This window comes from Homalodisca vitripennis, chromosome 4 (genome assembly GCF_021130785.1).
Source record: "Homalodisca vitripennis isolate AUS2020 chromosome 4, UT_GWSS_2.1, whole genome shotgun sequence".
In the NCBI taxonomy this organism is placed as follows: domain Eukaryota; kingdom Metazoa; phylum Arthropoda; class Insecta; order Hemiptera; family Cicadellidae; genus Homalodisca; species Homalodisca vitripennis.
The window spans coordinates 156,254,919-156,327,007 of NC_060210.1; the positions used below are offsets into that span (position 1 = coordinate 156,254,919).

The window sequence follows — 72,089 nt, forward strand, 5'->3', positions numbered from 1 at the left end:
ATTTAAACTATTGTCAAATTGTATCTACCTGGATTTGACCAATTTATATGGCACAATCATAATATACCCGTTTGAAGTATCCACATGACCCAAGGATACTGGGTGCTTGATAAAAGCAACTCTTTAAGTGCCTCATGTTTAGATTTTAGTTCTACCAACTCATTTCTTACTTTTTGATACTGTAGAAAAAGTGAGTCCATTCTTTCGAATAAATTGACATTATTCTTACTTTGAACTTCCAGTTGATCCAAAACTATGTTAAGACCACACGGCAAATCACTAGAGTTCTTGACTCTATTAGACTTGCAATTAACTAAGTCTGATCTTTTTTGACAAATACCACAGTACTATTTCACATGATCAGAAATATCATACTGCCGCACACAAGTCATCGTCCACATTTACACAAGATGGATACAACTGAGCATTACAGTATCCATGACAGTACATAGAAAATTCATCTATATTTAGGTTACATTTACCACAAGTCACTTTATTGTTAGTCATGTTAGCATTCACTTTACTCTTACTGGGTATTTCAACCCCGTTGCCACTTCCTTTTCAAAATATTTGTATGTAATATACTGCTTGTTTAGATCCATGCAATAAGTTGGTGCTTGCCTATTCTACAAACTTGTTAATAATTGCTGCTGTGATTGTGAGGGTAAAATTTATCATTGCTGAAGTTGGTTGTCATTTCCTGATAAAATCATGCATTGTCATTGAAACTAAACTGTTCCCTAGATTTATCGTCAGTTTCAATCCTGAAGCATTTAAGACTAGTAATCCACGTTCATATCTTATCTACCCATAAACATATAAAATGGTGATTAAAGCGGTTTGTGTTCTAGCAGGAGAAAAAGTCAAGGGCACTATTCATTTTGAACAAAGTGTAAGTAAATCCTGCCTCGAACTTCACAAGTATTACTATAGGCTGATAACTTGTTTGTCTTAGGTTTCCATTACACAACCATTTCATCTTTTCTCCTGGCGGCCCTGCTTCCTTCATGGGTTTATTTCTTAAAAATTAACGGTGACTTTCCCAACATCTAGTAATTCATGTGTACAAATAGCCAAATTTTTAGTTTGTAAAGACATAAGTAAAAACTAGAATAACTAGACAGCAGAATTTTTCAGAGTAGAGCCTAACACTATGATTGTTGAGAGGAGATTGATTTTGCAAGTTGAAGGTATGGAAAACATGACAAAATGTAAACGTTTCATCACTAAATTAGCGTTTTATTATGAAGTAAAATTAACAGCATAAAGGTTTGACATTTAGAAATAAAATTAAACAATTGGAATACAAACAATACAAGTGCTACAAATACCCTGTACTTTTTACTAAAGTAAACTTTCTCGAACTATGTCCTTTTTCACTCTGAAGAACTGGACCTCGGGAGTTGATGTCACTGCTTGTTGATTAGTTTTTCTACTTTTCTGATATAACATTCGAAAGAAACTGTTTATTATGTTTTAGGAAAATGTTTACTTTAGCTAAGGTATCTAAAACCACTTTAACAATTTCTAAAATAATATGCTTGATTCTTTCTTTTCCGAAAATCTTTAGGTGGTTTCAAACCATGATGAAGTAGGCCTAAATGCATAATGGAAACGAAAGTGTTGTAATTTTAGGTTAAATGTTTCAATTAGCTTCCCATTTTGAAAATCATTTACCAAAAATATAAAATACTTAAATTAATTTTTTTTTTTAATGCACTAGGTATATTTGAGAAATTTAAAAGGGTAGGGTACGATAAGCGGACCCGGTTTTGGGTAGGGTACGATAAGCAATAAAGGTATTTTTTATATCGAAGAATGTAGTCTTCGATATACCTAATATTCGCATCTCAAATCCTAGACTATCAATCGATGTAAAAGTATCTATAGTCCTCAATAACAATCATAAGCTTTAAATTTAAATATGAATTTAATATGTATAATGATCAAACAAATTGTTATACCAAAAATTAGCAAAACTGAAGACGACAATATTTGCTCCTCTCACAGTTACAGTTGTTTCTTTCCCACAAATTTCACATAATGGGGATTTCGGTACGAGTCCAACATGTTGAAGCCACAAAAACAATATTTTATTTATGTCTTATCATCTTTCAAATCAATGTCTTTTACTTTTCTAAAATTGCCATTTTTTGCAATTAAAATTACTTAGGCCTATGTAAAATTGAAATATTACCCTACGAGTATTATTTTAACCCTTAAAGCGCCAAACAGTTTCAGCTAAACTCTGGATTAGCGCTCATTTATTATAAAAAACTAAAATTAGATTTTCTCAACGCTAATTTTAATTTCTATTTTTAGGTAACAAAATAAAACAGAAACTGCAAAAAAATATCTTTTATCATATTTATTGCCCAAAATACACATGATTTACTATGTAGCGTTCCAGCTCCTTTATAAATTTTACCCAATGCTTACTGTTTCCTTTTATTACTATGTATATCAATGATGACATTGCGTGCTTATATGTACTAGAATAGAACTAGAAAATAAGTATATTACATATTTAATACAAAGTTATAATAAAAAATTAAATTTACATGCCAAAAATTTGAAAACCAAATATTTTCCAAATTCTTAGTCCTCTAACGGGTGTTATTTTTATAATAATTACAAAATGGTTTTCAGATGTTTATAGAAGTAAATAAAATATTGTAACACTTATTGGAGTAAAAACAAGCCTAAAGAAAAAAAATAAACATAAATGTAGAATTTCGGAACAAGAGGTAAAATACATAATTATAAATATAAGGAGTAAAAACATTTCTACGAGGAAAAAAGACTTTTATCGCCATTCAAGAAACTGTTTATTTCAAAAGTTTATAAATATATAACTTTCATAAAAAGATGATCATATGAAACACAAAACTACACAGTAGTTTACCGATCAACTATTCGCACTGCTTCATCAGGATATGAAGAAGAACACAAGAGCTGCCCGGCGCGCGGCGAGGCAGTGACGTACGCATAAATGCGCTTGCGGCGTTGAGCAATACTACCAAACTGCCAGCTGTTCAACAAAAACCGGTTCAGTATCGATCGTTAAACACAAAGATTGTCACGTGATGTGGCACAGCCCCGCTACACTACTGTAACATACATTCCTAACAGTCTAGCGGACAAACTCTGAACTAACAGTGCAAAATAGTAAAAACAAGTATATTGCGCGTCTACGCGCTTACGGCGTTCAGAGCAAAGTCGATCCTCGCGCGCATATGCGCTTACGGCGCTTTAAGGGTTAAAGTGTTTACAGCTGTTGATACAGACTATTTAAGTTAATATTTCAAAATAATTAATGAGTATCTTGATTATATTGATGGTTATGATTAAGTAATAGTTCTCCAATTTCGATATAAAAAACCGGGTCCGCTTATCATACCCTACCAAATTTAAATTTGGTAATAATCCCAAAGTAAACAATAAGATATTTTATAACAAGCTAAGTTACGTTGTGTTGTAGGCCTACATTAACCCTCTCCCGCTCGCAAGGCATGAATCGGCACGGCCACCACATAGCCACTGCAGCTTAAACGGCACAGATCGGCACGCACTGCTTTACCCACTAGAGCCGATAAGTGCTGCTCTCAAGTAGCAATATTTTGTAATACTACGGGTTGTTTGCTATCAGGAGACTATTTACTTTACTTTTACAGTAGATTTATTCCATTATTTTGCTATTTATATTAGTTGTGCGGAAACAATGGCGGGTTGTAGTTGTACACTTCGTGGCAGTGAAATCGATCTCTTTATTAGTAGTGATTGCGACGATTCAAGTGAGTGTAGTGATGTATCAGAGCCTTGTAAAGTGGTTGGTGGCATTGAGGATGTAGTTCGGAGTGATCACAGTGGCAGTGGCAGTGACGGCGAGCCAGACAATGACCTCCACCAAGTAACTGCGCAACAAACATCCCCGCACAACCGGCGCCCAGCTGTCCGTGTGTCCCCTCCCTGGTCTCGTACAGTCAACTTCATTGAACCAATATATAGTAAAATAATTAATATACATAATTATAATTAATTACCATGACAGAACGTGTGTAAGTTGAGGTGCCGCGTATTTTGTCCGAGTGCGACTGGCAGAGCGAATTAATTGAGGTTAGAAGCACCATGAGCGCCTGGAAACATTGCGAGCGGGAGAGGGTTAAAAAAGAGGAGTAGACTTTAATACGCGGCCTACACTCATTATTCGATTGCTATTATCAAATGGTCCAGTTGTTTTTATCAAAAGGAATAATTTGATTTTACAATTTAATTAACTTAGCATATGATTTCAACTATTAGGCCTAGTTATAGCAATTTTAATGTAAACAATAAACAGGAAGAAGTAACAAATATTTCTAAACTTTGAAAATAGCGATGAATATGAGGGAAATATGTGAGATATTTCTTACAAGTGACTGTTTAAGTGGCTTCAACATGTATCCTAGATTTTGCTCCTGGTAACCCATTTGGAGAATTCTTATATTTCACAAAAACGGTTACTCGTTTATGTCAACCGGGGCAAATTGTAATATTGTAAGATTTCTTTGATATCTAAGTCTAGACCATAGTTGTTTTGTAATGTTATTGTTAAATTTATGTTTTTAAAATTGTTAATGTACAATTTCTTCTTGTTATGGTTATTTATAACTCTTATTGTATATGATTTTTACATATCGATGTTGGAATAGTATATTGAATTGTTCGATAATAGCAATCGAATAACGAGTGTAGGCTGCTTATTAAACTCTTCCCAAAAAGAACATTTTAAATTGATTAAAATAACATCACTCGAATATCTTTAGCTCAATTAGGTATATACCTAAGCTATATAATTTCAAAATATGCCGGTTTTATTTTTTTTGAATTTTGAGAAAATGTACAGATGGATTATTTAGAGGTGAAATGGTTCACGCAAGTAGAGGTGAGGGAGTTGGGGGAAAGTGTGGGTTGGGTGGGTAAGAGGAGCAGGATAGCAGGTGTAGCTGGTAGGCTATTATTGCAGACATTGGGCTGATGCATGCCTAGACATCTATTGTACTCCATTAACATTACATGACTCCAAGATATTGCCTCTTAAGAAAATTAAATATTTATAAGAATAAATTATTTTTAAATCTATATTCTAAACCTACCTTAATTATCCACTTGGCTATGAATAACTGGTTTCTTTATCATTTCTGAAACCGAAGCTCTTGCGGTGTCCATGGTTTAAACACTGAGATTGATGTTTTTAGTAATCACTAATACGCACCACCCTCATGGAGCAGACAGAACTGACTAACTGCGCTGTCGGATGAGCGGACTGGGCCACAACAACATTTTTCCTCTGCAAAACCTGGGTCTGTTTCACATCGAAGTAATCCATCAGCGCTAAACTAACTTTGAAGCTGTTTGAGACAATTGTTGAAGAAATGGTGATTTTCCTAATTTATATACGGATATAACCTGCGTACCAAATGTCATAACTTTTAGAGATGTCTAGTGTATTTTTTATGAAATGACCCTTTATTAATTACTTATAACAGTTCCTAAATATGGAAATTGAAAGTTTTCTTCTTTTCATCGACCATATATTCATTCCGTGGATGGAGGAAACATGTTTTGCAGGTTCAGATGATCCTTGGAGGCACATTGTAAACTCCACGGTTTTTGAAAGTATTCTGAGTTAAACATTGCTTTTCCTTAGTATACTATATACTATGGAAAGTGTATAATAAGTAAAGTATATAATCCTACTTTACTGTAGTTGTACGTTTTTTTTATATGTGGAAGAGTGTTCACCTCAAACATAAATTTACCCAGTACTTTTGCACTGATATTCTTGCATCAAAAAGTTCATCCATCTCCACACTCTTAGGAACTACATTATTTAAGCATGTTCCACTTGCTTTGAATTTGTGCCAGGTTTCAAATTTATCGAAGAAAATGTATTTGCCTTGTCAAAGGAAGTCAACAACAGTTTCAAATAATTGAGACACTTATCATAAAACTTAGCAATGCTTTTTTTGAACATTGTTCATCACATGTTCATCTCCATTTTTGAAGAGTTTTATTGCTGCAAATGACATAAACATGTGATTTTTTTCCTCTAGCCTTGAAATTAATTCTGAATAGTTGTTTTCTGAAAAATGTGCAGGGTTCCATGAACAAAAGTATAACTCTACCAACAATTTCAGGCAGTTTGCATTCGTTTCAAAATAGCCTACAATTTTAAAGAAAAAAAAAACCGTCATAATTCTCCTTAGAGCCATTAAGATTAAATCTTAAAACTCCCATGACATAATAGTCTTTTAAATTCTATGTCTGCTAATTTACTAAATTCTTTCAAGTCTGTTACTTTAACAGTTTACTGGTTAAAAAATTTGGTACTTTGGTATTATTGACTTACTGTGAAAATGACATGTTATTATGACTATCGGTTCTTGTTTTCTGCCTCCCGAAAGGAAGCGATGCCGGCGAGAAAGGAGCGCATGCTGTCTCTATCTACTACTTGATATTACACGATATTAGTAGGTATAGATTAGGTTATCAAAAATATGTAACCAATAGTACCAATGTTACAGGTAACCTTTATGAGCACTCACATGATATGAGCTTGAATTTGGATACTATTTCAAGGAAAGTTTTGTCTATTTTTTTTTGTTGGTTGATCTGGTACTTGATCATATGACTATATATGAAATAAGACCTATACTGACATTGACAGTGTATTTTCTTTTCAAGAAATTATTGCTAAAAATGTATTAATAAAAAAATACATTTTTCTATTTTTTTCTCCTAAATGTATTTTTAACACTATAATACAAAAAGTACCATTCTTATTCTTGATATACCAGATTATTCTTGATCTTATATTATTTTGATTTTATTGATTTTCTTGTTTGCAGGGTAATGGTGAACCAGTGAAAGTATTTGGAGAAGTTTCAGGGCTTGATAAAGGACTACATGGATTTCATGTTCATGAATTTGGAGATAATACAAATGGTACGGTACAGTGGAATTTTATTACTAAGAGAGTCAAGGGTATAAGTGAGTTACAAATTTGAGTCAGTGGGATTAGTGTTATTAAGGTTAAGACAGCAGTAAAGAATGCAAGTTCTTTTTATTAATGTGTATATAAGTATTAAATAGAAAACATAATTATTTCTCTTGCATGATAATATTAGCTAGGATTTTTAACTAGTTTAAAAAATTGGCAATAGAGTTGAGAATAGCATAAATATTTATTTGTATAACTAAATAATATGTTTAGTGTTCTACATTGTTTTATTGAATACAATAACATTTTGGTATTGGCTGATGTATTGTATTTTAAACAAAAAATACTGAAACTGCATTCAAGTTCCTTAATTTAGGCTATTTAAACTTGCCCCTTAATTATTACTATAATTTACATTCAGTGTAAATACTTTTAAAAAATACAATTTTAATTTTCCTCTATTGCAATCAATCTTAGCAAGTTTTAGTAGATTATTAAAGTTTTTGTAAGTTGTATAAAATATTATTTATAAGTTATAATTATAAGTTATATTTATAATTTTGTAACTTTTTCTGATTTTAAACTTTTTACTTTCATCTTCTTCTACTAGGCCAACATGAGAAGTTCTTATCAAGTCATGTTTTGTCTTTTCAGAAAACATATGCTTATCTTTGGTTTAATAACAATGAATGTACAAAGCTCTTATTAAACATATTGTTTTATATTTTTAATCAAGCTTAAATACATTACATTTGATTAGTTTAATCTTTAACCCTTATCCAATCATTTACAACATTCAGGGAATGGGATAGGAGACAGGTGACACTTACTGAAAAATTTAGAAGATTGAAAATTGAAATTGAAATATTTTGTGAGCACCACACAGTATTTAGTATTAAGGTCTATTCTAGTTCAAATATAATTAAATCTGAAATACTTATTATGTGGGAGGTACTGAACGTCTGGCTGAATAGCATAATTAGATTGATATAATAATATATAATTTCACAACTAAATATTGTACTAGAAAAAATTGATGATTTACTTTATTATGATTTCTTATTTAGTAGAACAATTAAAGTTCTCTTTGATTCAGTTATTTGAATCAAACACAATTCAATTACTATAGAAATTTAGAATGTTTTGTATTCGTGTATATATTACTGTTTTAGTAATTAACGATTGATTTTAGAAATAATCAATTTTACTTTCTAAAATAGTAATGTTAGGCTTAGGCTTACAAAATTATTTTTTGTAGTTTTTCAAAGATCTGATGGTTGTAATGTAATAGTGGCTGGCAAGTTGAAATCACTTCCTAGCTTTTCTTAATGGGAGTGGAATGTTACGTGGGTTTTGACGGTGTGGGGAGGGGAAGGGAGTTGGAGAGCTACACCAACTGTGTTCTCTTGTGAGAAATAGCTTATTTGATGGGAAATTTGACTTTGATTGAACCGTAAAAATTGAATAAAATATTGTGTTATATTATGTACTACCTGTTACTATTTCTAAATGTTCCTTTATAAATATAAATTTAGAATTCAAAACATTTTTAATATACTTCTTAAAAATGTTTTCTATAGATACAATATTATGTAATTTTTTAAATATAAATCATTTTGTAATTTAAAATCAGTTGAAATTTTTAAGAATAGACAGAAGAATATATTTGCCTTAGTTTGAAACTACTCCTTAAGCAGTGACTAACAATTTCACAGCAAATATAGGTAGTTGTTCCTGTGTTGAAGTAATTTGACTGAACAAAATTTGGTGTATAGGTTGCACAAGTGCTGGGCCTCATTTTAACCCAGACAATAAGGACCATGGGGCCCCAGAGGATGCAGTGCGTCATGTAGGAGATCTTGGCAATATTACTGCTGATGATAAGGGTAATGCCAAAGTCAACATCACTGATGGTATAATTTCACTATCTGGACCCTTGAGTGTACTTGGAAGAACTGTTGTGGTAAGAATCTGATATTACAAAACAAACATAAGAGGTATGCTCAAAAAGTTACAGGAAGTTTCAAAAAATATATATTTGTCTACAATAATGTTGTTGCCTTCAAAATAGTCCCTATTAGATATTATGCACTTGTGCCAGCGCTTCTTCTTATCTTTGAAACACTTCTCAAACTCGCTCTTTCGGACAGCCTTTAGTTCTTTCATCTTTTTAGCTCTTTAACGTCATCTATGCTTGCAAAACGGTTGCCCTTTAAGGTTTTCTTTATTTTTGAAAATAATATAAAGTTACACGGACCTATGACTGGAGAATGTGGAATATGGGTCATCGTTACAGTACTGTTTTTGGCCAAAATTTCACGAACAAGGAATGTAGTGTGAGCAGGTGCATTGTCATGGATCAAAAACCATGAATTTTCTTACCAAAAATCCCGGGTTTTTTTATTTCTTCATGCAAACGGTGTTGAACTTGCAGGTAGTATTCCTTATTGACCTTTGACCTTGTGGCAAGAATTCATGATGCATTATGGCATTAAAATCAAAGAACACTGAGAATAACCTTCTCGTTCAACTGCACTCATTGAGACTTTTTCATTCTTGGCGATCCAGAATGCCTCTACTGAGATGATTGAACCATAGTTTCTATGCCATATCCATAAACCTATGTTTCATCACGTCATAACACGTTTCAGTAATTCTGCATCGTCGTTATCATCATTTAGTGACTCCTGAGCAACTTCCATTCATGTTTTGTTCAAAATTCAACAATTTTTGATTAAATTTTGCTGCCACACATTTCATACCCAAAATATTCAAACGGGACATGAGCTAATTGATATGCCATCATTAGCCACTTCTCTGATTGTAATATAACAATGGTTGATAACCATTTCTTCCTTCATGGCCATCTTTGAAACATTTATATCACTTGTAAACCCTTGTCTTACTTGTAGCAGACTCACCAAAGGCCTTTGTTAACATTCCTCACTCTTTGTTACACTTAATTTTATTTTTCACACCAAATTTTATACAAATTCTTTGATTCATTTTTTTGGCTGCTAAAGGTAAACAATAAATACAGCTAGCTGGACATTTTAATATATTTCAGGGCATTATAAAAAATCTTGACAATCACATTCCCTAAACCAGTGAAACTTAAAAATTCCCGTTGTGTTTTGAACACACCTCTTACATTAAAAATCTTTAATGTATGTTTGTTATTATATAACTGTAGGCTAAGAAGAAGGTGAGGCAGATTTGGTAACATAGCAAACTACATGTTCAATCTGCACGTACGTGTAAGCAATATTCAATCAATAATGAAACAACTTTATTATTTCCCAATATTATTACAAAATAAATCTTCAAATGAGAATAAGTTTTGGATGAATAAGTAAGTTGTAGTAGTTAAAATGTGAATTATATTATTTAATGTTCACAACTTATTTATTAAAAAAAAAAAACTTAAAACTAGTATCTTATTTTACTCATTAAATGTGCTAATTGTTTTATAAATCCTCAACAAGAAATGCATATTTGTGGCTAATGTTAGATTATTATAAACTCATAATTGTTTGTCTATAATTTGTACTTAACATTGTTCTATTTGCAACACCTAACTGTTTTTTGGACTCTGTAAAATATTTTATATAGATGTTTTGCTTACTAAATTGGTATATTTGTAATATAAATCATGAAAAAAAGTTTTTAAATGTTTTCTTTTTCATTTTTATGTTAGAAATTCAAGGTAAAAAAATGGTGAATTAAGTACATTTTCAATGGACTTTCTTCCTGTTTCAATTTTTTATAGTAGCCTATCTCAGTTCTCTCTATTCTAAATTTCTTATATGACCTTTACATTTTAAATATATTGCATGAGTTCAAAAAACCATTTCAATAAAATTTAATTTTAATATAGTATTTTCAATATTCAGAAAAAAGTGATGGATTTCGTTGTACTTTAATTGAACATCTCAGTATTGGAGAAATAGTAAAATTGAATAGCATTGTGTTTTTTTAACTCTTCCCTCCCATATTCTAAAATTTTAAGTAAGCTACTTAAATGGAATAATAAATCAAAAAGATTTCAGACAGTCCAAAGGTTTGCTAGGGAAGTTACTAAAATGTTATCAACTATTTAAAATTTCATCATCCCTTTTTTATGCATACTTTTTATCTTCCAGTATATTTAGATCTACCTGCCTTGAATAAGGCGGGAATTATACTTGTATTTTGTAGAAAATCGGGAGTTTTAATTTTTTTAGACAACGTATTTTTTATAAATATCTTGAGCTAAAACAGTTTACTCCATTTGACCTTTGTTTCGTTTTCGTGCGATTCACGACAACAGGCACAGATGTGGACGTGACTCAGTGACGAGAGAAAGTTAAGTCGTCATGGGCTATAGGGGAGGATTGTTTGTCATGGGCTGTACGATTGAAATTATTGCGTTCTGAACGGTTGTATTGTTTAAATCGATCGAACTCGAGGTTCGATATATCGAGTTGAATTGCCATAGTCTGCCGCTGCCGTTACTAATGCACGGCGCCCACTGCGACCGGCCCAGCCTTTTTGTAAAGTCAAAATACACGCAATCAAATGGACACCCACCCACTGCGGCCGGCCCGGCACAGCCCAGCCTAGACCACACCGGCCTTTTTGTGAAGTCGAAATATATGCAATAACATGGATGCCCACCCAAAGCGGCATAGCCCAGCCCAGCCCGGCCTTTTTGTGAAGTTGAAATACACGCAATAACATGAATACCCGCCTAACGCGGTGGCACAGCCCAGCCCAGACCAACTCGGCCTTTTTGTGAAGTCGAAATACACGCAATAACATGGATACCCGCCCAATGCGGCCGGCCATACCCAGCCCAGCCCAGACCACCCCGGCCTTTTTGTGAAGTCGAAATACACGCAATCAAATGGATACCCGCCCACTGCAGCCGGCCCGGCACAGCCCAGACCAGACCACACCGGCCTTTTTGTGAAGTCGAAATATATGCAATAACATGGATGCCCACCCAAAGCGGCATAGCCCAGCCCAGCCCGGCCTTTTTGTGAAGTTGAAATACACGCAATAACATGAATACCCGCCTAACGCGGTGGCACAGCCCAGCCCAGCCCAGCCCGGTCTTTTTGTGAAGTCAAAATACACGCAATCAAATGAACACCTGCCCACTGCAGCCGGCCCGGCACAGCCCAGACCACCCCAGACTACCCCACCCTTTTTGTGAAGTCGAAATACTCGCAATCAAATGGACACCCACCAACTGCGACCGCCCCAGTCCAGCCCAGCCCGGTCCGGTCGCAGTGGGCCCCATGCTTAACGCGAATAAAAATTGAGGCAACAAGTTCGATTATGTTCACATCGATATGAAATTGACAGAATACAAAGGAAATTTGGAAGTAACTGAATCTCGTTGCAGTCGCCAAAAATGGCGTCAGTGTAGTAGGTTTGATGAGAGATGGTATTTATATATGCTTGATGTTAAAGTAATTTTGTTTTCAGTGCCGGTCAGTTGTGGGTTAATAGTTAGTTATTGTGGACATTTGTCATCAAGTTTTGAACAAGTGTAAAGTAAGTTATATGCAATTTTACGTATTATGAAACATTTTAGTTTTTCCTTTGGAAATAAATGTTTATTAAAATTTTCTTCCGTTCTCAACCCAAGAGTGGCTAAATAACCTACGCCACTATATATTGTATTTATAATATTCGCCTGTTGAAGAGGTTGCCCAATTCTTTGAAACATAGTGATGAATATTAAATGTTTCAATTTAAGGTAATTGTTTACATTAACATGTCCATCGAAAAACGTGATCATGTGATCAATTATGGTGTACAATTGGATGCCTATAGGATTTATTTTAAATTTATTTGAGATATATAATTAATACAAAACTTTTTTAGTAATCTAGGTGTTTATTTACCCTTTCTATACTATTAATGGTTGCTATCATTTAACTTATTATCAATAGTCATCTTATTTGTTTAAATTAACTTGTGCAATGAGTAAAGGTGCAATACATCGTTAGTAAATCAAATGTTAGAGTTTTATGACTTTCACACGTTTTCTAAAAAGATTAGAACGTTATCTGTGACAAATTTATTTTTTAACACAAAATAAATTGTAAAAAGGGTTCAACATTTGAATAGCCCATGTTTTTCGACTTTTTGAGTTTAATCCTTTGTTCCAAAATGAATAATAATACTGTATGTTTTTATTTATTTTAACAGTTATTTTGTTTTTATGAAACTTAATTCTTCTAAAACTTAACCTAACCCTCAACTGGTTTAGAATAGTATTGGGTTTGATGTTGAAAGTGTAAGTAAAACTTCTTTAACTTGAAAGTAAAACTGTTTCTTTACTATCTTGTGTTTTTGAGGGTTTTTTTCAGACTTCAAATAAAAAATCTAAATCATTTACCTGTTTGGATATTAAAATGTATGTGTAACAAACTTTTACAATATAAACATTAAATTAGGCTTTGGTACTTTATCACAATTTTGTGTAGACCTACAACGTTATTTTACTATTTTTTTTTTAAACTTATATGGTACGTTATACTGAAATTCATTTTAAAGTAATTAAATGCCACATTAAGCACAGTATTGTTTAAATAATTAAATTAACATATTTTATAGGTACGATTAACAGTTCAAAGTTTTTGAACACAAGGAAGTTAAATTATAAGTTATAGGTTATGAAAAAAACCTCATAAAAAATGTTGTTAATAATGTATAAGGACATTATTAATTTTAACAGAGAGCCTACTATCTTTTAGCATCGTCTAAAATAAACGATGTATTCATTTAAGCAGTTATTTTAAAATATCACAATGCTGTTATTAGGCCTTAAATATTTTTGAGAAATCTTTATTTTTACGTGGAAAGTAAACATTATTTCGTGACTTGATTTTGGCTTGTAAAATTGATAGTTACTGATAAAGAGCCAAAAGTAAACCGCAACTATAGCCTTGAATTTTATAATTTTGAGCCTTGAAAACCTACTTGAATTTTAGATTTGGTCATCACTGGACACCCTGATTAAGATGGTAATTTTAATAACGTATTTCCCATTGACCACAATAAACTATTTGTACTTGGTGATTAGTGTAGTTGTACAGTACACCTCTAAAGAAATATGTTGCAACGTAAGGAAGTTTGTATAATGGGCCTCTTAAAATACTCTGTGCATTTCCATGGTATTTGGTGATTAATTCAATTATAGTATAATTGGAAGTGTTTGTCTGTGACAAAGCAGTTATTGAGCTGGCTATCTTTCATCATTCACAGATAATGTTATCTGTGTAAGGTGAAGGTGAAGGTGGAGGTGATGTGTCATGTGCCAAACCACTAGTTGACCTTGGTTATTCCCACATAATTGGAATGTAGAAAGATCCATGAATCTAGTAATTACTACATAGTTTCACCTTTCAGTATGTATTGTTTCTTTTAAAATAATTTGGATAAAAGCAAACAATAGATCTTAGAAACTTTCTAAGGAACAAATGTTATGAGGAGCAATTTATACAATTACTGAAAACAACAAATGTATTTGCCCCTTTGTGAAAATAAGTCAGAGTTTCCAAAATATAAAGTATACAATTTTATTTACACCTGTTTATTAACACCTGTTATTATTTATTATAATATATATGACTGGAAAATAGTATAATATCCCTTGAATCAAGCTAAACAATTATTATTTTGATGAAGCCTATTGTAATCTTTGGAGAACTTAATAGCTAATAAAGCTGATTTCTGTATCATGTCCCACAAGAATTTATAATCTTATATATATAAAAATCTTGAGTCACGATGTATGTTGCCAATAAACTCCAAAACGACTGAACCAATTTCAATCAAATTTCACATGTATCCGTAATTTAGTCTAACTTAGAAGATAGGATAGTTATTATCTGAATTATTCGCTTATGTCGTGAATATAAACGAATAAAATGAAGAAAAGTTTTCAAAGCGCCTGCACATTATAACCTGCAATTACGAGATAGATACGTATATTAAACAGTGAAACACTATTTGAAGGCGCTAAGTTATGATGTATAATTGTCTAAACTAAATTTTTGGTTGAACTTAAAGGTTGAGTGGTAGACCACTTTGTAATAAAATACATTATGCATGTACAATACATTTTTGACATATTTTCTTGATCGTGACATCAAGGTAAAATCTACATCGGGGTTGGAAATATAATTTACTTCAACCAGAAATGCTCATACGCGGGCAAAACTTACGAAAAGCGTGCGAAGCCGCGGGAAACAGCTAGTTATATAATAAAATCTATATACATAAAAAACTGTAATTTAAATTCTTAACATGCCAGACATGCAAGAGCTTAAGAATTAAGTTGTTTTCAAAATTATAAAAATATGTACACTTTTAATTTTAGTGGATTAGTTTTTTTTTTTTAAATTATAATGTTCTTGCTTATTATACAGGATGTAACAAAAAGGTTAAGCTGGCTGTGCATTTTCAGATTATTTGTGTGATCCCAAGCCAAAAAATGAACAATCATTTTTTCTAATTTCCACTTTGTTTAACAGTTATGTACAATGTTGTGTTTTTTACTCAAATAATTTTATCTTTCTTGTTATCTTCATGATTTTTACAAAACTTGGTAAACGGGTCCGTGTTGGAAGGTATTAAATTAGAAAAAAATATTTTAAAATAAGTTTTAATTTTTTCAAAATGGCGGCCGTTTAATTTTTGTTGTATGAAATATGTAATAAACCACGGTTTTTGTCAAAATTGTATAAGAAACAAACTTAAAATAACCTTTCCTTTTCAAGGATACATCATTTATAAACATCGGTTAAGAAATAACTATTTTATGGAAGGTTTCTTATTACACTTGCAAAATAAATGGCCCATAATTTGACAATATTTGAACAGTGGTTATGTAAATGAATGAGCTGTTACCGTAAGTAAAATACAACACAAACTCATTATTGAATCTTTAACACCTGTAAAATGTAAACATAACATGTATTCTTTTCAAGAGATGACGGACATGCATCTGATTTATGGCCATGCAAAATGCAACCGTGCTCATGCTTGTTGTAAAAGGTTTCCAAATAGAAAATTTACCAAACGAGGAAACATTTGTAAGACTTCATTAATCGTTCGTGTGGTTTCGTATTACACTTGCAAACTAAATAGCGCATAATCTGATAGTATGTGAACAGCTGTTACTTTAATTGAAATGCAACACTAAAAGCGTCTTTCAAACCTTTAAACATCTAAGAAATTGTAATTTTCCATAACACTATCAATTTGCAAACTGATCTTATAAACATGTTAATTTGGTTATTGTCTGTTTATTTAAATTTAATATATGGTTAATATAATACATTTAATATGTTTATTTAAAATATTAGATGTTAACTTTTTGAGTGCCACGGGTATTTGCCGAAGGCATATGCATAAAGTGCCACACTGTTTTTCGCATATTTGTAAGCTTTTGGGAGAAAAGCTGTTGTAAAATAACTACCAAACAGATTTTTTAACTACCATCATTTTGTTGTTGTTTTTTCTTATTAAATGCAGAATATGATACATATTGTTACAAATAAAATTTGATTGATAAAAATATAAAAATTTCAGTATTTATTAAAAAAAATTTTTACTTTTGTATAAAAAGTTACGTTTCGACCTAATTTGAGTGTATACAGTATTTATAAGATGTTTTTTTCTTTATACCATGGTAAAGGCCATATAATTCTAAATAAAACCCATTTGTAATATCTTATTCTAGAATTTTAAAAACATGGCATTATATGTATTAACAAAGTGCTGCCCGGTACACCGGGAGGCATCCATAGGGAGGCATCCATAATGAATCCGTACTGACATTTTATAAACTGTACTTCATTTGTCAGAGTTTCGAATCACTTAGTAATGATGTAGTTTTCCCAATAAATGTAATAAAACATCAATATAACACAAATAAATATGATTAGTAAATGTAGAAACAAATAATTGCTAACATATTTACATAAAAGTTTACATTTATGTAAATGTTGAATGTAAATATTATTAGGGATATATCCTATAACCCTAATAATATTTACACTGAATATTCACGTTTTTCGCTTGGACACAACTCAAATCACTACATTATTTTTGTAAAGAAATACAGTAAAATACTGTATAAGTTACTATTTTATTTTGTATTTACTCAAATGCTTGGTTATCGGCACATAAACAACAAGAAACGGCCGTTACGCAACACGGTACGCTCGTCCTACGTCGTGTGACTGGAAGACAGAATCATGGCACAGATACTTCGGTATTATCACAGCCCACTATTTTTTGACGAGTTTTCCTTATCAGAGATCAAAATAAACTTCATTATACTTCCTTCTTCCATAATGAATAAAAAAATACTCGATGAGTCATACTTCCTATCTCCAATTAGACACAGGAATGACCTGACATTTTCTAATAATGAAACGTTGTTCTTGTAGTTTTTGATTTCATTGATTGTCGTAATAACTTGTAAATTCCAAAATAGGTCAAATGAAGTCAGTTGTTTTTAATACTGTAATTTATTTTGTCCCCGATAAGGAAAACTCGTCCAAAAATAGTGGCTTCTTGATAAGTACCCAAACAACAAAAGTTTCACAAATAAAATAGTAGAGAAACAACATAAAATTCGTATTTATTGATAGTTTGGAACCTATTGAATACAGCTGTCTGGTTATTTGGCCAAAATAATCTTGTACTATATAAAATATTATCGAAATACGAAACGTCAAAATTGGCGACACTGGCACTTTATGCACTTTTCGTACCGTCAGAATTAGCGAAGCTGTGGCACTCAAAGGGTTAAAGGTTCAATAGTCAGTTTTAGTGTTACATTTTAATTACAGTAACAGCTGATTTATATAACTGCTGTTCAAATACTGTCTAATTATGGGCCATTTATTTTGCATGTGAAAATATGAAAACTTCCATAAATAGTTATTTCTTTACCAATTTTTACAACTGAGATATCCCTACAAAGAGAAGGTTATATCAAAACTTTATGTGCCATAATATTTAGATAAAAACAGTGGTTTATTAGATATTTCATAAAACAAAAAAGAAATGGCCGCCATTTTGAAAATATTAAAACTAATTTTAAAATATTTTTCTAATATAATACCTTTTGACATGGACCAATTTACCAAGTTTTGTGACAATCATAAAGATAACAACAAAGATTAAATTGTTTTAATAAAAAAAAGAACAAAATTGTGTATAGCTGCTAAACGAAGTAGAAGTTGCAAAAATATATTGTTAATTTTTAGCTTAGAATTACACATTAGTTTGAAAAGTATCGTTCAATAGGCTTCTCTAAAGTTCTATTGGAGGGTTTGATAAAATTTTTCATGGAGGTAAAATCTCCCCCAGCAATAGGTCACTTTCAAGATTAATGAAATGTAGTAGTTTAATATAATGTACAAAAACTTATTTCCACTCACCCTATTTTTTCATTCAGTTTACTATTAACTTTTTCTATCAGAGTTTATACAAACAAAGAGTATTTAAGGTCACAACATGCCATACTGTGCTGTTTGATAGTCAAAGTTGTAGTGTCTTCATGTGATCTAAACTTCTGTTTAGTATTTCATTATTTTTATTTTCCTACTAGTGTTTGAAAGTATGCATTAGCACAAAAGTTCTTTTCGTTCCTGACTATATGGGTTCTAAATAAGATATCCAATATTTTATACATAGTAAAGACACTTGTGTCTGGCCTGGATCATGAAGTCTATTTATGTCTTCAGTTTAGTAAAAGTAGAGGTTGAATTTAGTGTTTACCTGGGTGGTAGTCCTCATTACTGCATATTTTCTATATTAGGATAAATCACAAACTTCTTGATAATACAAATTTTTATCAAGCTTTATGTGTTTTGTATTTTTGAATACGTTCAATATATTAGAATAGACTACTGTCTAAAATAAGTTTTATTAACTTTACTCTATTTCCATGCCAATTATAGCTTATTTATTTTACAATCTGAAGAAAGAACACACCTTTAGTCAAGGAGCAGAAATTAACTGGTAATCCTCAGTTTGTCATTGTACAAATCTCATTAACTGCTGGAGCATTGTAATAATATCAAGTTTAAAATTAATATACCTAGTATTATAAAATGTATACTTCTCAACTCTTAAAGAAAATCACTATTCATTAACTTGAATTTCACTTAGTAGATTCAAAATACAAGCAAATAAATAAACAGTAAAATAGTGGCTGATTTACAAAGAAGATATAAAAATAACTGTCATTTTAAAAGAGCAAGAGTATTAAAAATCTGATTAAAACCTTGCAACACCTTAGATTATTTTGCTTATCAATTTTCTCCGAAATAAATTGATAAGCAAAATATTATTATTTATATTTAGGAAATTAAAGCATTAGCATGTTTTAGTCTCTGTTAGATGCCTTTGTTTTTGCCACAAATGTCTGACCATATCACGAAAAAGAAGAGGGTTATCAGTGTTTGCACTGGGCTGATTTACTACGTTACCATCTCCAGTAAAAAAGGTATAAAACAATATCTCTATTACGAAAAGAATTGCTAAAGTTATTGAAACATGACTTAATATACATACATATATAGTTTTCAATTAGGTTTATAGCAGTATAGAAAGCTTTTGACAATTTTGTTCCTCAGAGATATTTGTTGAAACACTTCTAAAGCCCAATGCGTGTTGCCTTAAAATAAGAATTTTACGTTCTGCCACTGCTCTGTACTCAAATTTTTCAATTGGCGTGTTCCAACATCGTTTTAAAGTACTTTTGCGTTAAAAAAAAATACAAAAAAAACTATATTATGATTGTCTCCTTTTTGAATAATACATGGTGAATCATGTTTTAGTAACATGATCAAAACTCAAGAATCAGATTTTATAATAAAGGATGATTAAAAAAGAGTGCCGGTTTTTATATATAAAAATTAAAAGATTTATTTAAATAAATACTAAAAAATAAATACATCAATATGTTCATATAACTTTTGGATTTCACGTATGACAAATGGTGTCATGCATGTGGCCTCCTCTATTACGTTGACATGATACAACTCAACTTGTTATCATGCTAATATTTTATCAGCTGTTTCAAACTCTGCACTCTTTTTTAAACACCCTATACATTTACATAATACTTAATCATTCTTTAATTAACTTTTTAGAGACAGTTTCTATGTGTTGTGTATATCATACAGACATATAAATAGAAAATTTTATTCATGTACATCAAGTACAGAGTAGGCGTTATTAGTAAAAATACAAGTTAAAATAAGAAATTGCAAGCTGAACTTTTCCACAAATAGTTTTGGATAGGACTCACCAAGACACGTAATTGCAAGTCAGTTATGGGAGGATAACTGTTGCTGGCTGGTGTTTTTAGACAAACACTGCCTGTAGCACTCCGAGCAACTTGTGCTGATCAAGTTAAAACACATGCTGTCTGTGGTTTAGTGTTTTAATTTTATCTCTGTATGAAAAAGTGAAAATACACTTTAACAGTGTTCTAATAGCTGATGAATTCTTACACTTACTTTTAGATATAAGAGATAGGAGTTTGCAGAAGTTGGAGGATGGTTCTAAAAGTATTTTGGAAATCTTTGCAAAGTTTTTCAAAACCTAAAAACATTAACAGAAAAGATTTATCCAGATGTACACAATCTTAAGTTTTAAAGAAACATTTTGGCTCAGAAAACCATTGATCCTAATTCCTAAAAACAACTATGCAATGTACATTAATGATCTTTTATTGGAGCAGCTTCCCACTGAGGTCGATTAGTAGACCCAGAAGATGGTATTTCTCTGTCCTGTTAAATTTGTACAAACTTTTAACCTGCCACGAATTTTAGCTTACAGTCTTTGTTTAAAAGCTGGATGCATAATAATGTAACTACAAACAGTCATCCCTCTTAAACTATTTTATGACACAAGACCGTAAGTTAAAACTTAGCACAAAAGTATGATAGAGGTTACCACATTCCTTGACTGTGGGAAACACGAAACAGTCTTCATACCCTGTATATCCATGATTCCTTCAGATTATCAATCTCAATTTAAAAGACTACAGTTCCCAGTCAAACTCTGTTTTTTCTATGATATTGAATAATGCTCAAGAGCAGTCATTAAAATTGGCTGTAGTAGATTTAAGGAGTCCATGTCCCTCCCACAGCCAGCTGTATTTTGCCTCTTCTGACAGTCTGGTGATTCTGCAACTCTAGGGTCCTACAAAAATACTGTGTAGAGGGAAATTTTAAGACAATAAACTTAGACTGGCTCATTTATACCCGTAATAGTTGGTACATAACAATACTAATTAATAGTATTAAACTAAGTGAAAAAAGCTGTGTTTATCCTGTAGCAAAAAGCAAAGGTATTCAGCAAGAATGTTATTTCATTACAGAAACATAATGTTAAGAGAACTGGTATAAATTATATTTTTCAGGATTCAAATCCTAAAACATAAATTTTGTACTAAAAAAGGTGAACAGTTTAAAAACATTGCAGTTAATACACCAAATTCAAAGTTGACAGCAAAAATAAAATACATAAAAATGTAAAATGAAAAGTAACCTTCCGAACAATAAATAATTATACATTTAATGTGCTCAACATAAAGTTTTAGTGTTATTAATTTGCATTGGATATAGTTTACAGCAGTATAATTCTATAAATAAAATTATATAAATCAAGAAATCAACAATGGAAAACAATATTAGCACAACATAAATCATTTAGTCTATTGAACTGATATAAATATAAATAACAATCAATATGAAAACCCATGAATAAGAATTTTATTCTGCCAGAAAATATTCCACGCAAATACATTGGCACGTCAATACAATGTTACAACTTTTGTAAACAATGCTGGTTTATGGGTGTAATGTATTTGACTAAAGGTGAGTCATAGTCTTGAAAGCACTTATCTCACTATACTATAGGGATCTTTGATCTAATTAGGAGGTAGATCTATAGTTTTTGTTATCTTTTCCCTCTTACTTATAAAAACAGTGAAAACTCCCTAAAGCATTTGATTTAATTTAGTCAAGTTAGTGGGATGCACAGGATTAAATGCAGAATTTCAGTTCCTTGGAGGAAATATTATTTACTCAATGATGTTTTATCCTCTCATTCAACAAACGTCATGTCATCGTCAAATGATTCATTTGTTATATAACATTTATAATTAAGTAGTGATGATTTTTATGTACCATTAACATGACAAAGAGTTGTTTTATCAACAAAAATTATTTTTATTCTTCTCTCTTAACTGTTGATTCATGATCGTTTGTCATTGTTTATCAAGAACCAATTCTCTCTCATCTACTAACCTAGGCTACAATGTGTTTTTATTGTTTGGTGAAATATTAATTTCAGTGGTCAAATTTTATTTGTTTATTATCTGAAGAATAAATATACGAGGGGTATCCAAAAAGTAAGTTTCCATTAATTATGAAAAAGTTAAAAAGACTCAAAAAATAACTGAAACACATTTATTCAACTTTTTACATCATACCTTATTTTTCTATATAGTTACCATCCCTTTCTAAGCACTCTTGGTATCTAGGAAGTAGTTTTTTTATTCCAGCATCACAAAATTCACCTGCCAAATTTTTAAGCCAAGTATCCACCTCATTTTGAAGGTCATCGCTGTTGGCAAATCGCCGACCGCCAAGGTGTCTTTTCAGCTCCGGAAACAGATGAAAATCGCTAGGCGCAAGATCTGGTGAGTATGGAGGATGACCAAAAACATCCCACTTAAATTTCCTCAAAAGTTCCATTGTTGCACGAGCAGCGTGTGGTTGGGCGTTATCTTGAATAAGCAGAACCGTGCGCGACAAAAGTCCGCGCCGTTTATTCTGTATTGCCCGCCGAAATCTGGTGAGAACTTCACAATACCTTTCTGCATTTATGGTTTCGCTACGAGGAAGATAGTCAATCAATAACACTCCACGGCAGTCCCAAAAAACTGTAGCCATTACCTTTCCTGCCGACTCAAAAACTTTGGCTTTTTGAGGAGTTGCCTCTCCTTTTTTCTCCTTTTTTTTGCCACACCATACTCTGGCGTTTGGTCTCTGGAGTTGAGTGGTGAATCCATGTTTCATCACCAGTGACTATTCTACTGAAAAGGTTTTCATCTTCATCGTCAAACAATCGCAAGAAAGACTGGGCAGCAGCCATTCGTTGTTGTTTATGGGCATTGCTCAATAAGCGAGGCACCCATCTTGCTCACACTTTTGCAAGCTGAAGATTTTCTGTCATGATATTGTGCACAGATGACCGGCTAACTTCAACACTTGACGGCAGTTTATCCATAATTTCATCGAGAGTCACTCGCTTATCATTGTCAATAACTGCTCGTACAGCATTAATGACGTCAGGTTGCCGAGAATTGGCCGGTTGGCCACTACGCTCATCGTCATGAACATTTTCTCTTCCTACCAAAAACATTGCACGCCAACGACGGACCATCTGAATGGACAAAACATGTTCACCATACACTTGACACAACTGACAATGAATTTCAACGGCAGTTTCGTTTTTGGCGGTCAAGAAACGAATAACACTACGGACTTCGCAACTGGCGGCAGAACGCAGTGGAGTCTCCATGGTGTTTGGGCAGCAACTGACTGAGAAGCGTGACAATGGGCCAGTGACCGGCGCACCTGTTGCCAACCGAACCGCGCTACATATCCCCGCCCACAGCTGCACGCTGTGTTACGTACGCGTCTTTTTACAGAACAGGGAAACTTACTTTTTGGATACCCCTCGTAGTTCTGTTTGATTGTGTGAGTTCAACAAAATATAATTATGTAATTTAAACTTTCTTAAAGTTTTGGAGTTTTGCCGGTAAGCGCATAAAAGTCTATCTCACAAACCCATGTTTTCAAATCTTTTAATATAAATAATTTCTCTTCAGTCTTTTATCTTGTGGGTTTTTTTGTACTAGTTATTTACTGCATGTTGGACATGTTTGAGTCAAAAGTGTTAGTATTTTGCCAGTAAGCATATCAATGACTTGATTTGAACGTAACCCATATTTTGAAATAGGCCTAGGTTGGTGTAGTAGCTTACCAAATACTTTTTTGTTGTGAAAACTCCATATAACTATATATTTTCTGAAACTCAATAATTTTTTCTATATTTTAGTTATTTTTGAATTATTAATTTCCAACTTTTTATTAGTTTGCTATGTATGATCCACCCTACAATTAAGTAAATTTAATTTTTCAATTTCAAGTTTTACTTAATGTAAAAAAATATATAGATCAATGAGTTTTATTTATTAGCGTGTTACATTACTGAATAAAACAAAATATAACATCATTATAAAAAAGCAGTATTTGAATTGTAGAGATGATTGTAGAGAGTCCTTGTAAATGGAGCAAAAATAGCCTGCCACTAAAGGATTTTTAGCCAGCTCCAGTGTTAAAGTGGTAATTTACAGTTTCTTTATCTAATTGTCCGACGTGACATAGCTAAATTGTTTATTTGTCTAGCTACAAAAAGTATAATCTGAGAAAATAATAGTAATCAATTTCTTTCTTAGAAATAATTTATTCATCAATTTAAAGAAAATCCAGGTTCTGTGCAGTGGAAATCAGCTCTTAGCTCCAAGACTGTAGCTTCCTCTCAAGTAATGAGAAGAAAAGTAGTAAACGAATAGAAATATGGACATAGTGTAGGTTTTAAATAAGACTTAATTGTTTGATTGCATTATCTTTGACTATGTTTGTGACTTAGTTATTGTAAATTTCAGCAACAAATTTACTTCAATGACTTATTTCCTTGAAGTATACGAGGTGTGTCCAAAAAGTATCCGACATTGACGTCTAGTATGAACTGACGTTACTCGGCAGCAACGGCAATCTGGTCCCCTTCAAAGTACTCCCCTCCACAAGCCACTACCTTATTCCAACGCTCCTCCCACTTCCGGAAACACTCCTTAAATTCATTTTGCGGAATGGCTAACAGGTCCTTCGTTGCATTTTGTCTTATTTGTTCAACATCGTCCTTTTCCTTTTTCCTTTCGAAGGAATTTTTAATTTCGGAAATAGCCAGAAGTCCCAAAGAGCTATGTCAGTACTCTAGGGAGGCTGTCGTAGTTGGTTGATGTTGTGTTTAACCAAAAAACGCTGAATAAGATTTGAGGAATGAGCTGGCGCGTTATCGTGGTGCAGGATTCAGTCACGGCTTGTCCACAGTTCTGGTCGTTTCCTTCACACTGCATCTTGTAGCCGCCATAGGACCTCAAGATAATACTCCTTATTCACTGTCTGGCCTCTTGGAGCATATTCGTTATGAACAACGCCGTCCTGGTAAAAAAAAACTGTCAGCATTGTCTTGAAATTGCTTTGACTTTGTCTTGCTTTTTTCAGCCGTTACTCTTCACGAGTTTTCCACTGTGAAGATTGAGCCTTTGTTTCAAGGTCGTAGTCATAAACCCATGACTCATCACCAGTAATAACTTTTAAATAGACCTGGGTCACTTTTTATCAAATCCAGATTGTCCTGTGCGATTTCAAGTCGACAGTTCTTTTGGTCTTCTGTTAGCAGCTGAGGAAACAATTTTGCCGAAACACGGTTTATTTTTAAATCTTCGTGTAAAATGTTACAAACTGACGATTTTGGTATTCCTAAATCTTCTTCCAGCTCTCGGACAGTCAATCGACAGTTTTCATTAATTCCTGCACGAACACGTTCAACATTTTCAGCGTTTCTGGCCGTTGAAGGCCTGCCAGATCGGTCACCACTCTCCACTGATATGCGGCCATTCTTAAACCGCCTAAACCACTCTTTTATTTGTGTATCGCCCATAGACACGTCACCATAAACTTTCCGTATCATAGTAATCGTCTCTGTTGCTGAATGGCCAAGTTTTTGCAAAATTTAATGCAAATGCGCTCCTCAACACGTTTAGTCATATTGAAATGCGACGCACACATACGGCAGTACTGTTCGGAACAGAGCACTGTGACTCACTGAGTGACCGGATTGTATTCAATGCTAATATGGGAAGGAGTAGGCTCGCCCCTCCCCTCCAATAACCGGTTCGAGCCTGTCGGTTACGCCGTGGCCGCCTACTGGTCGGCGGTCGGATACTTTTTGGACAGACCTCGTATTCACGGTTTGTTATTCTTTATATAACTTGACTTTAATTTCTAATATCTGCTATCCTTTCGCAACACTCTTGCATGAGTTATAGTCAAACTACATAAGACCAATATACATAGCATAGGTAAACTATTCTATTCTAAACACAACGTGAAGCCAAGAAATCACGCACCTAAGACAAAATGGTGGCGGCCGGATGATTCATCCTAGTTGCGAACATCTTTCGCTCTCAGCAGGTGCAGTCTATGTCCATATTCCACGGACTACTTGTCACTGCTGATTGATCGCACTCTCTCATATACTTAAAATTTTATAGTTTATTATATTCTCGTTTAATCAAATCATGCCTACTTTGTGTGTTGTGTACGGATATGTGAAGAAAAGAAAAATGGAAGGTATTATCTACCATGGGGATTTTTTCAAACTAAAAAGATATACAAAAATACAATTTAAAATATTGACCAAAATACAAGAGCTAAATTTAAAAAAATATATGATTCAGACATTACAACTCTCTGACACAAAATCCACACTCATGTACTCAAAAAACAAAAAAGGTAACAGCTGACTAAATTTTTCATGTCATGTTTAAAAACTTATATAAATCTTTTGACTATTTGATTATTTAATCGTCAAATAAGGCTGGCACGTGCACGTGTCATTGCAATTATTTTTTTCTTTATGATCAAATTTACTATCATAAATTAAGGTTAGAATTAAATTTTGTAATAAAGCCAAAGTAGCAACATGTGTTTTTTTTTGCTTAATATTATACACCTTAACACATTTATATAAGTAACTTTTAGTATGCTTCTAAATAAAGTAACAAATAGATCTTTAAATTATATAAAATGTACTACCTAATTATCTTCCAATTATTGTATTTTATCAACAACTTTGTAAACAAATATTTTTTTGTAATTAACAATTTATTTGCATAAAATCAAATTTATCTTTGTGAAAACTGTGGTATATGAAATAATGTACTTCTATAATTTTTTTTAACACCCTTCCACGATGTTTGAATGTGTTCTACAAATTAAAGGGAAATGATTGAACAGATGGATGATTAAAATAAGTATAGAAATTATTATTCATTTTAAATAAACCGAAATAACTGGCTAAATATGAATAAAATATATATTATATTGATTTCTAAATTCAGGATTAATTTAATGCTTACAACATTATAAAAACCATGTTCATAATTAACTGTACAAATAAAATAACATAAAATTATTTTTTGTAATTTTGTGTTATTTGTGAACTATTATTACTATGTAATGAATTTTTCAGGTCCATGCTGATCCTGATGATTTGGGTAAAGGTGGCCATGAGTTGAGCAAGGTAACTGGAAATGCAGGAGGACGTCTTGCCTGCGGAGTTATTGGTATTGCCAAGGCTTAAACCCATAATCACAACTGTGTTTATGATATTACACTGTATTACTCATATATAATTAGTCCTCAAAGGAATCATCAAACATCCCCTAAAAAGCAATAAAAATTAGCATTGTTAAATATTTTGTTTTCTTATTCTTATATTAAATGTAATTTTATTTAATTATAAATGAGTTGGTAACATTTATTAGGTTTTCTTCCTTTCCAAGACCTCATATACTTTTGATTAAGTCATTGTCTTTATTGAGTAAAGTCTCACATTTTACTTTAAAATGTTGATGAAATTTGTTGAAATTTCAAAATAATTATTTAAAACTTTGAAGTCTAAAGTTTTCAGAATAATTTTTCACAGTAAAAATCTTTTACATTGTCACTTAAAAAAGGACATACAGACAAACTGTCCAAAATAGCCATATTGAAATAAATTTAAAATGTTTTCATTGTAATAACAAAGTTAGGACATCCTCTCTGCTATTTGACCTCTAAACACAAATTACTTCAATCTTAAGCATTCACAGTTATCAGTATTTCCTGAAAAACTTTGTTTCAACAAATTAAATAACAGAAAACGAAATTCACATGTGACAGTAATTCGTATGAGATTTATTTTTAAAACAAAAGTAATGTAATTGAAGATAATAAGTACACCAAATTATGTTTAAAGTTTATACAAACTGGACATTTTTGGGCAAAATTTTAATGAAAATGCTGGCAAAATATCAGTAACATTCGTTTCAATTTCTCTAGAAAATCATATTATTTAAACCTTAGATATTTATTTATTAAAGAATGGTGTTTCTAAAGGCAATTTTTTTATATAAAGGGGGTAAAGTGTATTTCCACTTAAGGAAAATATTACAAACAAGTTGTTTCATAAAGGACAATCTAGGAGAGCAACTACACTTTTTGAGTTGTTGAACACATGTTACCTATGTCAATAACGTTTTGAGGGTTCTTTGTTTGTACATGATTTACAGATTATTTCTCCCCAAAAATTGGACAGCTTATAAAATAAAATATGAAGTTTTGAATAAATTTATAAGTATTTATAACTAAATTCTTAAACTTACGATGTTCATGTAATAATTAACATTGTAAGATTTCTGGTTTACATACAGTCAGTTATCAGTTAAACTGTAATTCTTGACTGAAAATGGATCTCCAAAGTGAAGCTAAAATATTTAAATAATATTGCATCTAAAAACGTAAAATATATCAAAATTATAAAGTTTAGAACCTTCTGAATCCATTAGTGACCAATATCATTATTACTTTAGTTACAAATTTCTTTAGTTACTAAAAACACCATAATATGCACATAGCACAGTTCTTAGGTTTATGTAACCCAGTTTCATAACTAAAATTTGGTTCACGTCACATTAAAACATTGCTTACACAATTGACTTCTTGAAATATTTTGGCCTCACTGTGAAGACACATCTTCAGTTACAAGATTGTAAACCGAAACATTGCCACAGCAAGACTGGGATATTTCAAGAAGTTAATTGTGTAGACAAAAGTTTCAACTTTATTGAACATCAACACTTTGTTTTAGTAATGAATACCTTTTTTGGATTTCCTATTTCATGCGACTGCTGTATTTCTAAATTATGCACAATTAAAATGTATTAAAAAACATGGAATACATACATACTTAACAAAATATGGAACATTAAATAGACAGAGCAAATCAACAGATTTATTAAAATCGTAACTTATTTTACATACAGTATAAAATGAATATGTATAATACAGAATTATTAATATTAACCCTTTGCATGCCAGCCCATTTTCCAAAAGTACTACCCAGAAACGCCAAGGGCATTTTCAGCAGTTTTGCAAGCTTTCACTAAATGTATTGTAACTTTTTTATTTTTTAACAGATATTGATGATTTTTTTTACCATTATTTTGCTTATGAAATGCCCTTGTTCTGTTGGTAAATTTTAGTTGCATAAATGTAATTTAAACTTATAAAAAAGTTAAAAATTAAGAAAAAAAAGTTTAAAATTTCCAAAAAAACATTTTTTTAGCACAAATAAGTGGTTTAAAAAAAATGTATGCTGATTTCCTGTTATATCCTCGTAAACTATATCTAACCCTTAACCTAATTACAAAATTTCAAAAGCCTACCTTATATAGAAGTCCAGTTATGATTTTTTTAACTAAACGTGACACGGGCACAGTTTTTATAATTTGCATGGACGTTGTATGTAATGTTACATTATATTCACAAATCAATATTTGACACTATACAAATCGGTACTTTGGGATTATATTAACCACACCAGTATGAAGAACACAAAAATATAAATTTATAGATATATTATAAACAAACATTGTAGAATGAAAAAACAACTTTTTAATTACAAAATTACAAACTTACAAAGATTATCAATTGTTAATGAGGTCAGATTCGCTTAAACTTTTTTCAATGAACTTAGAACATTATAAAACGATGTATTTGAGTAACAGAACTAACATTCCATCAATCAACAAGCATTTCCAGGTATTGTGATCGGTATTGTGGTCGCTGTTATCTTATCTTTCTCGAGAATCCCGATTACGGCAGGCCGCACGGCATCACATGATTATTTAAGTTTTTTGCACGGTACATAATTCCCTTTCCATTACAATTCAATTTATATTTCTGATCAGCCCCTCTAGAATTATATTTACTGATAGATACTATCTCGAGGGATGTTTTTCTTTCGTTGACATCAGCGCGAGCTTCGGAAGGACCTTCGGCCGGAGGCACTCGCATTTTGGGTGGCGGAGTTTGATCAAGAATAATAACAAGTTTTGTGTGTTTTTTTCAATAAAGAGTTTAGTTTTTGTTTGGTAATGTTTGTTTTTGTTGAATTTTTGTGTTTGGAGAAATGTAGGGGTAAAATACGAAAGTACAACAAAGCGAACGGGCGGCGAGACTCTGCAATCACGTTATCTACTACACCGCTCGACTTTGACCTCTGTCTGAGGATGGGGAGGGGTTTGCGATAAGACAATTCCTGTTTTATACTGACGAAATATTGTTCTACGCTAATCTAGTAATCAGTAGAAGCTAAATGTCAACTGTCTGAGGATGGGGAGGGGTTTGCGATAAGACAATTCCTGTTTTATATCGATGAAATATTGTTCTATTAATCAGTTGAAGCTAAATGTCAAATAACGATTCATGTCTGGGTGTGGTATGTATAATCCCAAAGTACCAATGAATCTAATAAAAGGGGCATAGTAAAAATGCCCTAACAACAAAAGTAATGAGAGAATTACAAACGTAAACAACGCATAGCAACACGAACGTAACCTCAATCTCGACCAAACAATTCAACAGCTGCGAAGCTCAAATACGACCAAACAAACAGTCCATAAAGGAATTAACTACTTTTTGGTTGCAAAGCAACTAATCGACGATCGATTAGTCAACATTTCGCGGCAATAAGATGGACTATAAGGAAATTACAGGTGAAAAACGTGACGTACCTATATTACGGCCGTTGGCGATTTTCAGTTGAGTAGCCGACGGCCGTAATACCGGTACGTTGGCATGCAAAGGGTTAAGTAATAATTTGATTATTTTCTATAAGCCTTCTATTCATAACGATAATATCTTCTTTGATTAGGGGCTGGCTTTATTGCTGGTTGTTTTGCCATTAGATTCATTTGTGGTGGCAAACCTTGACCATGACCTCGCCATAACATTGCTATCAAAATATAAAACCCTCCTATAGTCTTGGACACGAGTTCAATTAATGCTATAAATATAGGAGTTGAAACTTTTATCAGGTTGTTGAATTCCCTGAAGAATCGAATAGAATAATCCCCAAGATATTGGATTCCATACAATAATGCAGTAACTGTTGCCATCAACAGTGCGCATATAAATTTGGAACTTTCTTTTATATTAGACCATGTAATTGTTTCTCGCAACATATTGGTAATGTCATTCTTTATTTCAGTCCAATCTACTGAAGTGTTGTTATGAGTTGAAGATTTTACATCTGGTTCAAATTTTCTGAAACAAGATACATGTATGGTTTATTAGTAGTAATCATATGAAGAACAAAGAAACTCTAGAAGTACAGAATTATTTCAGCAAGTGCCTCTTTAATCACATTTGAATCAATCACCCTTACACCATCGCTGATCTAGGAAACATGTCACATTAAAATGCAAATACAACAAATTTAGCTGTGTTCTGTCAGAGTTTATCTGCCCTGGTTCTGAGATATCTCTCATGTAGTCCAGGACATGGATGAGATGGGTAATTAATATCTTCAACATGTTTACTGTGACATGAGTAAACGGTGACTCATAGTAGACTTAGTTGAAATCCTTACTGAATTTCACTGAACTTATTCTGTTCTGCGGAACATATATGTTTTAACTAAACTATCATATGCCAAATTCCTCCATTTTCTTGTCATCTGTGACTCATACGTATATGTAGGACTCCAGTGACTCATGTTGCAATAGGAGAAAGTAACAATAATGCAGCAAACATGTGAAACAATAGCAAGAAAATTTATTTTGAGAGACAAAAGAAATTGTTTTGGCTGCAAGACATGCTAATCATAAAATAAGGGAAATATTTGTGCATAAGGGAGGAAGAAGAAACCATGAGTCAAACGTATGGGATGTATTGTACATTGAACAAAATAAAAGATTTGTCTGCTGTGACATATTTATTAAAAGGAGTGTGAATGCGTGGTCAAGAAATCATTAGACAAAACCAACAAAAGAAAATGATAACCTATTTTAAATAACCTATATGGATGTAGGTCAAGTTTTAAAACATATGTAAAATATTTTGTTCCAACATTCTAAACCTTGTTTTTATATGTATTTACTGTAGGTATATTCAATATACAGAGTGAGTTTTATGTCCTGGCACACCTGGATATAATTTAAATGGCCCGAGATATCTATGTGAAACCTTGACCCTACCTATTATAACATATTTTTTAATTTTTCAAGTTGTTGAAAATTTTGCCCCCCTTTTCTAAAGGGGGGCAACTAAAAAATTTTCAAATATAAACCCCTATCATGTGACCCCTCATTTTAAAGGGAATAAAAAAAGAAATCCAATAATGCAAACTAGAGGTCTCTACGTTTATTTTAACAGATTTTATGACAAATTTACAATTGAGTAAAGGGGGGCAACTAAACATTTTCAAATACAAAATTTGCTTACTTCAGGCTATACCTTAAAAACATTGACAGCTATAAAATGTAAAAGCAAGGCTTATTTTTTATACCATTCGTATTTTTCAATAGAGCAAATCTTTCTCAATAAGTTTTTTATGTTTTTTATTTTTTCATAAAATTCAGTGCAGCTAACTGCAAAGTTAACTTTGCATAACATTAAATTTCGAACTGTGGATTCGTGCTCCTCGATCATCACTCCAGGCAATGTTCATCATGGAGAAAACTCTAAACTGAAGCAGATGTTCCAGGAAGACAGTAAACATATTCAATTATAAGTCCAAGATTTGGCACTGAAATATTCTGCTGTTTAAAAGAATAGAACAGCTCCATCCATTTTTCTTCACTTGGTTTCTTCTCGTCTTCTTTTTCCCATACTTCTACTTTTGAGGCCCACAATCTCTTGGCAAGGACAACCTCGTCAAAAAGTTTGTCGATGTTTATCTTGAGTTTTCCGGCACTTTTATTAATTACTTCTGCAGTTCTTTCAATGTTTTCCCATGAAATGCTGTTTTCATTGACCCAGACGAAATCTTGAGCTTCTCCAAAACTATCTTCCCAAAGTGTAATGTAAGAAATAGACCTACTGTAAAATTTGTTAAAATCACTGGTCATTTGGTTACAGTCAACATTGCTTTTACCCTTAAGTGTTTTAAGGACCGTTTTTGCTCCATATGGGATGAAGTTAGACTCCTTTCTTTCTTGAAAATTTTCCTTCAACTTTTGTAAGGCATGTACAACATCAACAGCACTGGATTTGTTTTTCTCCATGGCTAAAATAGTTTTATTAAACAATGCTAGCTGACCATGTACAAACCATAGGAACACTTCACCTCGCTCATCATCAAAGAAGTTCTTTATCAGAGATGGACACATTTCCTGAGACAAGAAGTACTCTTTCAAAGCAGAAAACATTTGAATCATCAATTGCTGGCATAAGGGGGAGAAATCTAGTATTTCCGTGTTGTATTAATTTGCGGTATTCAATATCTGCAAATTCACATAATTCTTTGAGTTGAGTAACCCTTACAGTGTAAATGTGAAAATACTTGTAGATTTTCACAACAAGGGCCTCGATTTCAATGGGAAGCATATCTACAGCAGTCTGGACAGCGTTGTGGACGATATGAGCACCACAACCAATACCATTTATTGATCTTCCAAGTTCGTTCTTTATAAGAGCAAATACATTGTTATTCCCTCTTCTCTTTACTCCACCAAAGTTTATTATTATTATTATTATTATATTATTATTATTAGTTTGAATTGCAGTTATCACCACAAAATCCTACAACTTTCTCTTCTAATTTATTTTCTTTAACAACTGTCATCAGGTGATTAAACAATATTTCAGCGGTTTCGCCTGGTACAGACTTAAAGTCTAATAGCTTGACTTGCACACCAGATTCCTGTTTAAAATAACGCACAACTATAGGAACAAGTTTAACTTCTTTTTTGTTTGTAGCATCCATACTTAACGCAACAAAGTTTGCATTTGATAAATCATTATTTAACTCCTCAAGTGCCAAAGGTACTATCACATTTAAAATTATAGCTTCACATTTAGTTTTGCCCAAGGAAAATTTCGGTTCAAAAAATTTGAATTGGAGGAGCACGAGTTTGAATTAAAACTCAAATTGTGATTCGCTGTATGATAGGCGAATGTTGCCTCTTTTGCAGCTATTTCATACTCGTTGTCTTGTGGATTGACGTTTTTGAAAAAAGTTGAAATTTTGGAACAACCAGCAAGGCCCAATAAACTATTTTTATGTTTCTTTGAATTTAAATCATCGTTAACATCAGATTGGCCCCCATGAGCTACAGAAAATTCAGAAACACATTGCTCACATTTAACTCTGTCATCCTGTGTACATAACTTTTTTAAGAAAGGATACTTGCTCTGAAGGTTGTCATTAAATCTGCAGACTCTTTTAGGCATGATGTGGCTACTAAATTACTAAAACGTGGCACTAAAGTTTTAGAATACAAAGAAAACACTAAATTAGTTTTGAGCACTTCAAATTCATACTATAGTGTAAACAATACATCAACAACACAAGGGATATATACTGTCATAAATAGGATTGAAACAAAATAACCACTATTCACGTGAAACTAGAGACAGAATATGGGCTAATGGCGGCTGTTTGTTTACTTTCTTCTTCAATCGGAATCGACTCGTGTTTTTCCGTAATTTCTCGGCAGGTCGGTTTATTTCGGGACCACGCTGAACCGACCAGGTGTTGTGTAGTCGTGAACCTCTAGACTAAACTACAACTAGGCCTAGCTCAATTGTTTTAAACATTCGGCTCCTCTGACGTGACCGGGACAAGCAGGCAACCAGGCGGGACACCGGGACAAGCTTGCAAAACCGGGACTGTCCCGGCCAAACCGGGACGTATGGCAAGTCTATCTTTAAGTATACATAGTTCTGAAGTGTGTGCTATTCACATGAACTAAGCCTTGACAATTTATCACTAAAATTTGTCAAAAATGTGTAAATCTGGTGTTTGAAAAAAATAAAAAATGTGCTTTATCTTCTGAAATGGTAGGCTTGCAAAACTTTTTTCTGAAGATAAATAGTTAAAGTTATATACCATTTTTAGCGCCATTTACAAGGCAAATAAGTGCTTTTGAAGAAAATTATTTAGGACTACTTTTTTAAAGAATGAGCTATTTTGAAGCTAAACGAAAAAAAAACTAACTCTATACCAAGAAATATATATACAGTGATTTTTTCATATTTATCTAAAATTTACTTGGCAGAAGAAAAGCAGAATGCGCTAAAATTTTGATTTAATGTTTATATGAACTTACCTAATAACTTTAACTTTTATGATTATTTCTCTTCCATTCCACACAACATTTTCAATCAAAAACCAGTAGTTGCCGAAAGCAATATTTTCCAGGTTAATCCAAAGACAGTGGCCTGTTGGTGGTCCTATATAGTCAGAACCTGTAAAATTGAGTGAGTGTAAGAGAATGATTAATTCAAGTGACCATATTGACTTAAAGTATAAATGTAATATGACTATGAATTTAATATAAAGCAACACAATGAACAAGTTTTTCTGTGTTGACATTAATATAGTACTGAGTGATTCAGCTAGTGCGAACCGCAGAACAGGGAGTTTCGTGTCTGCAGCACCAACAACCCCTCTCACGTATTCAGTAAACAAGCCGACGCCGTTGCTTAGTACCTGTCCTATCACTGAGACTTGCTCGCATGCCTCAATCTCAATAGTGGCCAGTTAGGTTTTGGTTAAAAGTTAAGCGTTATTTGTTAAAAAACTTTTAAAACAACATTTGTTTGGCACTGACTGTACAATGTGCTCTGGCGTCGAGTGGAGAGGGAACAGTTGCTTATGCACAGGCACTAGCCATTATAGAGCACCCCTAAAGTAATCAAATAACCTACAACATGTTATCCATTTTTTTTAGTTTTCGAGTTATTAAACTGTTTGTGCTTTTAAACTAAACTCTTGACTTTTACAACATTCTTGGCTATAGCCACATAAATAGTTTAACTTGACATTTTTTCAAAACTATTTGACTGGTAAATGTATCTGGCAATATAAATTTGTCACCATACATCTATCTACCCATGGTGTTTTGAAAAGTAATTAAATGTTAGAAACGTAAAATCTTCAAAAATTTAAAAATCTTGAAAGCGAATTAAAAATAAATATCTTATTCTTTTTTCTCAATCATAACTTAGAAAACATGTACATTTGGTCATCTATTTATCCTAAAAATATGGCAGTGCTACCCTAATCACATCATACCTCATATCGCATAGAGCCGAAAATTCCAGTTTTATTGGAAGATAGAAAATCAGTTAAAACAATACAGTTTTCGTTAACATTACTATGAATTTTAAAATTACAAAAACCTGGTATTACAATCAATACTGCAAACAGTTGGAATATAAATATTCGTACAATGATAAAACTCTTTAGTTTTAGCAGTTAGTACATCTGATAGCCATTATTGTCCAACTGGTTCTACATTATCAGTCATTTATTTGTAAGAAAGATAAAAGTTTTCTGGAAAACCATTATAATCTTCAGCTTGGTGGTGCTATAACATTTCTTGACAAAATGCCAACCTTCTCGCATAGTCTTCAAGTTTTAGCTGTTGGACTCTTATAATGTGGTATGGATGAAAATCTTCTTACTGGAGTATACGATGAACCACTAACTTTGTAATTTTGTCCCAATTTGGCGTTCTATGCGTTTGATATTAATTCCAGGATTTACTTTCACTTCTTCAAGCACAGAATCGACAATATCAGGGTCATGCATTTCTAAAGGATGATCAGCTCCTTCTTCAGATACCAGTTCTTCCAGGTAAGTATGAACTCTTAAAATCAAACGGTGATCGGGGAATGTATCAGGTTGAAGATCAGTGACGTACAACATGCAGACTGTATAATCTGGTGGCTTCAGAGGCATTACATCTTGCATACCCATAATAATAGCGTATTTCTGCAGAATCTCTATGTGAAAAAGGCATATAGTATAGTTATTTACTCACAAACTATCATTCACTTAAAGTCCCAAAAATAGAAAAATTATATTATTAACAACACCTATTTCAACACTGTTTATTCTTCAAATTTAACAAATACATTAAAATTCACCACAATAATTAATGCACAAATCAGAAGCACGTGCTTGTAGTGTGATGAAGAAAGATATGACTGGGAAAGGAATGTAATATAAATATCATGATTATCTCCCTAACCTTTCCCAGATAACTTTTAACTTTCTTACAAATAAATTACTGGTACTGTAGAACCAGTTTGGTAATATTGCAGATAGTCAGGCTATCAGATAAAACTCACTGCTAAAACAAATGAGTTTTACATGAGTTTTTATATTCTATGTGTGTGTTGTATTTATTGTAACAACAGGTTTTTGTAATGTTAAAGTTCAGAGTATTGTTTAAATGTCAATTTTATTTGCATAGTTTAATTAATTTACTAATTTATTGTACTGTGTTGTCACACAGAACTAATACTTGTATTTGACAACTAAAACGTGTGAATAAAAATGATAGGAATCATGATTGATTATGTTTTAAATGATTGTCTAATATTCTATTAAAACTGGAATTTTCGGCTCTTGCGTTTTGAATAAAATTTGAGGCCTTTTGTTTGCTGGTCGATGTAAAAGTTTCTTTGTCGCGTTATGATCTTCTGTTCTATCAGTAATGAAATGAGCTATAGACTTGAAATTTTGCATTAAACCTCAGTGAAGCCTGTTACACAACACGTGGTGTGGCGTACTCCTATCTTGTAGTATCTAGTCTGTGCTGAGTGTTTGGACAAAATCTGTGGTAGGCTTTGGTTTTACTAATGCAGAATACAAGTACTTTAAATGATCTGAGCACAATGACAGCAATCACTACAGTTTACAAAATCAATGCTGGCCATGAGTATGACTGAGGGATGAATAAAAATACACTGTGACTGTGACTTTGGGGATTAAAAAATATATCATTTATATAAAGAACACATAATGTTTTTACTCACAAGAACATAAATATCGTTTATTTTCTTAAGTTGCCATTGTAAATTAACTTACCTGTGATAGCTGGCCATACTTTTCTTTGATAAAAATGTTCAACTCTCATCCTAACAACTTCCAAATCTTTTATGAAATCATTTTCTTCATTGTATATTTGAATGACATCTCTGAAAAGGCAAAACATTAATATAAAATATCCTAATAATCATTCAATATGCAATAATAAATTGAACAAAACGCAAATAAAACAAAGTGTTAGCATTGTATAGATAATTTGTTTCATACATATATCACTCTTCCAACTCTTCACGACCTGATCAAAACTAAACTGAATGTATTTATTTTGTAGCTCTAGATTCATATCCTTTTATTCTTTTCTTTTAGCTGGATCAGGGGTTAAAATAGCAAATATAATTTCTTGTGTTAATAATACGCTAGGGGTAATCTAAAATTTAATATCTTTATTTTTCAACTGAATCTAAAGCAGCACAAGTAATTGCCCCACAACATGATATTTTGGTAAAGGTGTGTGGTATCAGCAAGAACAAACAGTCCCATGACTTGAATTTTGACTAGATAACCTGTGCCAGCCAATTACAATGGAGCCAATAAAAACTGTTGACGATTGCGATACGATGTAAAAATTGATAAAAGAATGCAATAAAGAGATTATTATTATTATTATTACTTCACATGGAAGCAATTAATCATTTTACAATGACGTACCGGTAAAATATCAATATCGTGTGGATGCTATAAGAGTGTACTACCACATTGTGTACAGCAAACGTTGCTACGTCCTGCCACTGCTTGAGTGGAAGAGGTTGGTGTGATGACTGTCGAAGGTAAGTTACAACTTTATTATTTTTATTATTTACATTTTTTTAAGATTTAATTTTTAGCAAAATCAATTTATACTATTTATGAACAAATTCATTTGTTGGAGCTTGTCTGTGCCTGTATTGTTTTGCACAATTTTGTATAGCGTGTATATTGGATATAAAAATTACTAGAATAGTTTGCCACACTATTAATTTACATCTGAATATTATTAATTGATTTTTGATGACTTACATAAACCTATAGTGACTTGTCATGACTAAAACTTGCATGACTTTGCATAAGGTGTTTCAGGCTTTGTTTGGGTTTGTAATAGCTTACAACCCTCTTATTAATTATTTTTTGTTCCTGAGAAAAAATTCCTTTGGAATTTTAAAGAGTATTTGATGAAGGTTGAGCCATTTTTATAGTTCCATCAATCAAGTTTAAAGTTGGCTGGTACTATCAGGATCTACCTCCTAACGCAAAAAGTGATAAACTAATTTTATACATTAAATTCATAATTAATTAGTTAACCTATCAGTTTTGTTTTGACATCAAAATTCAAATTTGGTTATTACAATTGAAATGTTATTTTTAGTCCACTTAAATCCGTTACTTAGAGTTGTATTTTAATGTTTTACTAATGTAATTTAAACTAAGAACCAGAGTGTCAAAGCTTTCAGTTCTCTTTTAGTTTAATGTTGCTACAAATATTGGTTTCAATTTGTGTTTGTTTTATATTTTAAACTTTACTTGATTTTGTTATAATTTTCTTTGCTCTTGATGTTATATTGATATGTCCCACCATTTGATGTATTATTCAACTATAGGTGAAACTTGGTTTAGCAAGTTCCTGAGATTTTAGGCCTCAACTTCCAAGTAATAAACTGCGACCCAAGGATACCAGCGTTGTTATAGTCATGGTCATAGACCGAAATTTCACGCAACGTCGAGTAGTTCAGTAAGCTAAAAACCACATTAGGGGTTTCCTTGTTTTGCAATCTTGTTTTGTAATTTAAGTTGGTCCGAATACATTCATATGTATTTGGGTAACAATGAAGCGAATTTCTGGGGCAGTGTTTTGGAGTTACCGTTTTCATTTTTCATCATGAAACCCCATTCCTCTAGGCACAATCAGTGGCTCACTGCTTGAGAATTGGAAATCTATAGCTGGGGAGAAAATGTGCGTACTTTTCCAGTGATTGTGGCTATAAAACCATCTAGCTAGGGCTAGTAGGATGATTCCGATTACCATTTGTATGAACCACCATCCCAATTCCATGATAAGGTTTTAAGTTTCCTGATTATTTTTTTGAGTCTGCTATGACCCCTGGAATTACCTCAGCCATCGCAGTCTCAGCGGTCCGTGGCAACTCCATCTTGCATCAAATTTTATTGGTTTTTTTGTGTGAAAATTTATCACAACTGATACCATTTTTAATCTTTAAGATTATGAATAAAGATGATTCTGATTCTGACATTGTAAGTTCATGGCCTCTAAGGAAGGACAACTGGCAGAGAGAGAATTCAATAAAACTTGGCATGATAGTTTATCTGTACTAAAAGAACAAATATGTGATAAAATTCTGTGGTTTATTTGGTATGTAGTGACCCAATACCAAAATGTATTTTTTATATCTATCCCAAAACATCTACACTTATTACACTACACTATTAGATTCAAACCTAAGAAAGGGTTTGGTTTTTAAGACTATAACTTGATTCAAAGGAGTGTAAAAATAATAGTGGGAAAGTGGAGATAAACCTAATATTCAAACATTAACCCATTCTAACAAAATTTCTGGGTGACCCTTAACTACATACAATAGCATACTTTCTTTACCTGTAGTCCTTTAATGAATCCACATAAAATCTTCCGATGTAAGAAGCTGTAAAAATCCTGGTCAGTAACATTTGATTTACAAATATTTGTACTCTTCTTTCTTCATCTCTTGATGCCACATTATCTTCAGAAAGCTTCATTTGTATTGTCATTTCCTAAGAAATCATGTTTTATTATTTAATAGGAGATATCAATTATATTTTACTTTAAATTTTATCTTTAAGTACTAGTTGCCCCGGTCTATTAAGAAGTACTATGAATAAGCATGTTTTATATGCTGTTGTTTTGTTTTAAATTCAACTTAAATGGCTTACAAGTATTTGTAACAATAAAACATAATAGATCATTTATAACTTTTTAAATTTATGAAGACCTTAAAAAGTTTGAAAATTTGTATTGAAAAAGTTTGTTATGAGATCATCAGTATATAAGAATAAATATTTTTACAAAAAAAAATGTTTTTTTTTATCTATAGCTAATTTATAAGAGAAAATGTTAGAGATGTATATAAAAACAAATTTGAAAGCACCTTTTCAAAATGTATAGAGCATTTTTAATGTTGGTTCATTTTATAAATAAGAACTTACACAAACATAATTTGTGGCAATTGTGATAGCTTTACACAATTCTAAAAACATAAAAATAAGTATAATAATTACAAGTTTAAATAGAGTAATTATTTTATAATCAAACCAAAAAATAAAAATAGCTCCGGATATATAAAAATAAAAATGTTTCTGCTTATTGTCTGGTACATGTTTAAAGTATTGCCGATTTCTGCCGCCTTTAAATAATTAATTGAATAATATACAATTTATTGAATATTATAAGTTCTAAAGGCCTTTAATTATATATGTTGATTCAGATTTAGATTTTTATTTACAAAACAATCGCTCATAAATGCAAAAACAATAAATGGAGTATTATATAGTATACATTAATAATGTTAAATAAAGTAAACTAGCATACATTTCATTATCATATAAACTCTGTGATCAATTAAAAAATTCAGTATACACAGTATTCCCCCTACAACAATGAGGATTTCAATGACCATCTAAACTTAATCACGTCAGTCTCCAACTTAAGAGACGATGTACAGCTATTGTATAAAATAGTTTTAAAATATGAAGTTTAGTGGCATGGAATAGTCAAATGGCCAGTGGTTCATAATGAATAATATTATGATTATGAAAAATATTAGAATTTCTTTTTAAAAGGATAAGAGAAGATAAAGTTCATTGTCCAAAATTCATTGAAGATAAAGTTGATATAAGTTATTCAGCACGAAGTTTACCCTCTGGCTTAATGCCTTTTGCATTTTGTATTAAATGAAAAAAAATTTACTAAGTGATATTTATGAAACATTCTTAAATTAGTATGCTGACAATTTTTGGTGAGAAATCAAATATTCGAATAATATGAGGCTGGTGCTCAAACAATAAAAAAAAACATATTATCTGAAATAATGTTAAAAGATAGACAGTATTTTTACTATAACGAACCACTTATTTTTAAATAATGTAGTCAATGAATTGTCTTATAGTAGGAGTATTGATTGATTATGTGCCAAATTAGTAATAACTAGTGAACTACACCATAGCATTATTTATCAGTTGTACAAATTCTATTTGAAAAAAGCAAAACAATCTTGCATTTAATTTCATATTTAACAATCACATATTAACTGCGTATATTGATGTGCTTTAATAAGGATTATACAAAAATAGAATCTATTGGTACTATTATAATCTATTATTCCATAATTACTAATATCGTTAAAGCTTATAGAAAAAAATAAATTCTTATTTTATTAAATCTATTAATAAAATAAGAACATCTGATAATACATAACAGTATTCACATGATAATGAAAGATTAGTTTTATACAAAATCAAGAATCCAAACTGTAAGAAATGTTATGAACATAAAAATATATTAGTGCCAAGGGATTTTTACGATATTTCTATAAATTTTTATTTATGTATACTGAGAGAAGTCCAAAATGGAAATTTTTCACTTGGAGTTGCCAAGCAATAAAATAATGAGAACTATTTTAAATTATGGCATACTTGTTTTAAATGATATATTGTTGCAATATCAATAATTCAAACTGCACAGACAAACTAGTTTTAAAGGAATAAAAAAGTAAAAAATTATGTTACACAGTTCTGAATGTTATTGATATACTGTATATGTACAAACACTGTTAAATCGGCTGGCCTACTTAATATATTTTTTTGTTCTATCACTCTTAGATCTAAAATGTTTTAATTTTACAGAATGCAACTATTTAGAATTGTTCTTTATCTATACCTTGGTATGAATTCAATGTAATTTAAACTCAAACTCAAACTCAAAAATCTTTATTTTTACAGTTTTTCAACCATACAATAGTGTCAACCAAAAATAAACGAAGTAATCCAGTACAACAGTAATTACATATGATTATCACATTGCACATTTCTATGGGTTACAATAAGAAAAAGAGCTATCTACAACTAGCTCGTTCCCATACCTATTTACATTCAATTCGTCATCAGGACAAGAAATCCCCGATGCTGTAACAACACCGCTGTAATAGAAATTTTCTTTACCCCGTTTCCGAAAGAATTGAAATTATTCTCTGACTTGAGCTCCCCCGGTAGTGCATTGTAAAGCCTGATCCCATTATATTTAAGGTGGTGTTCATAAAAAGCAGTTTTATGCCTAGGAAACAGAGATTTTTCCCGATTCCCGGAGATCGTAGATGTGTGGAAGAGTGTCAGACTTGAACAAAGGTAAGTTTCTATGGACATACTTGACAACATGTAGAATGTAAATGGATGGAAAAAGTTAATATGTTGTTGTCAGTAAAAAGAGGTTTGCAAGAAGAACGCCATGATTTCCCAAATATTATTCTAATTGCTTTCTTTTGAAGCTTGAATAATACTTTGGTCCTTGTGCACTCAAAGCCCCAAATTTCAATGGCATATGATAAAGAAGGATACACAATGCCATAATAAGCAGCTAGTAAGACCATCGGTACCAGCGAAAGCAGACAGGCGCCTCAACACAAAGATTCCCGAGCTAATCCTTTTACAGACCGCATCAACTTGCTGAGCAAAATTAAGACCTCTGTCAACGAATGATCCCAAGAAACTTAATGTTAAGACATGGTTCGATTGTATCATCACCAATTTGAAACATTCTGTTATCATCACTGACAGGACTCGCAATCTTAAAGTCAACGACTTTAGTTTTTTCACTGTTTAAGAGGTAAGCGGTTCTCCTGAAACCACTGCATTTAAAGCACCTGTCTCCTCACAAATAGCAACCTCAAGTTCATTGTGATGCCGAGCTGAAATTGAAAAGGTAGTGTCGTCTGCAAAAAGGCAGACTTTTCCTCTAGTGACCTGTTTGGGTAGCTCATTCACAAAGAGAAGGAAGAGAATGGGACCAAGCACTGACCCCTGGGGAACTCCCCAAGAGACCAATGCCCGTGATGACCGAACCGATGTTAGACAGCCACTGCTATCCACATAAGGTATTTTGAAACCAATTTGACCTCTTTCCACCAAGATAGCTAGAAATCCACGAATGAGCGACACCTCTTAGTCCAAGACAAGACAGCCTACGTAACAGGATGTCATGATCAATCATGTCAAATGCTTTTGACAAGTCGAAAAAGATCCCAGTACTTTTCAAGCCAGAATCCAGGGACTGAACCACAGAAGAAACCAAACAATGCATGGCATCAGATGTCGATCTATTCTTCATAAACCCAAACTGATTCAAAGAAAACACCTGGTTTGAATTCATGAATGACAGGAGTCTTGTTAGGAATATGCGCTCAAACACCTTAGGACAATGTGGAAGTGAGCGAGATGGGCCTATAGTTGTTACAGTCGTCCTTCTGTCCCCCCTTTTATGAACTGGTTCTTATAATTGCGCATTTTTTTTAGTGATGAAGGGAACTGACCCAGGTTGAATGACAGTGTTTATAAGATACGTAAGAGGTTTGACTATTGCATCAGCGACATGCTTCAATAGCTTTGGAGAGATTTCATCAGGTCCAGCAGAACTTTAGGCTTTAGAGATCTAATTTCCCTCATCACCTCTTCTTCTGAGGTAGGAAAAATGAAGAGTGTTTTACTGATCATTTCCGGCTGTACAAACTCCGTGCGATGACCCAATACTACTGCCTGTAGACATTGGTTGACCGATACTGGAATAAAATGAACTAAACACTTCAGCCACCAGATTGGGTTCCACCATCCTGGATCCTTTCTCGTCAGACAGATGGATGAAATAAGTTCGCTCACTGTTGGATGATTTAAGGTCGTTGATTGATTTCCCACGTTGTCTTTGTTTTGTTGGTAGACTTCTGGATCCTATTTAACACAGCATCAGACTTGTGCTTACGAATCTCCTTTTTGTACATCCTTCTCAGTTGCCGGTATTCAGATCGGAGAGGGTGAGCTGCTTCTAGATGATTCGAGTCAGAATAGAGAGAATGCAGCTGATCCTTCATAGATAACAGTTGTGGAGTAAGTTTAGGTTTCAAAGTTGAGTTTCTACCTTTCATAGACTTCCTGAGTAAAGGGAAAGAAATATCAAAATAATATTTCAACTTATTCATGAAGACATCAAACAATGTATCAAGACCACCCAATTCAAAAACTTCACTCCAAAGCTCCCTTTTGAGATGAAGAGTGGAAACTACGAATATTTTGCGGTGGTGTGAATTGACGTGATAACCTGTACAAAGGGCCAGAGTTCAAGTCAGCGACAGAGAGGTTAAAAGTAGCTAACTGACCATGATGATCAGATAATGCGGTTAACACAACCTCACTGTTTACCAGCCGATCATCTATGTTAGTAAAAATGGTTATCAATCACAGTCTTAGAGTTTTTTACCTCTCTAGTGTAGGATGTGATTGTATGACGCAGATCAAACGAGGCCATTGTGTGGAGAAATCTTTTACACCATGATGACGCAGATGACAAGTCTATATTAAAGTCGCCTACAACAACTAGGTGTTTTTCCTGATAAAAAAACACTGTCTAAACAATCACTTATACTGCTCAGGAAACTGTTCGCAATTATAGGTAGGAATCCTATAAACAGCTAAGACAAACATAGATTTGCCGCATGCCAGTCTCACCCTGGCACCAGCCATTTGGCAGAAGTCTTCAACGCAAAATCTAGACACATCAACAGCCTCCGACTCAATGTGGCATCCAGTCAATATGCAGACTCCACCTTTTAGCCGGGCCTCACGACAGTATGATGACACACAACCTTGAAGTCAGGTAAACTAAAACAATTAAGCTGCTCGCTAGTCAAGTTATGTTCAGTCAAACATACTACGTCATGACTTTCACATTGAAGATGGATCTGAAGTAGCTCGGCATTAGATTTAAGGCCACAAATGTTTTGGTGGAAAACAACAATTGGCCTCTCCCGGCCATCCCTGGCATGACCATTCGAAGCAAGGGAAGCGCCCGTTAGGTATTCAGCTCTCGGCCCCCAGCTCTTCCATAAAAAATTATTTTGTACTGATGAATGGGTCCAGGACTCCACTTCTCACCACCGGCGATAGCAGCTTGATCTAGGTTTTGATAAATTTGGCTTAAGATCATTACTGCTCGACGACCCGCTATAGAAGGGTTTTTGAGGCACCAGACACCCGCAACTTTTCCATCTCGTTTTAAGTTGGAATTATACCATGTTCTAGTCATGAATCGTTTGTCCATACTGTTTGAGGACGAATTTAAATGGTTTATTTTATCAATAAAATATTAAAATATATCAGTAATCAATATTAGATACAAATTCAGATCTAATAAACTAAAATATTACATAAAAATATTGTTATGGTTTGTAAACTTTTCTTTTCCACTTTAGCATGTTTAAGAAATGCCTTTAACTATATTTGACAAAGCCACAAATACGTTCTGGGTCTACAAGGTGTGATATTGCCCCATATCTCACCAATTTATCAACTGTCTCATTCCCCGCAACCCCCTTATACTCCAACACCATATCTGTTGCAGATAGGGCTCTAAGTTAAGTAATAGCAGATGGTCCCAAACTAAAATTAAACATTCTGGGAAAAAACACAAAGGTTATTTTTACGACAAGTGCAATGAGAGTTTCTCGTCCTAAGTGAAAACAAAAAAAAAGCTTAGACGTAGAGGTATGGTTACTGAGAAATATTAGTGTAGCTTTACTGTCCAAAAGAATATTGATCTTTCACACAAAAGAATTTGGCCTTCAGTTCCCTTGATAGATTGTTTAGAAACAAGGATATATTGCAAACTTTTTTGTTTTAAATAGTAGGATAGAACCCAGGAACTTTGAAAGTCACAAGTGTGGTCCCTCGGCAACCAAATCCATCCCTTCATTCTTCCTTCATCTATCGGTGTACCACATCTGTGCAATAACAAAGTATTGTATATATAATCTTATGGCTAAAAACTATAAAATAATGCATACAAATATAAGCTTAGAATCCTATATGTGGGCCTATACACTTGACTAGTCTGAGACAAAATGTAATGTCCAATCTGAAACAGAGCAATGTATTACATCAAAAAATTTGACGAGGCAATTACAAATATGTGAGAGCCAAGCAGAAAACTGTGGTCTTCATTGAGCATTGACGGGTAAATATGTTCATAATCTAGGAGAACACACGGAAATTGATGAAGAACGTTCTATTGGTGACTTGAAGTAAGAGGCAGATGAATACAAGCCAGAAGCACTTGCAGGTGGTATATTTAGGATTGGAAGTTATTGTGGTGGACTGTTATTGTTTTGTATTTAAATAATGGAAATAATGGAGGTCTGAATATTGTGTGTTTTAAAGAATTTTAATTGGATTGAACGTTTATTGTCATATTACAATCTTACAAGATCCAGCTATGCTGGCAAGACAGATGACATAGCCAGAAATAGAACAATAATAAATAATATAGTATATTGTCACTGCTACGTAATATAACCTAATATTATCTTATATTAAAAATTAAACACAATAATTACAATGCACATAAAAGCAGTATGAAGATGTCAGACATTAACATTCCAAACACTGAAAGTTGCAAACCTGAGCATCATTTATAACAATATTGTTAAATAAATAACAAATATTTGTCAAACAATTCCCTTTCCCTGGTCTCCCATCATTAGTAGTAATAATAGCACTATCCATTTAAAAATAACAAGATTTCAGTCAAAATGATTCACAATAACAAATAAATAAACTCTAATATAAATAACAATATTAAAATGCTCAGCTTTGAATAATTAATTAACTATAAACAAGTAACTATATTAAAATTTCTTATGTCAAATATTTATTTTGTAAAACATTACTGTCAGACAATGTTAAGAGTGTAGCACACCATAATGTTATAACAATCATTCATTAAAACAATACAATTAGTAACAATATAATAAATTTAAAATAATAAAATCGAGATTGACCACTGGTTTCCTTATTATATTTCTTAAGACAAAACACTGGATCTAAATAACTAGAATGTTACATTTTTGTTATAGAAATTTGACCTGTGGCATTTATTTAAAATTATTAGGCAATTTATTATAAAGTTTAATGCCCATATAAGAACACTTTTTTTCCAATATTTTTGTGGTATGTATGGGTTATATTAACAAATTAGTATTTCTGGTATTGTGGTAATGATTCATAGTCTTTTCTTTAGAAAACCAGTTCAAATTTTGATAAACCTGACTCAGTACTTCATAGATGTACACACAAGGGAGAGTGAGGATCTCCAATTTCTTAAAGTTTTCATTAAAAAAACTTCTTCTGGATGAAAATGTCAGTATTCTTATAAACTTTTTTTAACTTATTCTGCTAGTTCTACAGAGCCCCACAATGTATTTCCAAACTTCATAATCGAGTACAAATAGCCATAGTATAGGGTCATTTTTGTTTTCAAACTTGTAATGTGTGTAACACAGCTCATATTGAAACAAATAGTATTTATTTTTTTTTAATAAGCTTTGTATTTGTCTTGTCCATGTCATGTATCATCAAAACAAGCTCCCAATAGTTTTATATCTTTGTAGTAATTTATTTATTCGTTATCTATGGTAACTTCTCTGTGCTGTCTGTTTTGAAAAATAACCATAATTGTTTTCTGAATGATACTTTTTATATGGTCTTATACAAGTTGTTTTTAGTTTTCTCTCTGTAATATATTATTTAAACCAATTCAAAGATGTGCCCCCCACTGGACATCTTTTTAAATTGTTCTACAGTCTTTAAATAAGATTCATTAAATGATTAACCATTTCACTATGTTCTTATGTTCTCAAATTACTTTCCCATTACCACTATATCTCTACTCCATCGTGATTTCCTGTGTTTATACCAATTTCCCGTTTTATAATTTGCCAGGCTGCTTTTACATTACACTTAGATTGTGCTAGGTATAAATCATTAGAATACTTAGCTTCTCTAACCACCTTTTTAACAATTTTGTTACATATTTTTTAATGGGCTTTAATTTCTTTGTCATCTGAAATTTGTGCCTGTTTGTGGAGCTTTCTCTTATTTCTACTTAAAATTTGTAACCCTTTTGCTATCCACTTAATTATAATTTTTGTGTTTCCTTTTTATTTCTGAACTTATTCAATAAAAAACCAAGTTTTCAAGAAAAATACTAAGGGTACAATTATATGGAGTTCTGTATAAAGATAGTATAATTATTCGGGGTTTTAAATCCAAATTTTTATTATGGAACATTCAAAGTAATAGTTGTCATTTTACATTTTTAAGTCATTTTGGACTTTAAGTGAATTCCTTATTGGATTAACATTATTTGTTGAATATTTCCTTAACATGATCATGTTCAGAATTTGCTCAGAAAAGTTAGCAAATCAAGACCTTGGTATTTTGTCCATTTTCAATTATTAACAGCAGCCAACAAACTTAGATTGTATGTAAATTCATCAGAAAACCTAAAGAAATTGTTGCTTCACCTTAAAATCGCAAATGCCTGTGTAGTCTGCTGTCCAAAAGACTAAATATTTTAAAGATTGATTATTGTTTAAAGACTCAAAACATGTCTTTGGAGCAATCCAAACATTACACTACATGAATATTGATAAATCCAAAGAATTACTTGAAGTTGTCAACCTAGTGATTGAATGAGCTCTTTGTACACCTAGAGAATGTTCTTTTGTCGATGGAAGAAAACATAATTCGAGACCTTGGTTACAGAATAACCTTAAAAGGAATACAAACCTAATCGAAGAAGGCTTTTAAAAATTTCCTGCCCCCAAAGATCAGCTTTAAAGCTTGTGTTTACCCTGAAATTATCAATTATTGGAGTTTCTGTTTGTTCTATTTTTCCCATTGTTGTTGTGGAACCTAGTTCTAGTTCATATTAAATTGTTTATAAATGCAGACACCAAACCAATTCTATAGATAAAAAAGTTTTCCTATCACACCCAGGGTATGGAAATATATGTCAAACTTGTTACTGAGGAATAGAATACAGGATACTTTGGTATTATCTGGAGGCCACTCTATTTTTAGAAGAGTTTTTCTTACTGGGAACCTAGAAACAACATTATAAGAAAGAATAGCCTTTATTTGACTTACTGTCAAAACTAAATGTCATCGTGACGCTTGACTCTGGTTTTCTGCCTCCTAAAATGAAGCAATGTAAGAGAAGGAAACCACTCTGTTCCTATCTACTATTTGTTATTAGGTGTTATATAAAATAATAGGTAAATACATTCATATGTATTGTAAGTAAAAGTTAACAATTATTAGCCCTCACGTGATCTGAGCTTGAATTTAGGTACTATCTTAAGGAATGTTACTAACTTTACATATTTAGTACAACCTAATAAGTAAGGGAAATTAATTTTTCATAGGATGCTTTAGATTTGGAATTTGGACAATTTTGCTATAACTCAATCAACTGATAAAACTCTTCTATCCGTCTGTTCATCTTTCCGTCTGTGTTTCACAGGATATCTCGAGAACGATAGATTACAAATTTTCTTGGAAGTCAATCATCGCTGGATATACAGAGAATGAATAACCTATGAAACCCTGAAAATTCTATAACCCTGAAATTTGGATGAAACTTCATTTCTATATAAGCAAGGTTGAGTTTGATGAGGTTGCATGTCTCTTTTGTGGATATTTCTCATCTGAAAAAGATGCCATGAATGATACATCCTTTGCCTTCAAACAGTGGAGAAACCAGAAGAACAATAGTCCTGGTATAATTACAGATAACCTTTAGTACTTTTTGGTGGTAAATAGGTCAAGGGAACTTTACAGACAATGGGATCAACTATATCCCACCACAATATTATTTAGATAACAGCGATAGCTTTGATGCTTAATGATGCCTATTAAATGACACGTGGTGTGGCATACACCTGTTTGGTTTTAAGAGAGAATTATTATTTCTGTAATCTTATGAAATTTTTGTATTAGTACTCTAGATAAGTTTTTTATTTAATTTATTGCTTCTTTTAGAAAGCTTGGATAAACTGGAGCATTGCATTGCTCTTAACATTGAGAGAACAACTATGTGTTGACAATATATGGAAAATTACCATGTAACCTTTACCAGTAATAGCTGAGTAACAATGAGAGAACTGAAATTTGGTAACTTTAGAGAACTAACTCTTTTACATAACTGGACATGTAGAATTTGTAATATTTTGTTATAACAATTTGTTATGACATTTTATGTTGTGAGATTTTTAAAACCCTATAGGCATATGTAAAAAATAAAAATTAAATATTGTGCAAGATATGAAAATTTGAACATGGCCAATTGTGTACAAGGGGAGTTCAATTAGTGTGCCAAATTTGAGCTCTAAGTAAAGTGGTTCCTGAGTAAGGTGTATCCAAGTATGAAAAATCACTTTTGGAAAGCAGTAAAAACTTGCCAATCAGTAGTGCCCTGGGCTGGGTCTTCATTTTCTTCACACTCATCTTCTATCCTCCTTCTAATTAGGGTTGTTTGCTGTTTAGACTTCTTTTGAAGTTCCTGTATTACCTTGTCTGCATTTTTTATTCTTCAAAAATCAAACATTTTCATTGTGGACACACAGTTTTTTTCCCAGCGAGAGACCCACAAGTTAGAGAATCAGGTACTTTGTAATATTTCCCTTATTGTAGCCTCCTATTGTGTTATACACCTAACTGGGTAGTTTGGTATTATCCAGAGGCCACTATTTTTTGTCAGATCACGTTGGACTATCTGGCACATAATCTAAAGCCAGGAAAGTACCAATCAGAAATGCCCCGGGCTATCAGTGTGGGCTTCAGTGGCACCTTTGAGAAACGAAAAGAAAAACATCCTTCAAAATATTATCTAAATTTAAGCTCAGATCACGTGAGCGCTCATTAACTTTTTATATTTAAAACAGGTACATATGTATTTACCTACTTCTATAGCTTAATCACAAATAGTTGATATGGACAGAGTGGCCTACTCGCTTCATTTTCGAAGGCTGAAAACCAGAACCAATCGCCACAACATGTAATTTTCACAGTAAGTCAAATAAAGTATGTTCTTTCTAATAATGCAGTGTTTTAGGTCGCTAATAAGAAAAACTCTTCCAAAAATAGTGGCTTCATTATAATACAAAAATACTTCATCTGTACAGTACCTAATCTAATACTTTTTTTGGGAGATTCTGTCCCATATAATGTTATTTAGTGTAAGTTTAGATTGGCAATTCCGGGAAGATAGGTTTTCTTTCTAGTAGTACTGCAGGAGGAAGGTGATTATGCTCTGAATGTTATTATTCATTTCCCTCTATTATGTTATTTGATACGTAAACAAAGTATTGTTCTCTTTAGGGCACTACCCATGTTCAGGTTTTTCATCGGACGGACCAAAATGAAAACATTCTGCCATATTGCAGATTTCATAGCATCCGCTTCTTTTACAGCATTTCTCCCAATGGCCATATAAAATTTGGATTGTATTTATGGCATGGGCTACAGTATAATAAGAGGCCACCACCACAATAGAATTATATTTATGATTATCTACTGTATATAAACAAAACTTTTGACACGAATTATGTTATATAAATACTATCTATGTTGTGTAACTATAAAATGTAATAAACAAAACAGTTTAACATTTAGTTACTTTGGGTAGGGTACGCTAAGCGGACCCGGTTTTTTATATCGAAGAATGTAATCATCGATACCTAATATTCGCATCTCAAATTCTAGACTATCAATTGATATAAAAGTATCTATAGTCCTCAATAACAATGATATGTTTTAAATTAAAATATGGATTTAATATTTACATGATGAAACAAATTATTATAAGCAAAATTAGGAAAACTGAAGACGACCATATTCGCTCCTCTCACAGTTACTTGTTTCTTTCCCACAAATTTCACATAATGGATTTTTCGGTACGAGTTCAACATGTTGAAGCCACGTAAAACATGTCTTATCATCTTTCAAAGCAATGTCGTGTAGTTTTCTAAAATTGACTGCCATTTTTAATAATTAACTGTTACTTATATGTAAAATTTAAATATAACCTTACTTGTATTATTTGAAAGTGTTTACAGCTGTTGATATAGATTATTTAAGTTATTTGTTCAAAATAATTAATTAGTATCGATTGATTATATCGGTGGTTATGATTAAGTAATATCGTTTGCCAATTTCAATATAAAAAACCGGATCCGCTTATCGTACCCTACCCGTTACTATTTTTTAAGGATATACTATGATTCTATTGTGGTGGTGGCCTCTTATTATCTGCAGCCATGGCATGCCTAGTTAGCCGTCCAGTCTTGGCCACTAATATTTTCCATCGGAGAAAATGTTTGTTTTGGTTTTTAGTTAGTAAGTTCTCAAGCATTTGTCCATAGGCTTCTGCACATGGCATACACACTCCTTTTTTTCAGTTTGAAAGTCTAGGCCATATCGATGATTTGAACATAGTCTGAAACTCTTTGCAGTCTCCATCTCCTAAGTACTACTTATAAGGAATGCATTCCTGATGGTAAACATTCAAGAAACCAATTTACCCTTAGAAATAATTTTTTCTAATCAAGTTTATTTTTAACCACATTGATTAATATATCATTTTAAAAATAATGTCAAGCTATCCAAAACTATAAAAAACCGAAAACCCAAAAATGTCAATTTCCTGTGGTCTGCTCCTCTTAATAATAATAATTGTTCTACCAAATTATCAACTACTATTACAAATGTTCAACTAATCTTACAACTTACCAACCAGAGTTTAATTTACTTGTGTCGGTTGTCAATAAACCGTCCCTTCTCAACTCGATTTGCGTCGTCAGGGCATAGCCTCTGTGGCCTCAGGCCTGTTAGTTTTCAAGTCACAATAATCATCACTGACAGTAGTTGACAGTGACAGGAATCAGTCATCAGTTAGCAACAGCTGATGGTAATAGAGGAAAGTTAGACATGTTCTCTTAATGTTATATGTAGTTTTATTACAATTTTCTTAAATAAAGTGAAGAAATAATATTTTAATTAAAAATATAAGTTAATATCGATATTTGTTTTATTACATATTTTTGAGGTAAATATAACTTCAATCAAATGTTTATATATACCATAGATTCCCAAAGTGATCAAGATGAACCCCCGGGTCCATGGGGAAACAGCTGTATAGAGGTGTGAGCCGACCATCACGAATCATTTTTTTAATTAAATCAGAATTTTGTACATTTTTGCACCACAAAAATAAAATGAACCAATCACTAAAAAAAGTTATTAACCATTTAAAAGTCGGCTCCCAGGTCTATGTTTTGAAAAAGAAAAAAACTATCGTGTATTAAAATAAACTACATCATATTTTTGTACCATTTTGTCCCACCAATTTTTATTATTGTACCAGTCAAATAACGGCTCATGAAAATATATGTTTTCCTTACCATGATGGAAGAGAACTAGACGTGCCGTACCCGTGTACTGCTGGTTGAAGCTGATTAGTTGCAGGCGTGACTTGTCAATGTCAATTGATACCTGTGACTAATGTTTATGTTTATTGTTACTGGTGATTATTTTTACAGGTTAAGGTGATTTAGTTCATTTGTGTGCACATGAGTATTACTCTACTGGGTTGTTTAATATAACAAGGTATTTAATTGGATAATTATAATTGGAAAAGTACTACGATTTATTTTGAACATTTTACAGAAGAATGCTTTGTATTTTCATAAACACTCTCCTATGAATTATACCTCAAAATCTTCGTATAAAAAGATAACCATGTATATCAATTTCGATACTTCATGATACGAACTTTCAAATAATACCATACACTCTGAAACACTATACAATTACTAAAACTAGTTTCTGGCAGATACTACCCTCTAGGACTACTCAGCCTCTGGTAGTTCCGGCTTATTTTTATTAATGTTATTGTTAGTTGTTTTATAAAGTACATGTAGTTTAAATCTTAGATACACTGTTAATATATATGTATATTCATATATAGTCACTGAAATTATTAAAATGCATCAGTTTTTGCAGTGATAAATATCAGGATGACATACATAGAATGTAATGTGTAAGTCAGGGTCACCCGGAAGACCAATGTATTTTGACAACACGTGCAATAATATAATAGAATAAATTAAATCACCATAAACTGCAAATGCACCACGGATAGCAAGTGACAGTGCGGCAAGTACGTCACGCGCCTCCAACCCAGCATTGCACAGGAAACGGCACGTCTAGTTCTCTGCCATCGTGGTAAGCAAAACTTATATATTTTTCTGAGCCGTTATTTCACTGGTACAAAAAAATGGTGTTACAAAATTGGTACACAAATATGGTGTGGTTCATTTTAATTTACGATAAAGTTTTATCACAACTTAGACCTGTGAGCCGACCTTTAAATGGTTAATAACTCTTTCCAGTGATTGGTACAAACTTTTATTTTTATGATACAAAAAAGTACAAAATTCTGATATTTTTTTAATGATTCCTGATGGTCGGCTCACTGCTCTATACAGCTACGAAAAACTAGACGGGGGTCTACGAAGGAAGGCGTGACTAAACATGGGAGTTCCCAATTCATTAGCGAGGGTGCACGAAAATTGACTGGTTTCGATAGTGAAGAACTAAAACGTAGGCTTTATTTCACCTACCAATGTAGGTAAATAATTTTTTTAAAGCTCCCCGACTATTACATGTAAAAACATGAATATTCCATATTCAGTACAACGTGTCTAGACTTTCAAAGCGCCGTCACCGTCCCACGGTTTGGGATATTTTTCCACGTTCAGACGTGAAAGTGGAATATTGAAATCTTGCAGGAAGTTGTTTGATTCTTCATCAATGTAAACGTAAAAGAATTGATGTTAGTGTTTTCCAGTGTCGAAAAAAGTAAGTGCTTGCCTGTATATTTGTTATACAGACTTTTATTTATTTATTTAATACTTAAGTACACAAAAATGGACAAATAAATAAATACGTTTCTACTAAAAGGTAAGATGTTCCTGAAAGAAATGTCTTACAACCCACCTACGATGGAAGATATATTTATGTTGTAATCAGTATATTTTTAGTGCTTGCGTGTAGTAGGTACATTTTAAAAATTAAATTCTTGAGAGGTTCGTTATTAGATATTTATAAAAGAACAGCAAGCCAAAAAAGGTTAAATGTTTTGTACCTACTTTACTGGTTATTTTTTCCAAAATATATGCTTTAAGATTAATAAAACAAAGATTCTTTTTATCTACAGGTAGGTAACTGTAGGATATATGGCTGTATGTAAGAAGAAATATCGATAGTAGAGTGGTGATTATTTAAAATTTGGTTTCCTTCCATCAAAAGCAGAACCCGATAGGTCATGTGCATTTGTTAAGAAAGTTTTGAGTAATGGCCCTATGAAACCATGGAAGCTCGAATGTCATATAAGAAGGTGTTATCCAGATAAAACAAATACAGATTTGAAATATTTCAAACATTGAAAGAAAATATCAAAAGAGAACCACCGAGCAGAGTATGTTCGATTCAACGTCTGAAAGTAAGGGTGATAGCTTGATATCTTACAATATCTCAATGTTTATAGTGAAATCTAAAAAACTGCACACCATTGGAGAACAGTTGATTTTACCCGCTGTTGAGAGGTTATACAAAGCGTTCTGCACAAATCTCCATTTCACATACTCGAAAGAATTCCTTTGAGTAACAACACTGTACATAGATGTATTGATGAAATGAGCTCCAAGTTTAAAGTTTCTTATATAATTATCTGCAAAAGAGTAATTATTCTACGCAAATGCACGGGTCAACGTTCCTTGGTAATGAAGCATTTTTATTCTCATATGTTAAAATTAAAGAAATTCATGATTCACTATTAGCAAAAACTTTGGACACGGGCATTAAAGGCGAACCAATATTTAATATCCTGAGTGACTTTTTAAAGGAAAAAGATTCTATTCACAAACATTATTTTGGTGGCAACAGATGGAGCTGTTGGCCATTATGGGCGATACCGTGCGTTTATAAGCCATCTTAAAAGAATTGTACCTGAGGTAACTACAATCCACTGTGTCATCCACCAACAAAATCTAGTAGTGAATAATTTTATTGATAGAATGCATCAATTTGTGATGAATGCAGTAAGAAGTAATGCATTGAATACGCATTTTTTGCACAATTGTGCGATGGAAGTGATGAAGACATCTAACAATTGCTCTTACAAACTTAAGTACGCTGGTTGTTGAAAGGTGCATTTTAAACATTTTACTCACTTTTTGAAGCAGTTTTAGAGTTTTTGGAAAGTAAACGTGCAGATTTAAAAGAAAATCTGATCACTTCGAAAGCACCCATTGGGTATTATACAGATTTGTTAAAAAAATTTTAATGGCATTAACTGCAGTTACAAGGGACAGCCTCAATTTAATACAAACAAAATGTGTAATTTCTTTTCTTGGAAAATTTCATGTATGAGACGAAATATTAGTCGGCGTGAAACTGATTTTTTTTCAGTTTTTAAACTTGTCACAGATAGAATGCTTGATGAGGATATTCAGACATACGTTCGGCATTTAATTGCCCTGCATAATGACATCAAAATCAGGTTTGAAGATATTCTGACGAAGGTAGGACCATCATAGACCATAAATCGATTTGATGAAACAGAAGTGGTGAATGTGATATTACAAGAGAAGGTACTCGCACTTAGCAATAATGAGCTGAAGGAGAAAATTTAAAGACAGTATCAAACATTTTGGCTGCAGACAGAAATACGCGAAAAATATCCTGATCTGTGAAGAATTGCGAGAAAGCTTTTGGTAGCGTTTCCCTCATCATATCTTGTCGGAAGAAGTTTTAGTGTCGTTACAAACATATTAACAAAAATGTAGCAGATTGAATATTACATAACGGCGAGATTTGTGGTTATTCCTAACAAAGTTGAAGCCAAATTTTGATAATTTACTATTAATTCAACAAGTACCCTCCTATTAAAACAATGACTATTTTGTGATTGCCATTATAGAAGTTACGTTACGGCTACGTTATTAATGTTAAATTTTAATGATATTACAACTGTTATCATATAACAATGTTGTGCAATAGCTATAAAAATTAATAGTGTAAGCAATTACATATTTGAATAAATACAAAAAGAGAAACTGTACTATTTTTATTTTCACCACACCGAATGGGGAATTTTCTAAATAAAATAAGTTAGAATTAATTGATTTACAGTGATTTACCCCTTTACAGTGCTGACGTCAGGTACAAGACCTCCTTAAAACACGCTAGTGGCTATAAATGACAGATTATCTCGAAGTATTTTATATTGTGTTATTAGAAGGAACGTGGAACAGTGTTTTGTATCGTGGTATATGTCAAAAAATAAAGTTAAATGGAATGAGCTTTTTATTAACCAACTTTTCTTTTTTTAGCTTTAGCTTACAGCACAATATATTAGTTAACTTTTTTTAAACTCCCTTTTGGGGGTGAACTTAGCAGCAACGCAAATTTCCATAAAAAGGTCTAATCTTTACATTTTTGTCGAATTTTTTGAATAAGGCAGAAATGCAGTTGCAGGGGTCTCCGAGACAAGCACAATTTTGAAAGTGATCTATAAATAAAGTTTGGGAACCTCTGGTATAGACTATGTTTCAAAACTTAATCTTTCTCCATCAGTAACTATACTAACAATTTCTAAAGAAATCCCTGTTATTACTCAACATTTCCCAGTATCTATTCTCACAATATGTATTATCCTGAGTACAGAAATAAATATATCAAATTAAGTATGTATAACAGTAACATCGTTTGCATAAATGTGTTTTGTGTTTTTTTATCCACAATGACATCTACTCGACCGAGAAGTTCAGCTAATTTTATTTATTTATCACTTACAACTACGTGATCATGGCGCAGTGCAGGGTCAAAACCTGGTTGCAGTTTTTACAATTAAAGCCGAAATGTAACTTTTAATTTCACTATAAACAATATAGCTTAATTGGAACGATATAATGAACTGATATTGATATAATATACTGGGTAAGGCAGACCACCCGTCCGCGATGTATAGCAGCTAAACTGAAAAACGTACCTTCTTCGTTCTAACCCTCCAGGTGCTACCGTTGCGCAGCGTGATGTCAATGTACCCCTTTACAGAGCTGACGTTGCGGAGCACGACATCAGATACGCGATCTCCTTAAAACACGCTAGCGGTTATAAATAACGAAATATCCGAAGTATTTTATATAGTATTAAAATAGAAGAAATGCGGAACTCGGTATACTCTATGGAGTATACCTTTGATCAATGATTGCTGCTACACAACAGCTGGTTCTAAGCGTATGTGTTTTCCAAGTATTATATACTTATTCTCGCACCAGATTGTACGTTTTGTAATTAAAAGTTATAGTTCATTGCTGATTTTGTGAACTAAACACAATTTGAGACAGAAAGTGAAAAAGGACTAAAAATATCATAATGTAGTACATAATTTGACAGGTATTACTGATTGCTTAAGTGTTACAGTTCATTATTTTGCGCTCGAGTGAATTCTATCAAGATGTAAATCCATAAAATGTATATTATTTTGTATTCATTATTAAGCTGTCTACAATTTGCTTATCCTTAGTTTATTTTGACGTGACAACGTCTAAAATTAGGTTGCGGCTCGGAGTCACTCATGAAAAAGTGTAACGCCCGGTAACGTTACGATGCCCGTCCAGTGGGTCCGCCGCACGGGATCCGCACGGGATAAAGCAGATAACTGTGGGTCCGCCGCACGGGATAAAGCAGATAACTATGTTTATTCGTGAAAATGTGGAGTGCTTAGATTCGTCATTTACAACAACTACAACAATAAAGGTAAATAATTGTACACTGATATTTCATTATCGTAAACTATGATTGATTGATTAATTGTTAGATTGACACAAAAGTTGAGAAACTGAGTTTATAGGTTATGTCATACTATTGACAAATGTTGATAGTGTTAAGTAAATTATTAGTTTAAATCACTCTGCAATCAATCGTAATTCAGTCGATTGAGAAGAAACAGCGCGTATTGCTAGTCAAACATTTAAAATAACAAATTATAACCTCTAACCTGTCATAACAGTGCGACCAAACAAACGAACTAAACCGACCAATCACCACGCGCGGAGTTAGAATTTAACTGTGTTTAGCAAGAATTTCAAATTCCAATTTTAGTAAATGTTTTATTCAACTTTACCATTTACAATAAAAAATTTTAATTAATTTCAAATTATGTACAATGTTTTAGTAAACAAAATATATTTCTATAGTTAAAATTTGTGCAATTCTTATTTTCATTCAATTCCTTGTTCCTATTGTGCAATTTAATAATATTCATATCAATAAATATTTATTTTCATGCCTTCGGTTAAATAATATGTAAGCTCAAAATGAAAAAATTGGTTTGTCATTATTTACATCCAGCAATATTTTAACATGTAAATATGAGTCTTATAAGAATGATTCTCTTCTGTGATGTTTCCTGAAAATAATGATATATTATATGTACTATTTACATTAAGTTTACATTGTATAAAAAACTTATATGCTTGCAAACATGCTGAAAAATGCCTAGCACCGGTACTTTGAAACCAAGAACGGTGACCGGGCACATAGCCACTCCGAAAACCCCCATATTTTAACCCCAAAGAATTTGGGAAAAGAATAATTTAAGACACCCAAAATTGGGGTATTTTGGGGGAGGGTTTAAATTTTCAATTCTGAAGTTAGTTCGATCCATACCTCACTTTAGAGGTCTCTGATAATTTTTTAAAAAGGCTTAATTTATTTCGGTTCTTGTATAGAGGATGGTCCCAATATAATAGTTGTACGGTTTCACAGTTGTTTATTGTTACCTCAACGTACCATGCCTAAAAATATGCTACAATTGTTATTTTCCAGCACATTTCCAATTTTTTTTGTTATAGCTCAAATTTAAGATGTTTGGACGGTTGAGAAACTGCACAAAAAACACTAATTTTTACAACGTTTAGTTGCATTAGAATTATGGGGGTTGTTGTTAAAACGAAGAAAGTGATTTCTCGATTTAGCCTCTATACATCACGGACGGGTGGTCTGCCTCGCTCTGTATAGCTTATCTCGTATGGTGTATTATTTGTTAGCCACTACATGTGAAATACCGGATGACCCTAAATTAAAATAGCATAAGAAGCAATAATTGATAATGTGTTCCTTCCGTTGTTTGAGAACTTACTCCACAAGGAAAATGAATAAAGGTTAGTTTAGCAAATATTGATATATGATAAATTTACTTGTTAGGGATATTGTGAATAAAATAATAGTTTGCAGTAATGTAGCGTTGTCTTAAAATTGTACTTAGAATCTAATTCTGAATTATCAATATCCTATCAACTGTCCATGAGTGTCCCTAAGGAATTAATTCATATGAAAATTATATATATATATATATATATATATATATATATATATATATATATATATATATATATATATATATATTACAATCTGTTACAACAAATGTATTAACCCACTATTATTACAAGACGTAATGAAGTATGAAGAATAAGAATTATAAGAATAATATAATATATTATTATTCTTATAAATGTATTATAAGAATAATAAAGCTATGATATTATTGTTTTTATATATATATATATATATATATATATATATTTATTTATTTATTTATTATATTTATTATATATATAAATATATATTTATTATATTATATATATATATATATATATATATATATATATATATATATATATATATATATAAACCGGCCAGCGATGGTCTCCCGTCTTTTAACTCGTCGTAGTCTGGCTAATCGTCTAATAAATTCACTGTCGAATGATTAGGATGATTATTTAATTTGGTTACATATTTATTCCTGTGTCTAGTGATTTCATGTTTTACTGTTTGAACTTGTAAATCGTCACACAAATCTTTTTAAAATGTGCAATGGATTATCTACAATTTGTCTTACAAATTTTAACTGAAACCTCCGAATAATTTCTATGTTGGAGTTGATGACAGAACCCTATAGTTGTGCGCCGTAAGTCCGTATAAGTTTTAGTTTCCACGGTTAGTTGGAAGTTTTTGGCAAGAAGCTATTTCAACTGACAAGATTATATATTTAATTGTCTTTTATTCCATATGTGATTATGCCAATTCATTTTTATATCAATGTAAAGCCCTAGATATTCAACACTTTGAACTCCTGGTATTACAACATTAGTGTGGCTGACATTTAAACACATTTCATGTCTGAACGAGAAAGTAACATGGGTTGATTTACTGTCATAGACACGCACTCTCCACTTTTTTTTACCACAAGACATCATCGTCAAGAACATTTTGTAGATTGTCAAAAGCGGATGCAGCATCTCTATGGCATAAAAGTATAGCAGCGTCGTCTGCAAACGTAGCCATCATTGTCTCAAAATTGTATTTTTAAATAAATAGAGAAGAAAAAAGCCAAGAACGCTTCCTTGAAGAATGCTTGGTGAGGGAAGCCGTTGGTGCAAAATCCGTGATAATTCCATCAAATTTAAGTTGAAAATGTCTGTCACCTAAATATGATTTTAGAATAGCATGTATGCTAGTGTACTGAGTGTGGTAAACAGCGTTTCAATTAAAACAGCAGGTTTGATACCACACATTATCAAAAGCTTGGCTCATTTCTAAAAAAGCTAATGATCAAAATTCCGTATCTTTGAGTTTTTGCCTGACTGTGTAACAAATTCTATGGATCCACTCTAAAGTAGAATGCTGCCGTCGAAAACAAAACTGGTGATCCAAAACTGTTGCTGGTATTGACTAATATTAGGAATTGTTCAATATTTTTAGGAATTGCTTATCGAATAATTTTGAAAGGATTGACAGCAAACTTATTGGGCTGTACGATGACATATTATTGGCAGGTTTTCCTGGTTTATGTATAACTACTATTTGTGACATTTTTCACAATTTTGGGAAATAGTCCAGACTTAATATTGTATATATTGTATTTTTAACCAAAACAACACCTTTTCCAGGGAGTTTTTTTTTTAGTACATGTCCTGTAATCAAGACCCAGGAGCTTTTTGTAGATTTATTTTATTATTAATTTGTCTTTTGCTTTATTTATTTATTTATTAACTCGTTCTTTGCCCTTGCTTAACTAGCTATTGATATAAATAAATAAACGTTTGATTTACAATAAATTATTATTGAGTTTATTTGTCACATGTATGATACAGGTTTTCGTGAATTATACTGCCATGGGCACATAAAAAAAATTAATACAACATAGAAAAGTTTTGGTGCATGTTAGGTTTGATTTATACAAAAAAATAGGTTTGAATTTTGAAAGATTTGGAATCATAAATTGGGTAGATCTTACTTGAGTTCAAGTCCAGTTTTACTTTGTGTGTTCCATTGACACTTATTCATCTTGCAATCATCCTTGTCGGTTTAGTGTGGATTTAGTACTTGGCAATGTTGATCCTTGAAGATTTGAGAGTTCTGGTTGCCATCCAATATTCAAGTGGTCATCCTCTAGTAAATGTCTATTCTCTTCTTTTACAAAAATCGAGATTCACCAATTTAACACAAATAATTAAATAATGTATGACTGTATTTAATTAATCAAATGTTGATTAACTTTGTGTTTGTTAATAAATTTCTTGACGAAAAAAGGTTCTTGTCCGACTCATATTAAGTCATGATGCAAAAGAATAAATTCCATTATTGTAAAGTCACCAGCTGATCTAAATTCAATTTATAACTCCAGTTGTTGTAAATTTACTTTGCATAACAATCACCTTGTTTTTGATATTAAGATTTAATGTATCCTGTGGTATTTGGTCTAAAGAAATTACTTTATTTTGTCTGATGATTCAATTTGACAATAGTTTATGTATTTCTATCTTATATGTATGATCATTTGTTTTATGTTAATTTAAACTCTAAAATAGGTTGCTAGTTTATCTTAATTTTAAAATCTATTGACTTATATATGTTTATTGTAAGTTATCAAAATTGTATGGGTGTATGTTCTTCTTCTTCTTGTATGGATTGCTGTGTGTGTGTGTGTGTGTGTGTGTGTGTGTGTGTGTGTGTGTGTGTGTGTGTGTGTGCGCGCGCGCGCGCGCGCGCGTGTGTGTGTGTTCAAGTTCAAGTTCAAATCATCTTTATTCAGGAATAACATGCAATACATTTTTCTATTGTTCCCATGCAACTCATAGGTTGCGCGTGGGATTGAAGTAATTATTATTCATGTACTATATAAACTATTAATTTATACAATGTCCTTACGACAGTAATTACGTGATTTATAACAACTATAGCAAGATATACGAATAATTATTATATGATATAAAATATATAGCATGGTAACAGCAATTATAAACTTCATAATCGATAACAAATAACAATAAGGTTTAACAACAAAAATATATTTATCAATAGTGCAACAAATAACAACAACAACAATAAACTTCCTCAAGTAGCCTACACAAAAAATAAATATTATATACTCCATAAATATATCTATAATAAATAACAGTATAACAAATAACAAGGCCCAAAAGTGAACAACTCGAACAATGCAACAACTTTGACTAGAAACCACGAACATGCAAAGAAAAATAAGTCACATAAGTTTAAAAACAAAAAACAAATTTGCCCTCAAAAAACCCATATTCATATAATTAAATGTTGTTTACTACAAAAGATATTACTTTCATCTTCACCTTAGGCTTAGCTTCAAATATTATGCTGTTTCCATAATACTGCACTATTGAATTAAACATTGTAGGTCCCTGATAACATAGTTGTTTTCTACAAACCTCCTTTACAAAAAATGGTGTTTCAAGAAACATGTATTGTGTACTGCGAGTAACTCTATTAATTTCTCTAAACTTATATTGTTGTAAAAATTTATAAACATGCATTACAGCGCTATAAACATATAACTGTTCAAATTTCAAAATATTATGTTCAGAAAACAAATAACTCATGCTCTCCATCCGCCTTAACCCATAAACCGTGCGCAGCGCAAGTCTCTGACACATTATAATATTCCTGATTATGGTTGGGTAGGTTCCTCCATAATGAATTAAACCATACCTCAGGGTACTCTCAAACCACGCCAAGTAGAGAGTTCTTAAATGGTCACCACCAACAAAATTTTTCATATAATACAGCCCGTATTAATCTTATTAAGTTTTTTTGACAGGTAATTAGCGTGCTGATCCCATTTTAAGTATTGGTCAACATGAAGCCCTAGATACTTAACAGATGCGACTATTTCAATATTTTCACATGTACAAGAGTACAAACATTGGTGTTTATGGCAAAACCAAATCAAAGGTATTTTTTAGAGTTTCCTTGGAAATATCACAGTCAAAAAACATTATGCATTTAGATTTTGATGAGTTAATGAGTAACTTATTTTGAATTAGCCAAGCAGAGATTTGTTCCAAATCTCTATGAATTTTGTATTTTAATGAGTCTCTGTTGTAAGCTGAGCACACCAAAGCTGTGTCATTCGGCATAAGCAAAGATTGATGAATTAAAATTCAGACTTAACATATCATTTATGTATACTAAAAAACATTATAGGCCCTAAAAACCCCCCCCCTTGTGGTGTGCCGTAGCGCAAATACATTGCATCACTCAAAACCTTGTTCACCCTGACAACCTGTCTTCTATGATAGCAAAAGGATCCAAACCACTTTAGTGCGTTACCTCCTATACCATACAATCTTAATTAATTTATTAATATATTAATATTCCAAAGCATCAAAATGCCTTCTTCATATCCAAGTAAATTGCAAGTGTGTACTTATTTTTATTTATAGAGTTAGTAATGCAACTTATATGTTTATCTATGGCTATATCTGTACCTTTCTCCTTCAGAAAGCCAAACTGATTCTGGAGAACAAGGACCTCTCAAAAAAGTAATCTAGTAACTTGGTTTTTAATTACTATTCAAATACCTTAGCTATTGTTTTTATTACAGAGATCGGACGGTATGATGAAACACTAGGGACAACACCTGTCTTATAAATTGGTACTACAATAGCCACCTTAAAAACTATCAGGAAAAATTCCTAAACTTTAAAGATTCTTTAAAATATGTAACAACAAAGGGGCAAAAATATCCATATTTTCCTTAACTTTTCTGCTACTTATACCATCAACCCCACTACTAATTTTATTTTTTAGTGATTTAATGGCATGTACCACTTCATCAAGGCTACAATCAAGGCCTTCAAGGTTCACATTACATTCTGAAATATTATCATTAAATAAATCACAACCAAGAGCTTTAGATCGCAGACTCGGAATTATACTTGTAAAATAATAGAGTTAAACTCATTAGCTACAATTTTTTCGTTACCATTAACATTCAACATGTGTGTGTGTGTGTGTGTGTGTGTGTGGTGTGTGTGTGTGTGTGTGTGTGTGTGTGTGTGTTGTGTGTGTGTGTGTGTGTGTGTGTGTGTGTGTGTGTGTGTGTGTGTGTGTGTGTGTGTGTGTTGTGTACATATGTGGTATAAACTCCTTTAGTTATTTTATTAATCTTTTATAAACAAACATAAAATAACATGAAGTATTAACTTTTCAAAACAAAACTGTAATAATATATGGAATTATTCCTTCTCTTACTTTAGTTAGCGTAAAAGATGGAAACAGATAATGCCATCTTATGAGGTGGGGCTAGATACTCAAATATTTCATTGTCATCATTTTAAGTATCTAATTGTGGGCATGGTTAAATCATTAGAAATGTGATGTAAAAAATAATACTTTTCCATCACTGCTGTTTGCCTATAAACCATCTCCATTTTGTATTGGTGGAATGGCAGTTATTGATCTTTTCAAATACTTGGTGGCTTTCTTCATTCAATCGTTCTAGTAGCACCAAAATCTTTAGTGTGTTAATTAAACTAATCATTCCTTAAGTTTTTCAATTTTTAAGTAAGATTTCTTGAGGTCCGGTTATGCCTTATTTTTTCTGCTACAACTCACCCTTAGTAAACCAGAAACATTATACTATTGCCCGATTGTTTGTGAGATAATAATAATTGTTTCTCTATAGTTGTATTTAGGTAATTAACTATTTCTTTCAAGTCACCAAAGGTCTTTAATGGAAACGTGATTTTAAAATTAAAATTAATTTCTTTCTTAAAGTTGTTCCAGTATACATATCTATTATATATAACGGGTGGGCTTAGATTAGTTGGGGCTTGAGCATTTAGACTTAAAATGGAGAATGATCAGAAAACAAATCTAAACAAGAAAATACTAACAGATATGTTAGGAAAATACCTTTCACAGTGAAAAAGTGCTAAAAGTCAAGTATTTTATTCCTCTCAGTTGGCTAGTAAATAGGCTTGCAAGTGGGCGCCCAACCTAACTGGTTCTCATATATGAGGAGCATACATTCAAACCGTGTTTTCTCAAAAAAAAAAAAAATATTTTTGGAGATATTGACATATTTGAAAACTCTTTGTTAGACTACAATTGGAACTGTAGTTATTTTCAACCAAAACAAGTTTTCTCCAATTATAAAAATAATAATGAAGAAAATTGAAGTTTTGATCAAAGAGTGTTTTCTACAACTCTTGCATTCTATCTCTATCAAACCATGCTTTCTCCAAACAACCAATCAGAAGTGCTCTCATTAGTCACATGACCACTTTGTTTATCTAAACTTTTCTAGGTTATGCTCAATAGTGTGTGCTTTGTTACTTCTAGTATTGTGGTTTATTAAAATTGTTGAAATAATTAGAAATTTCACAATATTTGGTGATGGATGAGTTAGTAGATGGAATATTAGTGGGTATTGGTAATAGTGGATCTCGTAAACGACAGAAATCTGGCAATAAAAGAGCAGATGCGAAAAAGAAGAGGTATTCAGCACCTTCAGGTTGTAATGTGTACATTCCTTGCAATCATAGCAAGACATTTTTATGTAATGAGGTAAGGCCTAGAGATGTTAAGAAATTAAGGGACAGACTCTATAAAGTTCCAGACAAACAAAAACAAGACTCAATACTTACATCATTGGTAGTTGCTAAAAATGTCATCAGACGTAGATCGAACAACCCAAACCAAAATAAATCTAAACAATCAGGGTCACAACATAACTTTTGAACCAGCTATTTCATGATCACATGCAGTGGTAGGAGAATACCTGTTTGTAAGAATAATTTAATAAAAATAACTAAAGTTGGCCGAACTAGACTCTCAAACATCGTAAAAAAGATTGCTTCGGGAGAAGCTATAGAAGAACGGAGAGGAGGTGACAGAAAGAGTCATTTGAGTGTTCGCAAGAAAAACAAAGTAAGGGAGTTTATTTCAAACATGAAAGGGTGTGAGAGTCATTACGGAAGGAAAAAATCAAAGCGCCTGTATTTACACTGCCGATTAAGCATAAAAAAGCTGCATGAGATTTACAGCAACAGTTGCACTGAAGACCTTAACAGGGTTAGCTTTGCTATGTTTAGAAGAATCTTTGTTAATGAATTTAACATAGGATTTAAGTCTCCATCTAGTGATGTTTGCAGCACATGTACTTTACTTGATCAAAAAGTAAGAACAGCCCCAGTAGGATCTGCAGAAGGTATTCAGTTTATGACTGAAAAAAGGGTTCACAAACTACGGGCCAATGCTTTTTATTCCTACATGAAGGAAGAATTAACAGATGAAACCGTTGTTAGTTTATATTTTGATCTACAACAAATTCAGCAGCTGCCTAAAAGTAACATTCAAGATGCATACTACTTGAGGCAATTCAACTTTTATAGTTTGTGTATAACTAGCTTGGATAGAGTGAATCCTACATTCTACACATGGACGGAGGAGTTGAGTGGTAAAGGCAGCACTGAAATATCATCTGCTCTTTATTCCCACTTAAGCAAAATGAACCTTGAAGGTAAAAAAAACTGTGAGGCTCTTCAGTGATGGGTGTATTTCCCAAAATAAGAACAATATAAATCTTCAAATGCTTTTACATTACTTGTACACATCCAACTCAAGCATTGAAAAAAATACTGTTATTCTTTCCTGTTAGAGGACATAGTTTCCTTCCAGCCGACCGTGTTTTTGGTCATGTTGAAAAGATAATAAAAAAAAACATGTTATGATAATATCAAAAGAACAGTACTGTGAAATCTACAAAACCATTGGTGATGTAACAGTTTTAGGGGCAGATTGGAAACTACTAGACGCAAAGTCCCTTAGTGTTTATTTTCGTAACTTTCCATACATTTCAGAAGTAAAACGGTTAGTTTTACAAAAAGAGAAGGCACATGTTAAAGTTAAAGGATTAAAAAACTTTAGGTTCGAAGTACAAAGTGAACAATCTGGTGTAGTGTTGCTTAAAAAGGGTATAAGTGTTGCGGTTGCCAAGCGGCATGTTTTACAAACTCCTCCCCTTAGTCATTCCATAACATTACAAAAGAAGAAGGACGTGGAAAAACTGTTGAATTCAATGCATGGTGAAGAGTAGCAAAATCAACCCGATGATGTTTTTAACTGGTACAAACATATTATCTACGATATGCCTGCCAGTACTGAAGAAGTTGAAGAAGTAGAGTGTGATTGCTTGGACGAAGATATTGGTTTAAGGGTTTAAAAGTGTTATAAACAAATAATGTATTGTAAAAGGTTACAGAGTACGAGTTACAAATCATATGCTTTCTTTTGGTTTAAAAAAAATAAAGCTTTTGTTATGATTTAATGTTGTAATTATTCATTTAATTCAAAACCTGCTTTATCCAAGACCTTAACGTTCAAAAGAGGTTTTCTCCATTAAGTTCGGTCAAAACGTGGTTTCTCCAAATTTTAAACGCTTTTTTAAAGCTGTTTATTGATAGAATATCTTCTACATGATTGACATTACTAATAATAAGCCGTAACAAATGTAAATCAATAAGAATAAGTAGTTTTTTGGCATTGTTTATTTTTTTACATGTTTTTTGCCTCTCCTGTAAAGTTGTATCTGAAAGAGAAAACACGGTTTGAATGTTTGCTCCTCATTAGCTTCATACACTTTCCGACCCCTTGATGTTGATAATATGGAACCCGAACTATTAGTTTTGGATTATATTATGTATATTGTATATCGAACTATTTATAAAATTATAAAGAACAAGAAAATGGTTTTTTAATTCATATCAGTCTCCCTTAACATATTTTGCCAAAGGTATTTACTCTCGTCATGTTGGATACCCTGGTTTCCTCTGTCTTGTTCAATTGTATGTGGTTTTTTCTTTCACTTCCGTTAAGCCGTGGTACTTGTAGTGTAGCTGAAAGTTGGATCAGTGAAGTAGATTTATTAAAAATGGGTAAGTATGTAATTTCAATACATAATTTATGTACTGTATTTTTATTACTAAAAATTAATTTATGATTCATAGCGAATATTTAAAACAATTGGTTTTTTAATTGAAATTAGGCCCAGTTAGGTAGCCTACATAAAGTTAGTGTATGAAAACAACGTGCCGATTGGAATACAATTATATGACAATCTCATACAGTAATATCAATCATAGACATTCATAGCTATTAGTATAAATATTAATCAGTATTTATTTGGTTTTAAGACACAGTATGTGAAACCAATTGTGCATTATCTCTGATGAGTGATGACCAGTATGGTTACTAGAACTGTGAACCCAGAGACACCATGGATTAGGGATACAAAACCAGTTTGCAATATTTCTGATGACTACTGTCTTCAGAGCCATGAATTAGGCCTAGCAATTTCCAACATTTAACCATGTTGTCTCAATGTTTTATGAATTCATGTTAAAAGTAGATATTGAAGGGTCTTTCCAAACTAATTACCTTGCATTTACCAAGTAAAGTGATTACAGTACTATATCTGGCATGGTTAAAAATGGGTAAATCTTAAGCTCAGCGACTACCGCTCCGATCGCCGTAATTTTTTGCATTCTAACACAGGTTAACGTAATTTCACCGAAAAAAATAGTCCCGATTATCGCCGTAGCCGTTTACTCTCCCCCCCCCAAACAAAATTTTTGGAAAAAATAAAATTAAAAAAACCTGACTGACAATGCATTTATTCGTTTTTTTGGTGTTATTAGTTCGTAGGGCACGTAATTTCACCGAAAAAAGTAGTCCCGATTATCGCCGTAGCCGTTTACTCCCCCCCCCCCAAAACAAATTTGGAAAAAATAAAATTTGAAAAACCTGACTGGCAATGCATTTATTCGTTTTTTTTGGTGTTATTAGTTCGTAGGGTAGTAGTCCATGTACTAATTCTAGTATAAACTCGTCTTATCTTATCAGTAATAAACGCGCGCTGCTTATCTTTTGCCTGTAATGAAACCTGCGTTAGTTCTGTCTGAGTGTTGTGTGTGTAAGCAGTCATGCGTGATCTGGGCTTGGACTTTGCAAGCTCAAGTTAATTTTTTTTCTAAAAGAGCAAGCAGCGCGAAGCGCTGCGCAGCGGGCAAGCATCGCGTGATCTGAATTTTGAATAGGCAAGCTAGGGTCTTTTTAGCGTGTGACAAGAACCATCGCAAGCCATGTCAATAACTCCACTAATTATTCCTTGTCCATGTGGGTTTGTTTGTGTACGTCTGGCGGTCAATCGAAGCCGTCCTATAGGTCACGTGACCCGTCCGGCCAATCGGAAACCTTCCTGTTT

The 72,089-nt window shown here is 32.4% G+C and overlaps 3 protein-coding genes across 5 annotated transcripts in view; 2 read left to right on the top strand and 1 right to left on the bottom strand.

The window, feature by feature from the left end:
• The first annotated feature begins 706 nt into the window (after window positions 1–706).
• Window positions 707–27,691, top strand: LOC124360374 (superoxide dismutase [Cu-Zn]-like). The gene is made up of 4 exons (XM_046813947.1): window positions 707–892; window positions 6,891–6,987; window positions 8,758–8,945; window positions 27,401–27,691. The coding sequence occupies exons 1-4, from the start codon at window positions 824–826 to the stop codon at window positions 27,509–27,511; spliced, it is 465 nt and encodes a 154-aa protein (XP_046669903.1). The 5' UTR covers window positions 707–823; the 3' UTR covers window positions 27,512–27,691.
• Window positions 27,692–29,181: 1,490 nt separating this feature from the next.
• LOC124360373 lies at window positions 29,182–54,415 on the bottom strand. 3 transcript variants are annotated; one of them, XM_046813944.1, is made up of 5 exons: window positions 40,905–41,059; window positions 38,297–38,406; window positions 35,526–35,664; window positions 31,065–31,518; window positions 29,182–29,274 (listed from the first exon to the last, which is right to left on the bottom strand). In XM_046813944.1, the coding sequence occupies exons 1-4, from the start codon at window positions 41,054–41,056 to the stop codon at window positions 31,095–31,097; spliced, it is 825 nt and encodes a 274-aa protein (XP_046669900.1). In that variant the 5' UTR covers window positions 41,057–41,059; the 3' UTR covers window positions 29,182–29,274; window positions 31,065–31,094. The 3 variants fall into 3 exon arrangements, with proteins under 3 accessions (XP_046669900.1, XP_046669902.1, XP_046669901.1); XM_046813946.1 differs by lacking the exon at window positions 29,182–29,274 and adding an exon at window positions 54,174–54,415 and having other exon boundaries at window positions 30,791–31,518; XM_046813945.1 differs by lacking the exon at window positions 29,182–29,274 and adding an exon at window positions 54,170–54,412 and having other exon boundaries at window positions 30,791–31,518.
• Window positions 54,416–70,642: 16,227 nt separating this feature from the next.
• The window catches only part of LOC124360375 (40S ribosomal protein S23), a 19,227-nt gene continuing 17,780 nt past the window's right edge, over window positions 70,643–72,089 (top strand). Inside the window, exon 1 of the mRNA XM_046813948.1 lies at window positions 70,643–70,761. Coding sequence (XP_046669904.1) covers window positions 70,674–70,761 — 88 coding nt within the window. The 5' untranslated portion in view covers window positions 70,643–70,673. The remainder of the gene's footprint in view (window positions 70,762–72,089) is intronic.

What these genes read in the sequence shown, in the direction of transcription:
- LOC124360374 (XM_046813947.1), top strand. Translation starts at nt 824, where the DNA reads ATGGTGATTAAAGCGGTTTGTGTTCTAGCAGGAGAAAAAGTCAAGGGC. An exon ending in CTATTCATTTTGAACAAAGT is followed by an intron (nt 893 to 6,890) that starts GTAAGTAAATCC and finishes TCTTGTTTGCAG; the next exon opens with GGTAATGGTGAACCAGTGAA. An exon ending in ATTTGGAGATAATACAAATG is followed by an intron (nt 6,988 to 8,757) that starts GTACGGTACAGT and finishes TTTGGTGTATAG; the next exon opens with GTTGCACAAGTGCTGGGCCT.
- LOC124360373 (XM_046813944.1), bottom strand. Translation starts at nt 41,056, where the DNA reads ATGACAATACAAATGAAGCTTTCTGAAGATAATGTGGCATCAAGAGAT. An exon ending in AGTATGGCCAGCTATCACAG is followed by an intron (nt 35,665 to 38,296) that starts GTAAGTTAATTT and finishes TCAATTTTACAG; the next exon opens with GTTCTGACTATATAGGACCA. An exon ending in ATAAAAGTTAAAGTTATTAG is followed by an intron (nt 31,519 to 35,525) that starts GTAAGTTCATAT and finishes ATCTTGTTTCAG; the next exon opens with AAAATTTGAACCAGATGTAA.